Genomic DNA, 72,089 nt, shown 5'->3' with positions numbered 1-72,089 from the left:
ACATGACCCATACAGTTACTGAATTTGAGCAAGAAAACCAACCTGTAGCGTTCAACAACAACATTTTGGGGAATTATTCGTCAGGGTCATTCTTTGGCAACTTTGTTGCCCAACCATCTCCATTTTCAGTCAATCATTTTACATCTCAGATTGAAAATTTTTCACAAACTGATAAGTCTAGATGTTTTAATGATGCTGAGGAAGATGTAAATACTTTTGTTAATACTTCTTTATTTTGGTCTTTATATTTTGATGGCTCTAAGTCCAGCGAGGGCTCAGGAGCAGGTTGCATTTTGGTTAGTCCACAAGGAGAAAAGACAATGTTGTCTTGTAGGTTAGAATTTGAATGCACTAATAACACAGCCGAATATGGAGCTTTAGTCCAGGGATTATATAAAGCAATCGGCCTTAAAGTGCAATATCTAAAAGTATTCAGCGATTCTGAAATTATTGTTAAACAGGTGAGGAATGCAATTCATTGTCTTTCAAATCACCTCAAGCATTATCAATCGCTAGTACAGGATCTTACCTCACACTTTTCAGCATTTAATATTTCCTCCATTCCTAGGTCGCAAAACTCAGCAGCCGACCTACTAGCCAATGTAGCCTCCAAGCTTCTACCCTCTGAAGACTACAACCTTGATATATTTTCCGTAGAATTGCTTTTTAGGCCTTCAATTCCTGACAATGTCACTAATTGGAGAGTATTTAACCATGATGAAGATATCTTGCAATTTCTAACTTCTGAAAAGTCCTATGACAATCAAATTATTGAGGAGAATGACCATGATCTACAAATAAAAGAAACACCTCAGGAAAATTCAATTCCTAAACCAGTGGTAAAGCTCGAAGATCTTTATGATATCAAAGACAGGTTTAAACCTATAATTAATGCAAAGCTTCAAAGTTCTACCCTTAGGTTTGAATTGATAAATCTAGGTACTAACCATGCTCCTCAAAACATCAATTTAGGACTAGGACTTTCCTTGGAAGAAAAGGAGGCATTCATTAAACTGTTATGAAAAAACAAACAGGTCTTTGCTTGGAAGTATGATGATTTGAAGACATATGATACATCCATTATCCAGCATACTATTCCTATGCTTCCTGATCAGAAACCGATTCAGCAGAAGTTAAGAAAAATACATCCAAATTTAGAGAGCCAGATAAAGTCGGAACTCAACAAGCTCTTGAAAGCCAAGATTATTTTTCCTATCCGACACTCAAACTGGGTCTCTAATATGGTGCCAGTCAGAAAAAAAATGGCGACATTCGAATTTGTATTGATTTCAGAAATTTAAACAAAGCGAGCTTGAAAGATAACTTCCCATTACCTAATATGGAGCAATTACTCCAATCAGTAGCAGGCTCTGAATTGATGTCCTTTCTTGATGGATTCTCAGGATATAACCAAGTTCTGGTTCATCCTGATGATCAACTTAAAACCACATTCAGAACAAAATGGGGAACATATGCGTATCAGAAAATGCCTTTCGGACTTATAAATGCAGGAGCGACATTCTAGAGAGCTATGGATATAGCCTTTAGAGGGTTGATTAATAGAACAATAGTCGTCTATCTAGATGATATTACTGTATTGTCTAAGAAGAGGTATAATCATTTGCATGATCTAAATCAAATATTTCAATGTTGCAAAAGATATGGTATTTCTCTTAACCCAAAGAAATCTTTCTTTGCTCTTGATCAAGGAAAACTCTTAGGTTTTATTGTATCCAAAGATGGCATTTATATCGATCCTCATCGGATAAAGGAAATCTCTGAAATCCCTTTCCCACACAATAAAAAGTCGATGCAGTCATTTTTAGGCCAGATCAATTTTGTTAAAAGATCTGTTCCTGATTTTTCTCAAATTATCTTACCACTTCAAACAATGATCAAGAAGAATTCAGTCTTCAAGTGGGGATCAGCAGAAAATCAAGCTTTTGATGTAATCAAGCAATCAATAATCAATGCCCCAGCCTTGAATACTCCAAATTTTTCTAATCATTTTACATTGTATACCATTGCATCCGACGTGTCTTATGCTGCAGTTCTCATGCAGCTAAATGCTCACAATTTGGAAGCACCCATTTCATTCTTTAGCTCAAATCTTCAGGGTGCCGAATTGAATTACTCTGATGTAGAAAAACAAGCCTTTGTTGTTTTTAAAGCAGTCAAACATTATAGACCCTTCCTTTTGAAAACCCACACAAAAGTGATAGTTCCTTTCCCGACGTTAGGCAACTATTAATCCAAAAAGAGCTGGGTGAAAAAAGGGCAAATTGGGTCACAGCGCTTCAAGAGTATGACTTAGAAATTAGACCAGCAAAGATTGTTAGGGGTCAAGGTTTTTGCAGGATATTGGCAGGAGCATCCAACATTCCAGAATCAAGTGATACAGATCAAACTCAAGAAATCAATCAGATAAGTGTTACTGATTCTGGATCTCAATATGCAGATGTAATCTTTTATTTAAAGAATGGTTATGCACCTCCGAATTTGTCTTACAAAAACAAAAGGGCCATTAGGTTAAAAGCGAAAAATTTTACAATTATTGATGACGTGCTTTTTAGGCAGAATTATGATTCTATCTTGTTAAGATGCCTTGAGAAACCTGAAGCCCAAAAGGTTTTGCAGGAGTTACATGATGGACCAGCAGGAGGACATTTCAGAGCTGACACAACAGCTCACAAAATTATTCATGCTGGTTACTATTGGCCTACTCTGTTTAAAGATGCCCATGAGTACGTAAGGAAATGTCTCAATTGTCAAACTGCCAGTGGAAGACAACGTAAACCAGCTTTCCCTCTGCAACCAGTCAATATTGAACAACCATTTGAGCAATGGGGATTGGACATCATTGGGGAGATTACTCCACCATCTTCCAAACAGCATAAGTATATCCTTACTTCTACCGATTATTTTACTAAGTGGGTTGAGGCAATCCCTTTAAAGACAGCAAATTCTGAAGCAATCATTGAATTCATAGATCAATTCATTATTGCCAGGTTTGGTGTCCCAAAAGCTCTTGTTTTTTTATAATGCATCTTACTTTTCAGGCAATGCTATGTTTCATTTCGCTATTAAAAGAGGATTTAAGTTAAAATATTCTGCTAATTACTATCCCCAAGGAAATGGTTTAGCGGAATCTACTAATAAGAATCTGATTAAAATCATTAAGCGAACTATCGAACAAAATCAGTGAAGTTGGCACAAATCCTTAGTGTTTGCATTATGGGCTGATAGGATAACACTGAAAGCTTCTATTGTAACTTCTCCGTTTAGTCTCGTATATGGAAAAGAAGCAATCCTACCCACAAATCTTGTTATTCCTTCTTTATCCCTAGTGCAGTTTATTGAGGAAACTCCTTCCTCTTCTATTCAGTTTAGACATGACCAAATTCTAAAATTAGAGGAGGAAAGAGAAAAAGCCAAGGTTATCCATGCCAAACATCAGCAAGTCATCAAAGCAGCTTTTGATTCAGTCTCGTCCGGTTCAAAACAATTCCAAGTCAGTGATTTAGTTCTGAAATGGGACAAATCCCATGAGGACAAGGGTAAACACTCCAAGTTCCAGAAGTTGTGGCTTGGACCATTTCAGATCTGTGAGAAGATAGGCCATTCAACCTTTATATTGCAAGATTTATCAGGTTTGAGAGATTCTCTCCCTGTTAATGGCCTTATCTTGAAGAAATTCTTTAACTGAGGAGGTAACCCCTTCTCCTTTCATTTCAGTAGGATTTTGTAGTTTGTAGGATTTTTAGAAAATAAGGTTGTGAGATATCTTCCATTGACCTTTTGTTGTGTTTGAAAAAGTTATCCCACAGAACCAGTATGAACATTTGCTTTTAAATAATAGAACTTTCAACCAAAAAAGGATAATTTCTAGGAAATTAGATATCATTGTATTCTGAAACCACAGCTCAAGTTTTGTCAACTCCTCTCAAATCATAGAAATATTGTAAATCATTTTCTGTTTTCAAATTGGTCTCAAAAGGTTATCAATATCAAGATAGAAATCAATCCAATCTCAGCATCTTCAACTCTTACCCTGTCATCCATTTACTCTTAAGGAGAAATTTGTTCACCCCATTCACTAAAGTTTATGATTATTCAGAGTGTAATTCTAAAATATAAGATATTAAAGTTAAGAGGTCTTATTACAAGCCTTCTTACCATGTTCATAGAGAAATAGTTTATCTGACATTACCAATACTGCAAACCAAAACAGGGTAATGTCTTGAAATTACAAGACAAGGGGTCTCATCACGAGCCAGCTTGTTCAGTTAGACTACTACCAGTGAATGGCATTGTCAATAGCTGGCCACCAAACCAGGACAATGGCTTTTTATCTTATCAACAACAGAAAAGGAAATAAAGTACAAAATATGAAAACATATTTTGAATCCATTCTGTTAATCACACTCTTAATTGGATGGGACAATGGACAATCACATGGTTAAAAGGTATCCCTGTCGAAACTATAGATGTTTGCTGGCAGCAGAGGCTCTACCTATGACAGAGGAGTTTATTATAAAAGCTGATTTGGAAAGATATTCTATTTTATCATTATAAACCAATAAAGGCCTATTTTAAACACAGAATGTATTTATTTTCTTAAAAAAGAGGAAGTCAACAAAATAGTTTCATTTTCCTCAGAATACATAGAAATCTAGTTATATTAGAATTTTCCCCTTTGATTGAAAATCTATTTTTGAAAAAGCTTAAGTGTTTCTATTTTTGACAGAGATAACTGGTTCTTCCAGCGAATCGCCAATTGTTGTGCTCTACAACAACCCCCCATTTCATATCATTTTTATTTATAAATATTAACATATGAAATGGGTCCCTTTGAAAGTTTAATTGGTATCAATACTTCTATAGTTCAAAAGGGTCTGATAATCAAATGAGCTCATTTATTTAAGCCTTTCGAAGAACCATTTTTCAACAAATAAAACAATCTTTTATTATTGCGATAAAGCGATCGCAAGATCGCATATCGCAATGACATGGAAAACGCATATAAGTGTCACATTGGTCTCCGCCGATGCGATTTCGCTATCAGCGATCGGCAATACTCCATACACATCTTAAAAACGCACATAACATAAGCTCCGACGCGACGCGATATCGACAATCGGCTATCGGCAATACTTCGTATGCGGTCAAAGCATCTTAAGTCATTTACTCCGATCTGATGCAATTGCGCAATCAGCAGTCGGAAACATCCCATGCACATTAATAAGGCGCCAAGGCCTTACCCCCGATGCGATGCGATATCGACGATCGGGGAATCGGCAATTCACTCTAAATGCACCTTGTTATATTTCTTCACACTAATCCGATGCGACGTCGCAATCGGCGTTCGGGAGGATCCTATGCTTATGATTATATAATACCTATTCTCCTAAAGCGATGCGATATCGCTATCGGCGATCAGAATTTCAAAAAGCATAGCTTGAAGATCTAAAGTATTATTGATATCTGATCGATAGAGCGCGGATTTCGAAAAAGCCGTTAAATGGAGGGATAAGGTGATGTATTCGTATTTAAAGTTTTGCCCCTTTGATTAACGATCACCTGCGCTCAACCGCCAAAATATCCATTGCACGCTTAAGGGAGTCATTCAGCTGGATAACGGTGTAATAAGCATTTAAGGAGTAGCAGGCCTTAAACGACCATTTAATATATCTGTAATATCTTCTCATTGATTGGATCCGCAACCATTTTTGAGAGTTAATCTCTCGGCACGCTTCGATTGATATATCTCTCCCACCATAGGTCCTCATTATTATATTTCTATGTTACGGTTTTTCTTGCCTTTGTGCAGAATTCATCTTTCAAGAGAAGCCTGAGCATGATGGGAAAGAAATCTAAGAAGACCGCGGGTTCCGCTGCTACATCAATTGCAGGACAAGATGCCGCAGATAAAAAGAAGGGCTTAATATCAGATACTACATGCACGGGTCTTACCAGAGCTACATGGAAAGGCATGTATAATCTGCTAGAAGCCGAACAACCAGTGGTAACAGTGACAGAAGCTACTGTGGATCCTACTCGCAAGTCTGATTGCACTCTCAAAGACTTAGCCGACTCTTTCCTTCACAGGATAGCGGCCAGAGAATAGATTCTCCCCTACACAGACGTCGTGCGATGGGCAATTGAGGAAATTCCAATCCTCGACAGAACTTTTAGCACCAGAGATGGGAGGATTTTCGTTCAAGCCATAGCATCTAAGGCAAATGTATCATTTTCTTAAGCCAGAGAAAGTGTATAACAAGAAGTTCCTGGAGAAATTTGCAAGTGATAATGAAGTGGAATCCGAACCCATCCGGGATTGGAGGCAGAATCCAGCCAAACACAAGCACGAGTCTTCCGGTAAGTACTCAGTCGATTCTTTGGCTTCTCCCTATTACTATGCGGGGATAATGATGTGTAGGCTATGGGGATTACATGACTCTGCTAACTTTACCATAGAGATGGTTCCTCTAATGGAAGCAGCAGTAAACAGCATAATTATGGATTGGGCCACTATTCTCTCTGATAAGCTAGCCGTAGCTGTTCATGATTTTAGAGCTAATTATGTTGTCAATGAAAGGAAAATTCCCCCGTTTTATTACAGTGCATATATTTTAGATACATTATGTTTCAATTCTGAGTTTCCTGTCCTCGGTTGGAGGTGGACTGCCCAAGACGCCTCACCCATTCATATATACCACCAAAAATTGTGGAAATCTTCTTACAAGCACCATTTGTACCAAATTTGTAATGGCTTTATGGTTCCCATTCATTATTCTATTTTTTATAGGCCCCTTCCCAAAATCTCCTGTTGGGCAGGTAAATCCCCTCTGCGGATAGAGGCGATCCCACTAGCCTATAACAGAACTAGCCACAATCAAACCACGCTGCTACGCAAGTTCCTAGTTATGCATCAAAGGTGAATTAAGAGGACCAACCTGGAGTCCAACGCTATGACTGAAGCAGAGTTGATATCCCCACTCCCTCGCTCCAACAGATCATAAACGAACACCTGCACATGCAAAGGAAGAGACAGATACCAACATAAAAACTACCAAGGCACAACTATATTTCAGTCAGAAAGGAAATAAATCAACACATCACCATAATAGACAATGAGATTGGAACTATAATAGCAGTCGCTCATCAATTAATAATAAACAGGAAAAGTTACAACCATTGTTCTGACATCGACCCTTCTCCTGGCTGGGTGAGTAACTATATGTGTCTTGCAATGCATCTCCTCTCCGGCAGCATAACCCCTCTAGCACTCACTAGCATTCCTCCAAGAACTCAAGAACTCAACATCTAACACTCCATGACTAACGATTATCACTACTATCACTCAATCACTAAATCACTAGCCCTAGCTTGTCCAATGCATAATGACAAGCTTATATAGATGAAGAAGGGAGGAGGATACGATGAACCGGGACACCTTTTGTGGATTAGCATTATCCTCGAAAGCCATTAAAGATGGATATAGGATAAAGCTCGACAAAAGACTGATTTTTTATCTTCAGAAAAGCTCCATGTAATGAAGGAAACAACAGTTGGACGTGCGTTAAGGCAAAAAGCATGACTAAATTTGGTTGGCGCGACTGTTGCTCTAAGACAGAGCGCCAATGGTCGCGCCCTCTTTTGAGGATCTCCATCATTGGCGCGGGTAAGATACTGTGGACTTGCGCCAATGGAAAAAGAGCACTTTTCAGGGATGATCTATAGGAGGTGTCTTCTGGGAACATGAAGTACATACTCAGGGGAACATAATGCAAGTGTTTTTAGACTTTGTCACTTCTTATAACTCCCGGAATGAGTCCTCCAAGGTACGACAAGAGGAGTAACAGGGATGGTGACAAATTACTGTGTAACAGATGCCCCCTAAAGCATGAAGTCCGAGAGGTGGAGAGGGGTGAAATGCTTTACACATAAGAACACACAAGAGCACATATAGTTACTGCCGCCGAGGATCTGTATTAAGAGACATGACTGATAGTTCAATTACATGATGTACATGGTATGGTCGCAGCCATCCATAAGAGAGTACATAAATAATCTGGATCCATAGTATGGACGCAGCCATCTGGTTAGGATCAATGAATTGACTCAGGTATGGTCGCAGCCATCTAGTGAATGAGTCAAGTATCAAGAATCACGCCTGGATTACAACAGACACAATCCAGGGTCTTGCGCTCCATCTCGATCCGAACAAGAGTACAAGTTCAAGCATGTGAATATATGAGCTGAAGTCGAACATGCATGAACATCGTCTGATTACCAGTCAATAGTGGAAACTGTTAACAGACGCGAGAGGTACCACCAATAATGACAATGGCCCTCAAGGTACTACAGGTACAATCTACGGCGTGTGAATCAATGATCTGAAGTCGAACACCCGTAGAATCATTCGATCGGAGGCCAATGATGAAAACCTCACGTCGAACACGAAGAACCTGCCATTGAGGCATGCAGGCTCCAAGGCACCGGAAAGGAGTCCCTAGATCAACTCCCTGGATAATGAGTTGAAGTCGACAGGGAGTGACCTTGATCGAAGGTGGGCCATAATGTTTCCCACATCATCGACACGAGACAGAGAGATAATGTTGTGAATCAAGATTGTGCGAACTATCAGAGGGAGGTTGCTTTGCAGAGGTCAACTTCTCTTGAACATATCGGCGGCACATTAACGAAATTGGTAGTATTTGACATCAATGTATCAAAGGTCATGATGACGAGGTAATGAGTGGATAAGAGGTCAAATAGGGTACCCAAGTCCATGGAAGCAAGTGAAAGATATGAGATGAAATATCCCCACTCCGGACACGAAAGCAAAAAGTGCCATGTTCAAGAGCGACATACTGCCGTTACGGTAATAATTATGGTTCAAAAATTTTCTTCCCCCCCCCCCCCCCCCCCCCCCGCCATTTCTGGCGAGTACCCCAGTTATTTTTAACAAGCTTGATGGGGATAGCATATGCTCGTGTTGTGACAAAATCTGATTTCATTAAGTTTTAACGAGTCTGACAAAGGAAGAACTCGGCGTCTTTTCATGTTTAGAGAGTTTGAAAAGACAGCAGAAAAGGAAACTCCAGGGATGTCCTTTTTCGTAAAGTTGTGTCCCTCGGGCCCGAAAAAGTATAAAATAATACCCGAAAGAACCGCCCGATCATTACAATCGAGGAGTACTTTTCATAATTAGTGATTTCGACCTGAAAAAGTAAAAAAGCGGTCAAAACCACGTCGTTTCGTAACCATTAACGAGTTCGAAACGACAAAAACCCGGTAATCTTTTTATGTTTTAATGGTCGACAAAAAGAACTTAAAACGACCGCCCCTTATTAACATTTAACGAGTCAAGAGGAGCGATTCGGCAATCTTTTCCTCTTTAAATGGTCAGAAAAGAGCTGAAAGCGGACCTCCATTTTTATTTTCTTTAACGAGTCAAAAAGGGAAAAATAATCGGCAATCTTTTCATATTTTACGAGTCAGAAAAGAGCGTAAAGGCGACTCGTCCTGAAGGAACGAGTGGTATAAAGGATAGCAACTGGTTCCGGTAATGGTGGAACTCACTCGAAACATGTAAAGGTTAAGAGGCTGGCTAATAAAACCACTCATCACTGCGGTTCCTCAGGAAAGGAGAAACAACCAAGTGAAAGCATATGATCGGCCAAAAAGATGGTGGCGATGGAATGAAACAACCAAGGCTCATCTAGCAGGATTTAGCGGATAAAAGGCAATCACGGGATGTAAATGGGTTCATTTTTACATAAGCTTGAACCATGGAGAACTTTGCTTGTAAAAAAAAAAAATTGTTGCATGCCCCCAGCATGATCATACAAATCGAGGTACATTCCCCCCAAGCTTCATGGCATTCACGGAGTGGATGGAATGAAGGTTTACTTGGAAAGACTCGATTTTGAAGGAGGATGCATGCCCCCCGGGCTTCAGTCACGCGCTCGAGTGAGCTGCCGTCATCAGAATGACGGGGTGGGTGCTGGGGCATTTCCTGTGGAAATAAGACCATTTAGGAATGGTAGATGACTATATGTGAAGTGTGAACCGAGGAATGAAAGTTGGTCTACGACTTTGATCGTTCTTCCTTCATGCGGAAAACACATCACTCTAAAGAGTGAGGACACAATAGCACGTATGCGATAAATATAGTCTCGGCCAAGGAGTAAATTGTAATCTAACGGACCTTGGACTACCATGAGACCCATTTGGATAGTCTTCCCTTCTAACGTGATAGATACATTGGGAAGAATTCCTAAAGGTCGAGTGATTTCTCGATGGAAACCTATAAGGTTTCTCATCTCAGGCAGAAGCAGTGGGGAACCAAGTGCTTCCCAAGCTGTTGAAGAAAGGATACTCACAGGAGATCCCTCATCAATAATTGTACCAACCATAACCATGCGATAGACTTGGACTATAATTCGAAATGGTATGGAGGCTGGTAACCGAGGATTGACTAGTTGATCCCAATTAAAGGAAACAACTAGGTTGCTTGGAGGTGGGACTGGATAGACATCCGGATATGATTCTAATGGACTTTCTTGCTGGTGTGAAGGAATGAGAGGGACGCTCACTTGATCATTAACATCTATGTCAATGAATAGAATTTGGATGGTGGGTTCTTCATTCTTGGCAGTGATAACATCATCTGAGGAGGTAACTTCTGAAGGCGAAACCGGGTCACTTGTAATCCGAACCGTTTGACTGTTGTCTGGTTTGGATTCAGATGTAGGATCATCTAGGGCTGGAAGTTCTGAAAGCAAAACCGGGTCACTTGTAAGCCGGACCTTTTGACTTTTGTCTGGTTTGGATTCAGGTGTAAGAGCATCTAAGGATGGAACTTCTGTAGGCAAAACTGGGTCACTTGTAAGCTGGACCTTTCGAAAGACCGGGTCACTTGTAAGCTGGAACTGTGGACTTCCGTTTGGTTTGGACTCATGTGGTTCATCTTTGATGATCGAGTGGTGCGTAGATGATGAATATAAATCAACACTCGTTCCGACCAGGGACTGGTCTGGAGCAGGCGGAGCACAGGTAGGTTCAGGAAGAGAAAGCTGGACCAAAGAGGAATCATGTTTGATCAGGTTAGTGGAGAGATGCTCTGCAGTTGTAAAAAGACGCTGATATCCAGCGGGTAGTTGGGGTAAGGGATCCGACAGACTTGCCAAAAGACGGGAAGCTTCATCCATAAGTGGACAAAGGCGAAGGAGATGATTACCTTCACAAAGTCGACAAGGGAAATGAACCTTCCCTTTTCTGTTACCAACTAGTAAGGTATCGTCGATTTGCGACAGCAAGGGGCGAGTCGGGTCACGGGACCATATATCTAGGATCCTGGGAATGCCAGGACAGTCAGAAAGAAAATGGTCCCCTTTGCATAATCGACAAGGAGACCGAAGCTTCCGCGGAGGAGCAGAAGGTGGTTCCACTTCTGATAGTTTCGTGGTAGATACAACCTTTCCCTTAGGAGACTTCTTCTTTTTGGTCTTCTTCTTATTCTTCTTAGCCACCTGGTTAGTGAAATCCAAGGTTTCACCAGGCAAAGTAGAAGATGAGGACGCAGCAATAGGCGAAGAAGGGAAGGGGTCCACCTTAGAATCAACATGGTGTTGTTCGGGTGGAGGAGGTGGTGGCGGGACAGGAGTCATCACACTTGAGACCACCGAGTTTGAAAACAACCATACGGGTAAACCAATGGTCAACCCAAGCAAAGACAATGTTGCGATATACTGAACACCAACATTTCCAACAGAAGGAAATGGGCGAGGGTTCCCATCAGGAGGAACACCTTGGCCGGTGGGCACCGGAAAGGCTGCCATTGAACGAGAAATAACCCTACTCAAGCTAACGCAAACAAAATCTAATTGGGTAATGTTATCGTGGCCAATAAATTTTAAGACACTGAACTTAACCTTTTCATTTTTTAAGAGTCGAGAAAAGGATAAAAGATGACTCTAGTCTCCTTCGAATATTTAATGAGCACGAAGTGACAAGACGCTCACAGGCACCTTTTCATTTAGGGAGTCCGAAAAGGATCAAAAGTGACTACTCTGGAATTCTAGGTAGAGGGTGTGCCAAACTTTTCGCAAAACCACAGAATACTTTTTAGGGTACGGGTGGTCGATCTTCGTGAATGCTGTGTTCACTGCATTGCGAATCGTAGGGCGGCTGACACGGCTTCCTATGGATAAAGGCTTTATTCCTATAGGGGTCTCCCAATATATACTCGACGGTACGTGGGAGCACAGTCCGTATTGGCACCTATCGTTTCACCGTGGAGGAATCACCCAACCACTCGACGATAAACTACCAGGTTTAAAGACACTGGAACACGTCTCTAACCTAGACCTCTAGAGTGTTTGCGTTATGTTCCAATGCGTTGTTATGTTCATTGAGTTCATTTTAAAGTTTATCTTTGATTATGTTTCAGTTTTTGGTCCTACCGTATGTGATATCTCAAAAACTTCTTACATGCAAACTATATGCCAAAATTAAATCTTTTGATTCGATGAATTCTATCTATAGGAGGGTTGAGATCTTTTTCACAAACGAAATGATCACTTCAGCAAACAACAAATATCCTAATGCAGCTAATAACAAGAAACGAAATTTTGTCTTTTTCTTTTTAATAGCAACAAATAACAATAAATGATAACTACTATGATGAAAGAGATTTTTTGTTTTTCTTTCCTTTAAGATGGCATGATGCATGTAAACAAATTCTAAGAGATATGCACAATCCAAGTTCAGTCAATGAAATAGAACCAATTCTGAAACACCAAAATGAACCATGCAAGCAAGGAAAAACACAAAGACTAGTGAACTCCAAAGAGGCTAGAAGTGAAGTATTCAGAGTATAGAAGATCAAGCTTTAACAAAGCACTGGATAGGTGTAGAACACAACCAACAAGCTGACTGGATAATCAAGAGATCGAAACTTCCCACAGAAGGCTAGACATGCAAAGTCACTAGATATCCTAGGGCTGAGACGAAAATCAATAGAAATGAGCAAACAGCTGAGGGATACAGGCTAAGACCAGTCAAGCAGAGGTTCAACACAGTTCCAGAGGCTGAAAGAGATATAAAAAGAGACTGAAAGAGCTTTCCACCCACACACAGGCAAAATTTACAGAGCTGGCATGACTGTTAGCCTGCAACTTGCGCTACCACAGGATTGGCGCGAGTTGCTTTTGAGCAACATGCGCCAACTGGCGCGACTGTCAGAGAAATAACCGCACCAATTAAGCTTGCCAACTAAAAAAAATAAATGATACGACCTCAGGTCGGGTTGATAGTGCTCAGATGGGCCAAACAGTAAAGAATAAACTCAAAACTGACTCAGGAAGCTCATTCACTCAAGCAAGCAGAAGAAAATTAACATGCAAGACAGAAATCAACTAGCTTGTCCCCAGCGGAGTCGCCAAATTGTTGGGCAGGTAAATCCCCTCTGCGGACAGAGGCGATCCCACTAGCCTATAACAGAACTAGCCACAATCAAACCACGCTGCTACGCAAGTTCCTAGTTATGCATCAAAGGTGAATCAAGAGGACCAACCTGGAGTCCAACGCTATGACTGAAGCAGAGTTGATATCCCCGCTCCCTCGCTCCAACAGATCATAAACGAACACCTGCACATGCAAAGGAAGAGATAGATACCAACATAAAAACTACCAAGGCACAACTATATTTCAGTCAGAAAGGAAATAAATCAACACATCACCATAATAGACAATGAGTTTGGAACTATAATAGCAGTCGCTCATCAATTAATAATAAACAGGAAAAGTTACAACCATTGTTCTGACGTCGACCCTTCTCCTGGCTGGGCGAGTAACTATATGTGTCTTGCAATGCATCTCCTCTCCGACAGCATAACCCCTCTAGCACTCACTAGCATTCCTCCAAGAACTCAAGAACTCAACATCTAACACTCCATGACTAACGATTATCACTACTATCACTCAATCACTAAATCACTAGCCCTAGCTTGTCCAATGCATAATGACAAGCTTATATAGATGAAGAAGGGAGGAGGATACGATGAACCGGGACACATTTTGTGGATTAGCATTATCCTCGAAAGCCATTAAAGATGGATATAGGATAAAGCTCGACAAAAGACTGATTTTTTATCTTCAGAAAAGCTCCATGTAATGAAGGAAACAACAGTCGGACGTGCGTTAAGGCAAAAAGCACGACTAAATTTGGTTGGCATGACTGTTGCTCTAAGACAGAGCGCCAATGGTCGTGCCCTCTTTTGAGGATCTCCATCATTGGCGCGGGTAAGATACTGTGGACTTGCGCCAATGGAAAAAGAGCACTTTTCAGGGATGATCTGTAGGAGGTGTCTTCTGGGAACATGAAGTACATACTCAGGGGAACATAATGCAAGTGTTTTTAGACTTTGTCACTTCTTATAACTCCCAGAATGAGTCCTCCAAGGTACGACAAGAGGAGTAACAGGGATGGTGACAAATTACTGTGTAACATCTCCTATCTAGCTTCCTTTGATTTACTGGTGGTAGCGAGTTGGTTTGGAGAAGAGAGATTTACCTACATTAGGGTTTTCGGCAGCCAAGCCAATCCGCATGTTCTCCCTTTGTATATTCCAGATAAACTGCTAGCAAGAGAAATAGCCTATCAAATTATGGCAGAGAGTACTACACAGACTCTCAAGAAAGAAAAGAAGAGGGGTTGGCCCTCTTTTCCCTTGAGAATTGGTGTCTATACTCTGCATGATCTCAAACATGCAGAAAAAGAAGCCATAAAGATTCAGTCCTTAACCCTGGCCACTATCCCAAATAGGCTATATGATCCAAAGAAAAATGCCTATACTGCATTGGAACAGGCCAAATTAACAAAATTTGACCATCAAGAAGATTGGTTTGACGACCTATTCGTTTCAGTCGAAACAATAGGTCAAGCTAAAGAACTTGCTCGATTGAAATATAATGATGAAGGGTTAACTGAGTTCAATAAACTTAGAGAGCAGAGGTTGCAAACTCTGCCTCTAGATTTACTGGCAACAACCCCAGCGACATCTTCAAGCGAGCCTAGTCAGAAACAGTCAAGCCAGCCTCCTGTTATAACAAAAGATCAGAAGAAGAAACAGGCAGAAAAACAACAGAGAGTACAAATGGAACAAGAAGAGAAAAAGAAGAAAGAGGTAGAGGAACAACAGAAGAGGGAACAAGAGGAGAAACAGAAAAAAGAACTGGCAGATAGGCAGAAAAGGGAACAAGAAGAAAAACAGAGGGGAGAGAAAGAGGAGCAGCAGAGGAAAGAGCAGGAAAAAGAGCGGAGCGAGTCCCAAGCCGAGAAGCAGAAACAAACCACCATTGATCCCGAATTTCTCCAACAGTGGAAGCAATTTGACTCTATTATCAGTGGAATGGAATGTTCCAAAGATACGGACACCTCCAAAACAAATGACACACAGGACATCACTTCTCCTCAGGTTCTAAGCGGAACCAACAGCCCACCCATTTCTAAGGATGTTGAGGTAATTCCTAAAGACCCTTCTGATCAAATCGTTCTCCAGGTGGAAGATATTCCTCCCTTGGATGTTTTCTATAGCCCAAGGCATAGAGCAGTTGTAAAGCGATCAAGGAAAAGATGAAGGACTGATCAACCTTCAATCTTTCCAGAGCAAACAATCACGGGTAATGTAGTATGGAAGGAGGAATTGGACCCCTCCGATGACCTAACAAAGCTGTCACAGTATGCAGGTGCCTATTCTGCAGCGACTATTGATAAGGCATTAGAGGTAAGTCTTCTACTGAAGACTAAGGACCAAGAAATTTTTTCACTACAGGCAGAAGTGACCGAGGCAAAGCAGAAGGCAGCACAAGCAGAAGAGAAGTTGCTGGCACAACAGCAAACGAACAATTTATTAACCCAGCAATTGCAAACAGAGAGGCAGAGGATCGACCAAAGCGCGATCCAGAAACAAAAGGAATTATCGGAGGCATTGACATAGTTGAGGACAGCAAATGAGCTAATGATGAAAACGAAGGATGAGCAAATCGCTCAATTGTCAACACAGCTTGAAATAATCAAAGGCGCTCCACAGGTGGATGAGTTTAGAAAGGAAGCATCACTAATAAACAATGCATTGATATCACAAATTAGGCTCCTTTGTCAACAACTCACTGAGGCAGAGTCATTGTGCGAGTTAACTACATCCATTAATCAGCAGGTAGAAAAGGCCAGGAATGAGTTAGACCAGGCCGACGAGATCATAAGTGGATCTCTTGACTGGCAAGATTCTGATCAAGGGAGAGAAGCAAATTTGCCTAAGATTTCAGAAACATATAAAGACATACTTTTTACAGAATGGCACACACAGGTGATGAAAGCAGAAAGGGCAGCTTCAAGGTGTAAATCAACCTCCAGCAACCTAGTTGATCTGGTTAACAACACTCTCTACTTGGCAAATATGATCTCCCAATGCATGCCAAGAAAGATAACAACAACAAACATGTTGGAGCAAACGTGTTATCCTGACTTGGAGGAAAAAGGGAGATTAATCGCTAGGGTTAACAGTTTGACCTTCGATGCATATTGGCTTTTCCTGATTAAGCCCCACACATAGAGAGCCGCCCTTAAGTGTTTGACAGATGCTATCAGGTGTATAATTCCTGACATTTAGGATGCCACCTATGCTGCCCAGCTCAGTTCGCTTCTCAACAAACCACCCGAAGTTGAGCCAATGCTTGCGACAAGTCAGCTCAGGTTTAAAGGCAAGCAGCCTACCTGATAAATTATGTCACCGATTGCCAGATTGCTCCAGGAAATAGGATCAATATTTATTGATGCCAATTATGTAGGATTTCTGTTTATTAGATATTTAGATTAGTTTAGTATTTATAGACCCTTTCATTGTTTTGGAAAGGGTCGTAAAATTTTGTAATAGACTTAAAGGCTGAAGTTTGCACTACTGTGCTTCAGCCTATATTCTTTTATGAAACTTGACCAATCGTTCTTAATTTGACGAGGAAGTTTCTTTATGCAATTGTGCACTACTGTCTTTTGTTGGGGATGTTTTCTGAGTTGAAGGAAGAACTGCGACATAGCGATTGATATATGGGAGTGTTAAGCAACTTATATGGTACTTTTATCTGTGTCTGTATTCATTCCTTTTATATGAATTGTTGTGTAATTATTCCTGCTATTGTTGAATATATGCATGCGTTGTAACAACAGATCTTTATTCATTCCACTATTGGATGTTTTACGATGTGCCTTTCCTTTCAATCATGCATGTGACAATGATGTGAATGATAAAGTGTGGTAATTTTGTTTTAATCGCTTTGTTTAACTATTTAGACACAGCAGTCTTCAATGAATTAAAATCTATGCTGTAAAGATGGAGTCATCTATATGCCTGTCTTTAGACACAGACCACTTAACGCTACGCTTTAGAAATCGATAAGTCCCCCGGGGTAGATCATAGTTATTATATTTTTTTTTGCTGATAGTTTTAGTTATTCGCTTATCGCCAGCATATTCTATAAGTCATTCATCCATCTTGTTCACCTATAATTTTTGGGAAACTGATCCCATTATCCCCAGTCGGAGCCACTATTCCAAAAAGGAGCTGTATTAAGGTCCGGACCGGGTGGTATCCCCGATGTTGTTGCAGCGATTTTCGAGGCATCAACACAAACCAAGGCATTGTTCTTTAAGGATTAAAAGAAAATGAAAGCAATAAGTGTAGATATGGATTTCTCTTTGAAAATTGTACATTTCCCCAAGTAGTATACAGGATCATTACTGGGTAACAGGTAACCCTGTTGAGGCTATAAACGCCTGCTGGCAGCAGAGGCTCTACCTATGACAAATGAGCATATTTAAAATTGATTTACAGAGAAGCCTTTGTTTTTATCTCTATAAACTAAGTAGTGACTGATATAGATACAATGACTAGCTCTAGGAAGTAAATAAACAAAATTGACATAGAAGAAACAAACTATTATTGACAGCTGAAAAGCATAATGTATTTTATCTTTCTATAATAAAGTTTGACTTTCTAGAAAAATTTCTGTTTTGGAAGTTTAGGAAATTCAAAAGAAAAACAGAGATCACTGGTTCTTCTAAGTGAATCGCCAATTGTTGTGGCCAGCAACAACCGCCCTTCTTATTTAGTTTATCATTAATACTAAATAAGTGGGGACCCTTATTCAAAAATTTAAAAAATCAATTAATGCTTGTATTTCCTTTTTTCATTAAAACTTACTATCATAAACTTAGGAGAATACTCTCAAAAAATCTAAAAAGACTTAAGTTTTATGATAAGTTAGAATAAAATCACTCCTTAAAATGCATCGCATCGCAAAAAGGGTAATGGATGCCTTCCTACAAGCGGAATTCTAAAAGTGAGAAATCACGCATCAGAAGATCCTCATCGCATCGCATGCCTCAAACATCACTTACGCTGAAATGCCTTAAACTGTCAATATGTGATGGCGCATCTCGCGAATCGCATTTCGCAGAAAACACATTGACGGATGATTACCACACGCAATGGAACTGCGATATGGCGATTGGAAATATTGCGATCTACGATACTACGATCTGCGATATTGTGAAGCAAATCGCAAAATCAACTTATCGTAGATCTGCAGGGCCTGTTGTTCGAGAAAGTTTTTTTCATAAAACCGAGGCCCAGTTATGCGCATTTATGTTAATTAATGAGTTAGTTGGCAATCATTAATAAAATATGGTTTTGATCTTATCAAGGAGCCAGTTCACGTAAGGTGGTATATTTTATATGTTTTCCGCATTTAAAGCTTTCTCGTCACCTTTTTCTTATCATCGTTCTCACCTCATTTGTAAACTGCAAGAGCGAAGAGCAGAGAAGTATATAGAGCAGAGTTCAAGATATTATGGGAAAGAAGGGTAAAACTCCCAAATTTGAATAAAGAGATGACTCCCTTGTACATAGACACCACCTATAACAAAGATGTCGGTATTACTACTTGGGAAGGCATGTATAGTTTACTTCAGGAAGAAGATCCCAAGGTAATGGAGGTTACGGCTACTATAGGCTCACACAGGGCTTTTAAGGCGTCTATTACAGATCTAGCATGTTCATTCTTGCACAGGATAGCGGCGAGGCCCAAAATTCTCCCGTACACGGACATGGTTAAATGGATACTAGATAGTGCAGATATCACAAACGGACAATTCAAAACTCAGAACCAAGAACGTATAAGTCGTTCTTTCCAAAAAATTTAAGCTTTATATCCTCTAACAAAAAGTGAACAAGAGGTGAAAATCACATCAAGGAAGCCCGGATCGTGAAACGGAGGTAGTTTCCGATGCGTGATTAGTGTCGCGCATCGCCAGGCAAAACCCCTCGAGATGGAAAGCCTCAAATTTCTTAGTCAACTATAAGCTCGGAAATTTGTAGGAAAAAGGCGCTAAATATGGAAGCATCTACAAACAAGTTGGAGGTAGAAGGCTCAAGAAAGGGCAGAGTCAATACAAAGGTTAACCAAGTTGAATTGGGATTCTTACTGGACATACTTGGTAAAACCACACAGCCAGTGCATTACTCTCAAATGTATCATCAATTCTGCCGAGAAAATGGTGCCAGCTCTTACCGATTCAGTTTTCGCAGGACAGCTAAAGTTGGAAGTCAGCCAGCCAACTCTCCTCAAGCAAATGTTGAACACTTGCGACTTCAAAGAACAGATACATGGATAGTTAGTTATTAGTTTTAGTTTTAATTTTGCTTTATTTTTGCCTGAAATGAGGACGGTCATTTAAACCACATCCTACATTTCTGTAATAAATTATTTTTAGAATTAGTTAGGAGTATTTAAACCCTTCTCATGAATTTAGAGAAGGGTCCAGAAATTTATCAAAAACTTGTCCTCAGAACATGCACTTTTGCACCCTCCGAGGAGGTTTTGATGAATGGATGGAACATGATTTATTGATATCTGCATTTAATATCTACTACTGATGTTTCACTTTTGTACTCTTAGTGGATGTTGGATTAAGAAGAGATAGATCATTATTGTTGGAGCTCATGAGTAGAACTAGTTATAAATGGTACTTTTATCTCTTAACTATTTCTGCTTATGTGTTATGGTGATATTCATGTTCAGTTATTTATATATGAATGCTTAAATGCTTGAGTTATCATTTAACACTTTTGTACGGTGATAGCTATTTATTTATGCTTAGTATATGAGTAGCTTATTATGCGAAATGTTTTTCACAACTGTTTCATCTAACTTTTTATATGAAATGGTTTATCTTTATTGAATTCTTTTCTCATAGCAGTTGAATGATATTTATTACCGACTGTTGTTTGAAATCATTTTAGATTGCATAATGGAAAGATTATATCCCTGGTTAGTTTAGAATTAGATATTTATGTTTATTAGAATACAATTTCATGTAGATTAAATTTAGAATAAAAAGAATTTTACTTAGGAATCATTAGGAAAGAAATATCAATTCTCAACACACACACACACACATATTTTGGGAAACTGGGCCCATATCCCGAGTCGGACCTACTATACCAAACAGAAAAGGAGCTGCTAACCAAGGTCCAGACCGGGTGGGTATCCCCCTTGTTGTAGACCTAATTTTCGAGGCTTCAACAGGTTCCCAACCCTCAAAGAATATCAGTCCTCTTGCCTACTCTTGTCTTGGATGCCCTACACATCCTCAAAGAGTATCAGATGCCAGATCATTACCTAATCCTCCCATTCTTTCTTCCCAAGTGAAGACAAGAATGTTGTGTCTATATTGTGTCTACATTTCCATTCATGGCCTTCATCTAGTCTTACGGATATTAGTTCTGGTCTAGTGCATGACCCATGAAATGGAAAAGACAATTGTCACTCCTTTGTAATCAGGAGTGATCCAAAACTCCCTCTTGATCAAGGACCTGTCAGAGCTCCATCTTAACTAGGGACACTTTCCTTCATCAGTAACTTCTTCTTTGTGGGTCCTTTAGCTGCTTGATCTTCTTCCTTTCTTTGATGTCATGAAGTCTTTGTTCAAACTTCTTCTGGGTAGGGCATCATCCATCGATCACTTTCCTTCCTGGTTTGTCATGTCATTGTTTCCTTCATGGAAAGTGGCTTTCTTTTCATTCATCAGGTTTTCTTGTCATCTTGGTTACTCCTTTGTCATCTTGTCCATGCTTCAAAATACTCTTCTCATGGATGCTTCATTGTACTTGCTTGTTTACATGCTTCGACCTAGTAGCCCATCATGACTTCATCCTAGTATTTCTTTAACATTTCTTTTTGCTGGATGGTTTCTTCATCACGACATCTTCGTAGAGTAGAATCAGTTATCTGCATCTTTTATATCTCCAAGGCCTTCATAGGTGTTAAGGGTCCTTCCTTTGTCAGAGTGGTCATGCCTTCTTTTCGGGAGATATCTTCAAAGTATCTTGTCAAATAGTGATTCTCAGTGATCATGGTGTTCTTCCACATGCTTGATGTATTTCTTCATTTGCTTCTTCTCGGATAGATAGGTCAACCATCTAATGCTTCTTGTGAGAACATTCCTTCATTGCTTTATTTCTAGACTTGTTAGCGTTTCTTCTTGCTTCTTAGTCAGCAATCTTATGCTCCTTATGTGAGCATATTCTTTTGTTTGACCTTCATTGCAATGTAGTGCATGCCTTCGAGCATGTCTATGGTGAAAGAGATTCTTTCATACTTGATCATGTTATATAACTATACCCATGACTCAATAATATACAAATGATAACATGACTAAACTTTGATGCATACATACCTCATCTTGATTCTCCTTTGATCATTTTAGCTTCATTTGGTTTTCCTTGGTGTGGCCCTTCTTGCTTCATCTTAGTTTTCCTGCATATCATCCTTTTCTTGAATCCCATGAATGGAATTCCCAATGAGACATCTGCTTTGGTCCATGAACCTTCTTTTGAAGATTCCATCATAGGATCTTAAATATCCTTGCCTTGCAAATGTTTCCTTTCTTTTGATGATGGAGGTCTTCTAAGATTCTTAATGATGATCTTGATGATGATCATGAATATACATGAATATCTTGAGCTATATCTGCCATGCTCCTATATTCTAGAAGATCTTTCTACCCATTCATTTTTTATCTTATCATGAATGCTACATCTTCATGAGTATCTAGAACTCTATGTACTCCATGCTTCTAGATTCTAGAGGATGGTTCTAGCCATGAAATACTATTATATTCCTACATGCTCCTATACTACTCAAAACTTTGAAAGAAGTCTAGAAGCAAAGAGTTTGACCTGGTCATAGTAGAGATTCGAAGGATCTTCCTTCTTTTGCTTCTTTCCTTCTTCTTTCATCTCTTGAGTTACGTGAGCTTCTTCCCTCTTTCTTTTGTTGTAGTTGTCCTTCTTAAGCTTAGGACAATTCCTTTTGTAGTGTCCATATTCTTGGCATCCAAAACATTGGATTTTGGTCATGTCTTTGTTGTTTTCTCTTCGTGGACAAAACTTTCCAAATTTACCCTTTCTTTTGGCCATGGTAGCAAATGCTTGCTCCTTTGATCCCGTGTCTTCCTTTGCCTTAAGTCTGGTTTCCTTTGTCCTACTTAGAGACCAAATTTCACTAAGAGTGGTTGCTTCCTTCTTGGCATATATGCTTGATGTGAAGTTTCCCCACTCCTCAGGTAGAGCATTGAGTACTACAGTTGTCATATCTCTGTCAACTTCATCTTGTATCATTCATTCCTTAGAGATATTACTTCTCTGGTTGTGGATACCGAGAATAACTCTACTATTTTATCATCAATTTCTTTTGATGTCTCAATTTTGGAGACATAGGGAATGAGTTAGTCTTTGATTGATTCTACCAGAATACTTTGAGCTCTTATCTCATCCTTATTGTACTTGGCTAAGGCTTGAGACTGTTCCTTAGCAAGGATAGTGATATTCCCTTTGACATGTTCTAGGAGTTCACTCTCCTTGAGAATTAGATCATTCCTCTTCTTCCATGCAAGAAATTTATTGGCACCTACCAATTTATTGCTTTCCTTGCAAAAATACATTGATGTATATTCAGAATGGGACATGTATTTACTTGATAGATTTTTTAGATGTGATGGATTTGCTTCCTCCTTGAAGACTTGATGGTTTTCCTTCCTTGGGCTTTGATGTTCTTCAAGTTGCCTTCTCCAAGTGGACTTTCTTGATGATGAGATTTGCTTGAAGACTTGTAGCTTGATGTAGTTCCTACTTCAATTTGCTCTTCTTTGTAGGTGCCTTTACGTAAGGCTCTTCTTCTAGCTTTGTAGACCTCCTTGATAAATGATGGATTGTATAACATTCTTGTCCTTGAAGTGATAATGACTTCTAGGCTTGATGCTTCAAATTTGTAGATGTTTCTCCTTGATGGGTGTTGTTAGGGCCTAAATATACCTCAAGCTGGGAAAGGTAGGATCTAAGATAACATCAAACCACACTTAACCTGGTAGCTAGCCCTACCAGGTCGGGAGAGGGATCTCTCCTTGTCAATCTCAGAAAAGATGGCCAATGAAAGCTTGAAATGACTGATGTAATGACTAATTTTAGGCTAGGTATGTGTGCAAAAGAGTTTGATTGAATTTAAAGATGTTTTGTTGGCTCAAATGGAAAGGCAAATCTGGGTCTGGGGAATGAGGCTCAGTTTTGCAGAGGTCTCAATGGGGCAAGGTGGGAAAGTGATTTGATACTTCAAATTGAATGAAATGGAGAGATTTAGACAGGCGAGGAGTTGAATACAGAAAGAAAACCTTAGGGATCCTCTTCAAACAGCTGAAAACATCAATAACTAAGCAAACCCTAGGTATAGCACTGCAATTTCAATGGATTCTACCTTTATCCTTGTTTGTTTTAGTTAAGAAGAAGCAATAGAGATAATGGCATACATAAAACATATATAAACTTACAATTACAAAAAGAAACAAAATATCAAAGAAAGATGCTCCAAGCTTTCTCAAAATTCCAACCATTCTAATGACTGAAAAATTACAAGATATAGGCAACCAACAACTCATCCTAGCCTCTAGGGGTTGAGCTCATAAGATTAGGAGCTGTTCCAACAAAATCTAAACTGAGAACTAAAAAGTAGGCAGTGGAACAACTTGCCTCTAAAAACAAGGAAACTAATTCATTAAGTTGCAAACTACCTTTTGATGGATGAATCTGCCTCTATGAGTGAAAATTTAGCATAATTACATCAAAATCCATCAAGTCACATTAAATTACATCATTAGTTTGACAATTGGAAGGAGAAAATTCAAACTGTGAAAAAACTAGGCAAAAAACAGAGTATTTTTTGTCAAACTGAGCAAAATTCCTCCAATGTGCCGTGCTGATTTCCCTATGTGTAGCGCCTTTTTGCAGCTGATTTTGGAGGCCTTCCCGGTGTCAAAATTTGCTCCAAGTGGGCTTGTTGGAAAGGTCTGCCTGTCTAGTTTCCAACACAAGTGTAATTTTTGAATTTTTCCTCCATTGGCCCCTCCAAAACGGAGTTCTCCCAAGACTGCTTCCTGTGTGTCAAAAAAGGGGCAGAAAGGTCATTTTTGAGGTGTTTTTGACCTTTTTGGAAGCCCAAAACCTGTCAAAATTTCTTGGCCATTTGTGAGCATGCATATTTTTCATGAAAAATCCAAATATGTTGATTTTTCCTCAAAATGATGCCTCCATCAAAAGCGAGTGCCAGGTGGCGCGACGCATTGGGCAGAAAACTCTGTTTTTTAAGGCAAAATTTCCAAAATTACAAAAAGTGCCCCAATTTTTTTGAAATTTGGGCTAAGTGTCCTCCATTAAGTGCTATGCTGGGCCAAGGAAGCTTCAACCAAGATCTAAAGTTTATCTTGATCTTTTTGCCTCCTTGATGTCTTTTTCAACTTGGCCTTCAAGTTCCTGATTCTTGCTTGGCATACCATATTTCTTGACAAATAGTGATATGCCATGTTTCTCAACATATTTTTCTCGTTGATGGCCTTCTCTAGCATCCTCTCCAAGTGAAATTTTGTTCTCTCAATCCAAGATTCACGATCAGCTTGGATTTCTTGTTCAAGTATTGTCAACTTGGTTTTCCTCTTCTTGGCAGCTTGTCGTTTTGCCTTCATGTTTTGGAGCTCTATGATGATTTGCTGATCTTCTAGTTGTTTGTTCCTCTACTCCAAATAGTTAATTATCCACTTGGCTCTTTCCAAATTGAGAGACAAATGATGAATGTCATTTTGCTGCTCCCAAATGACTTCTTTGAGCTTTGAGCTTTGTGAGCCCAAATTGGTGTCATCATCCTGAATGAGGATGAAATCTGCCTCTTGACCTCCTGACGGTCCCTCATCATGCAAGGGCTTCTTACCCTTGTCCTACTCTACTGATGGCAAAAACGAGACCCCTTCCACCCTGGGTGGAGATAATACTTGTTTTGTTGCTGCTACAACTCAGCAAGTGAAGTGGGATCCTCCCGGTTATGTTTTCCACTTTTGCGAGGCCTCCTTGGTGCATGCATTTCTCTAAAAGAATCATTGACTATCTCCTCATCTCGGTCATAGGAAGGATCAGACTCTATGTTTGCCAATGTTTGAGTTTTCTTGATGAGTATGAAGAGATTTATGGTGTCTTTAGATTTTTGCTGTCAAGGATGAGAATGTATGAGGGACTGTGAAGGAAATGTGTATGAGGAGTTTTGGGAATATTGTTGTCAAGTTTCTAGGGAATAAAAAGGTTTAGGGAATAGTATTTAGAGTTTGGGAATAGCAATTAGGGTTTTGGGATATTTGACTAGGGTTTGGGATAGAAATTAGGGTTTTAGGATTAGTAGTTTTATGGATATGGGGATTAGGGAGTGGGTAAATAAGAATGAAAAGGGAGGGTGAGTAATATGAGTGAAGTGTAGTGAGAGCGAAATGAAAATGGGGATACAACAACAAAACTGCAATTTTTCAAACCCTAGGCAATTTTCTCAACACAACTTTGCAAGGAACTAGGGTTTTGTTTTTAACCTATTGAAACACCATAAACACTGATGGAAACTCATACATTGGCAATATGGAGGTGTTAACTTACTTGTCGAATGAAGAATTTGCAATTTTGATGAATATTTGAATGGATTTCAGGCTTTGTAGCCCAATGCGCCGTGCCATCTCAATGCGTCACACCAATTCATTTTTTACACTGCAGAGGGTTGCCCAATGCGCCACACCATCTCAATGCATAGTGCCTTTTTACAGGGGACTTTTTGAGAACTTCCCGGTGTCCAAATTGGGCGCGAGATAGCTCGTTGGAAATATTATTGAGTCTAATTTCCAACCCAACTTGAATTTTTCAATTTGGAGTTCATTTTCCTTGTCAAAAATTAAATCTCCCAAGACTGGTCAAAATGTGAAAAATGAGGCTGCCTCAAGACAGAGTGCTGTTACAGTCAGCTTTTAAAGGTCTTCCTCAACTCCAAATTGAGCTCATGATAACTCATTGGAAATATATTTGTGTAAATTTATCATTTGAGTCATCAAGAAAGTAATTTGACCAACCAAGCTAGAAGAAAGCTTGATTTTCCCAAGGTCACTTCAGAGGTGCATCAATTCTCCTGAGGCAACTGTATTTTTGATATTTCTCTAAAACCATGATATTTGTGTAAAAAGTGAAGGAGGTTTTTCTTCTTCGGCATATTATGGACAAAAATGTCTCTCATTTTTCCCAAATTCATCTTTTCTTTCTCAGAAACATCATTGAAGTAAAACCTATCTTGATGTGTGGAACAGGGGATTTGTTGAAATGAAGCGAAATGAAGGGGATAAGGGGCTTCTAAATTCTTGAGAAAATTTTGGGAAGTAGGGAGGGATGTTAGGAAGCAGAGGAAAATGGAATTTCAAAGATTGAATGAGGGGAAGGGGTTCAAAATGGCAAAACACAGGTCTAGCCTAAAAAATTACCGAGTTGTGGCAAGAAACTAGGGTTTGTGCGAAAATGAGGAATTTGAGGGATATCAGTGATAGAAAATGTTTAATAATGTACATTAAGGATAGGGGAAGGTGTATGAACATCCGGATACAAGTTTTGCTGATAATTTGACCATCCAAGAGAAATTTCCTTCAAAACCCTAGGAGAGGGAAATGAAACTTACCTAGGCACAACTGAAGCATGAACAAGGTGTAAAATGACCCATTGGAACCTGACATGATGATGACAACCCTCTAAATGATGGTACACTCAGCTGAATGGTGACATGGACCTACATTTGGACAACTTTGAAAGGAGTAAAAACAAACCCTAGACCTAATACCTAGTAACCAAATTTTGCTTGGAGACTCACTGAAATGACGAAATTTGACCTTGACACCTTAAAATCACTTTGTAAGAGCATATTTGATCACTGGAGGAAGGCTGCAAAGATTGACACTAACATTGGCTCCAATGGGGATGGTAGCTCCTTAGAGGTGCCAAGAACGGCAAATCTTTGGGAGAGTAGACAAATGCCTTCATCCATTAGGCAATGGAGTCAAAAACTCAAGCTGAAATGCATGATTGAAAATTGACGACTTGACGACACAAACTGACTCTCACTCAACTAAAAACTGACTCGATACTTAAACACAACCGACAAACTGGAAATGGTGCTCAAAGTGGAGCTTATTCAATACAACCTACCCTAACAGTTTCATTCATCACCTGATCAAGTGAAATGAAACAACCAATGCAACCAAGTAAGTATTCTGGCTGTTGTTTGAATTCTCCGCAAGTGCTTGCTTATGAACAACAAGAGAGAACTACTGAAAGGCAACTCCCAGGAAAACTTGTGAACAGATCCATTGAATACTATGGATTCTCTATCCGCCTCCAAAAACACTTCATAAGGATCTCGAAATTCATGCACACTGGGACTTAACTCATCCAATGGATTACTTTTATTCTCCTCGTACCATGAACGCAAACTTTGATCTGAGCTTTGTGATGAGACTCCTGCTGAAAATGACAATGAAACCGGCTGTCGGATCAAGTTTGTATCAATACTTGCTTCAAGCACACAGATAGCTAATGGAGAAGGACTTTGACTGCAGACATCATCCAACACATCAGCTATTGGATCATGAAAAACTTGAAAAGACTGTTGCAACCCATTTTCTATTGGTTCCGATGAAATTGCATGACTTTCTACACACTGCTTATTTGAAGATATACTATGCAATTTTCCCTTCAGAAACTGAAATGATTCAAAACAAAAAGGTACGGAATCATCTTGCATCATCTGATCATATGTTCTAGCTTCCAAGTCTTTATTTGCAACTTGACAATCAAAGGCATTCAGGGCTGCAAATCTGGATATGAAAAGTCTTGAACAAGGTTTTCATTGCCCTCAAAAAGGTTCAGATCAAGACTTGTCGACAATTGATTTCTGATTGCATGAATGTTAGTCTCTGATGAACTAAAACGAAGCAAAACAAAAAGGCAAAGATCCTTCGCTTACTTCAAAATTTGCTGCACTTTCCTCCTCATTGTCATAGCTGATATGTGATGGCTGAACATTGTATTTGAGCTGCTGAAAATGAACTTCCTCCTTCCAACAATGTAAACTTTGAAACGGGAATTATAAACTCAAAACGAGAACTCTGCCCAAAAAACCCCGAAAAAACATGAAAAACAGTGCTAAAAACGAAAAGTGTGTATATTAGAACGATGGTTTATTTTATGGTCAATTTTGAACATGTTTTAAAAATGGCAGTGAGAACAATTTTTTTGTGCAAAAATTGTGCAAAAACCGCCTGAAAATGAAAAGTGCTAATAATGGAACGATGGATTTTTTTTTAGGGTTAATTTTCAACATTTTAAAAGAATGGCAATAAAACCGAATTTTTATGTGCAAAAATTGTGCAAAGAACACCCTCAAAATGAAAAGTGTTGATGCTCGAATAACATTTTTTTTTGGTAAATTTTCAACATTTTGAAATAATGGTGTAAAAGATTTTGTTATGACTCAGAAAAACATTAAAATTTCAAAAAAATAATGAAAACATAAAATTAAAAATAAAAACAATGAAAAAAACACAAAAAAAAGTTAAAAAGAAAATACCAAAACATAAATAGAAATATATATATATTAAAAAAAAAACAATCATAGAAATGTTAAAAAAAACAAAATTAACCTATAAAATATAAGAATTAAAAAATTAAAAAAATTTAAAGAAATAAATAATAAGAAAAACATATTTTAAAAAAAATAACATTTTTTTTTAATGTGGTAAACCATAAAAAAATTTGGAAAAAAAAATAAAATTAAATAAAAAAACTACAAAATTAAATAAAAATAGGAAATTTTAAGAAAACATTAAGAAAAACTAAAAAAATTAAATTAAATTAAAAACAAACTAGATTAAAAAAAATAGAAAAATAACCAAAAAAAAGAAAAAAATTAAAAAACTACAAAAATTAAGATTAAAAACATTTTTAAAAAACAATAAAAAACAAAAATATGCTGAAATTAAAAATAAAATAAAAATCTGAAAAACAATTAAAATGTTTAAAAAATACATATTTTCAAATTAAACATAATTTTCAAAAAAACATTAAAATTGAAAAAAGCTAAATATATTTTTGATATTTTTTAAAATAACATTTAAAATATATATATATCTTACAAATATATATAAAATTAAAAAAAAACATTATATATATATATATATATATATATATATATATATTTAACAAAACTTATTTTATATATAAAAAAAAAACACTTTTTTTCTGCCACCGCCCCCACGGGCGGCTAGTGATGGCTATTCGATTCTCGGAATCGAATAGCCACTTCCCAGCCACCCCCACCGGCAGTTGGACGATGGCTATCCGATTCTCGGAATCGGATAGCCACCACTCAGCCGCCTGTGAGGGTGGCCGGGTGGTGGTTATCTGATTCTCGGAATCGAATAGCCACTGCTCGGCTGCCCGTGGGGGCGGCTGAGCGGTGGCTATCCGATTCTGAGAATCGGATATCGACCTCAAGGGCAGTCAGGGGATGGTTATCCGATTCCGAGAATCCGATAACCACCACCCGACCACTGGTGGGGGTGGTTATTTGATTCTCGGAATCAAATAGCTATCGCTCGACCGCCCGTGGGGGTGGCTATCTGATTTTTGAAATTGAATAGCCATCGCCCGGATGCTCGTGGGGGTGGCTATCCAATTCTCAGAATTGAATAGCCATTGCCCAGTTGCCCATGGGGGTGGCTATCCGATTCTCGGAATCAGATAGCCATCGGTGGTCGGGCGGTGGCTATCTGATTCTCAAAATCAGATGGCCACTGCTCGGCCGCCCGTGAAGGTGGCTATCTGATTCTCAGAATCAGATGGCCATCGCTCGGTCGCCCACGGAGGTGGTTGGGCGGTGGCTCGGATAGCCACCCCCATGGGCAGTCGGGCGGTGGTTATTCGATTCCGATTAGGAGAACTGATACTGTTATGCGTTCAATATTTGTAATATGTGATTTTCGCATTAATTTTTAAGTTAATCATTATTTTTTGAAAAAAAAAAGATTATTATTATTTTTTTGACATGAAATTCATCAAAAAAAAAACTATTATTTAATCATTTTTAGTTAAAATTTTCGTATAAAAATTGTGATTTTGACATGTCAATTCTAGCAAAAAAATTATCAAAACGTGTAGTCTTTTAATTATATTTATGTTAAAAATGGTTATTTTTATGTCCATTGTTAAAAATTATTGTACTTTAGAAACAATTATTTCATGTGAATTGAAAAATTAATTAACGATGTATAAATATGTAGAATATCGAAAATTCAAAATATCAACCTTCTAATTTAAAAATGCAAAACAATAAAAACCTCACTACAAAAAAATTAAAATTAAAATAAAAACAAGAAAATATGAAGAAAACAACCACTTCAAAAATTATTAAATTTACAAAATAATTATTTACATTTCATACATTAGAAAATTTAAAGTCAAAAAATAGGTCTTTTAAAAAAAGTGTGTGATGCAGAATTACCACTTTTTTAAATCAGCATGAAAATCACTACCATTCTAAAATGCAATGTACATAAAAAAAATTAAAGTGCCAAAAACTATGCTCTAAAAAAAACATGTGTGTTCTGCATCACCCATTTTCAAAATCAGGTCACTTTTTTGCTATCTTTACGAAATGTGTAATAGTATCAGTTCCCATTTCAAAGTTTACATTGTTTTCCACAAACTAGCTGCTGATTTGTCTGTAAGATTAGCTTCTATTTGGAGAACATAATCATCATCATACTGATCAAACTTAGGCAAATCATCAGTATAAAACATATCGTCAAACATACATGTCATATCAACAGATCTCTCTTCTCCAAGATGATCTACAAAATAATCATTATCAGATCTATGACAATTGGGATAAGAAAGAAGATATTTTGGATCAGCAACTTGTTCTTCTTCAATCAGCGAGTGATGGGATTGAACATTATACTCATTCCTTGTGGTGATCCTTTGCATCATCTCTTCCACTGCACTTACCAAAATTTCGAGCTTTACCTCTAAAGATGTCGATTCCTCTGGATCTATGTTTTTCATCTCTTCTTCCTTCAACTTTTCCCTTTGAATCAACAAATGAGCCTCTACATCTACTGCACTGTTCTGCATCTCTTCAAGTGTTGCAAGATTCCTTTCTCTCAACTGAAACTCCATTTCCAGATCAAAGGCACCCGGGTAGTGCAAGAGAGCGGATCCAAGAGGAGGTCTTATATTAACAGGCATCGAATAATAAACTTGGTTAAATCTGGTAGAAAATTGTTGTACTGTCTCCCCTGGTAATCTTTTCAACTGGTTATACTCTTCTATAATCAAGAAAGGGTTTTGTCTTACCACCCACCTGTCGAGGAAAACTTTGACGAATTGCTGTAAATCTGAGATGCTCGCATCAAGCAGGGCTTTGAACCAACTCTTGACTTTGCCTTGCAAAGAAAGAGCAAAAAGCCTAATACTGACATCTTCTTCATCAACTTCAAAAAAGTGAAGAAAGGACTCAAAATTCAATATATGTCTCTCAACAGTGATATTGTCGCTTTCACCATCAAATCTTGGTAGATATAGATCATGATTTTTAGGGAAAGCATGGGATATAGGAGGTAAAATCAGAGGCTTGTATCGATCTGGAATTTTACAAGGTAGTGGAGTATGTACAAAAGCTATAGAATCAGTGTTGGTCTCTTGAGGCTCATCAGTTTGAAGATGGTCATCACAAGATTCGGGAAAAGGGTCTTGATCAAGCTCAAAGGCATGCAAATCTTTGGTATTCCCAATCTTCAAAGGGAAGGAATCAAATGCAGGCCGAGGATCTTTTCTCATATACAATATATTTTGCAAAGCCTTCTTGACATTCTCGGGAAAAGAGAAGAAATAATTTATGACAAAGAACAAAATGTCTTGGATGAAATTCCAACTTGAATACTTGATCTTCCCATATTGTCCTTTCATGTTTTTTTGGTCGAGTTCATCCTCCAGTGGAGTCTTTGGATCTGATCTCGAAAATGATTTGGAATCGCCAGGTGAATGATTTCAGCCTTGTGGTGTCTGATCGTTGTCCACCATCAACAATCAGATCTGAACTTGATTACGTTTTACTGAGGAAACTAGATGTTCAGTTCATAAACTAAACCGGAGATTGACTGAAGCAACATTCATCTACTTTCGCTAATGCAAAGCAAGAGCGTTTCGAAGGCTACCTGGCTAACTTCAGGCTCCGTCTGTAGTTTATAAAGCAAACAACAAACTTTTCTTCCCCAGTATGGTCGCCACTATGTTAGGGCCTAAATCTACTTAAGGCCGAGAAAAGTAGGATCTAGGATAACATCCAACCACGCTTAACTTGATAGCTAGCCCTACCAGGTCGGTAGAGGGCTCTCTCCTTGTCAATCTCAGAAAAGATGGCCAATGAAAGCTTGAGATGACTGATGTAATGACTGATTTTAGGCTAGGTATGTGTGCAAAAGAGTTTGATTGAATTTAAAGATGTTTTGTTGGCTCAAATGGAAACGCAGATCTGGGTCTAGGGAATGAGGCTCAATTTTGCAGAGGTCTCAATGGGGCAAGGTAGGCAAGTGATTTGATACTTCAAATTGAATGAAATGGAGAGATTTAGACAGGTGAGGAGTTGAAGAGGGCAAGAAAACCTCAGGGATCCTCTTCAAATAGCTGAAAACATCAATAACTAAGCAAACTCTAGGTAGAGCACTGCAATTTCAATGGATTTTACCTTTATCCTTATTTGTTTTAGTTAAGAAGAAGCAAGAGAGATAATGGCATACATAAAACACATATAAACTTACAATTATAGAAGGAAACACAATATTAAAGCAAGATGCCACATGAATCCCATAGAGTGTTGCAAACCCTCGTCTATTCCTTAGCCAAAACTACTAAGAAATGTATACAATGAAGATCCAAGCTTTCTCAAAAGTCCAACCATGCTAATGACTGAAAAATTACAAGATATAGGCAACCAACAACTCATCATAGCCTCTAGGGGTCGAGCTCATAATATTAGGAGCTATTCCAACAAAATCTAAACTGAGAACTAAAAAGTAGGCAGTGGAACAACTTGCCTCTAAAAACTAGGAAACTGATTCATTCAGTTGCAAACTACCTTTTGATGGATGAATCTACCTCTATAAGTGAAAATTTAGCATAATTACATCAAAATCCATCAAGTCACATTAAATTACATCATGATTTTGACAATTAGAAGGAGAAAAGTCAAACTGTGAAAAAACTAGGCGAAAAATAGAGTATTTTTTTATCAAACTAAGCAAAATTCCTCCAATGCGTCGCAATGATTTCCCTATGCATAGTGCCTTTTTGTAGCTGATTTTGGAGGCCTTTATAGTGTCCAAATTTGCTCCAAGTAGACTTGTTGGAAAGGTTTGCCTGTCTACTTTCCAACACAAGTGGAATTTTTGAATTTGGCTTTCATTTGCCCCTCCAAAACTGAGTTCTCCCAAGACTGCTTCCTATGTGTCAAAAAAGGGGTAGAAAGGTCATTTTTGAGGTGTTTTTGACCTTTTTGGAAACCCAAAACCTGTCAAAATTTCTTGGCCATTTGTGAGCATGCATATTTTTTCATGAAAAATCCAAATATGTTGATTTTTCCTCAAAATGATGCCTCCATCAAAAGCGAGCGCTAGGTGGCGCAGTGCATTGGGTAGAAAACTCTGTTTTTTAAGGCAAAATTTCCAAAGTTACAAAAAGTGCCCCAAATTCTTTGAAATTTGGGCTGAGTTTCCTCCATTAAGTGCTATGCTGGGCCAAGGAAGCTTCGGCCAAGATCTGAAGTTTATCTTGTGCTTTTTGCCTCCTTGATTTCTTCTTCAACTTGGCATTCAAGTTCCTGATTCTTGCTTGGCACACCATATTTTTTGGCAAATAGTGATATGCCATGTTTCTCAACATATTTTTCTCATTGATGGCCTTCTCCAGCATCCTCTCCAAGTGCAAGTTTGTTCTCTCAAGCCAAGATTCATGATCAGCGTGGATTTCTTGTTCAAGTGTTGTCAACTTGGTTTTCTTCTTCTTGGTAGCTTGCCGTTTTGCCTTCATGTTTTGGAACTCCATGATGATTTGCTGATCTTCTAGTTGTTTGTTCCTCTACTCCAAATAGTTAATTATCCACTTGGCTCTTTCTAGATTGAGAGACAAATGATGAATGCCATTTTGTTGCTCTTAAATGACTTCTTTGAGCTTTAGCTTTGTGAGCCCAAATCTATGTCATCATCTTGAATGAGGATGAAATCTGCCTCTTGACCTCCTGATGGTCCCTCATCATGCAAGGGCTTCTTACCCTTGTCATGTACCTGCTCTACTAATGGCAAAAACGAGACCCCTTCCACCCTGGGTGGAGATAGTACACATTTTGCTGTTGTTGCAACTTAGCAAGTGAAGTGGGCTCCTCCCGGTTATGTTTTCCACTTTTGCGAGGCCTCCTTGGTGCATGCATTTCTCTAGAAGAATCATTGACTGTCTCCTCATCTCAGTCATAGGAAGGATCAAACTCCATGTTTGCCAATGTTTGAGTTTTCTTGATGAGTATGAAGAGATTTATGGTGTCTTTAGATTTTTGCTGTCAAGGATGAGAATGTATGAGGGACTGTGAAGGAAATGTGTATGAGGGGTTTTGGGAATATTGCTGTCAAGTTTCTGCAGAATAGAAAGGTTTAGGGAATAGTATTTAGAGTTTGGGAATAGCAATTATGGTTTGGGATAACAATTAGGGTTTTAGGATTAGTAGTTTTAGGGATATGGGGATTAGGGAGTGGGTAAATAAGAATGAAAAGGGAGGGTGAGTAATATGAGTGAAGTGTAGTGAGAGCGAAATGAAAATGGGGATACAACAACAAAACTGCGATTTTGCAAACCCTAGGCAATTTTCTCAACACAACTTTGCAAGGAACTAGGGTTTTGTTTTTAACCTATTGAAACACCATAAACACTGATGGAAACTCATACATTGGAAATATGGCGGTGTTAACTTACTTGTGGAATGAAGAATTTGCAATTTGGAGGAATATTTGAATGGATTTTAGGCTTTGTAGCCCAATGCGTCGCGCCAGTTCATTTTTTACACTGCACAGGGTTGCCCAATGCGCCGGGCCATCTCAATATGTAGCACCTTTTGCAGGAGACTTTTGGAGCCCTTCCTGATGTCCAAATTGGGCGCGGGATAGCTCATTGGAAAGATTATTGAGTCTACTTTTCAACCCAACTTTAATTTTTCAATTTGGAGTTCATTTTCCTTATAAAAAATCAAATCTCCCAATACTGGTCAAAATGTGAAAAATGAGGCTGCCTCAAGACAGAGTGCTGTTGCAGTCAACTTTTCAAGGTCTTCCTCAACTCCAAATTGAGCTCATGATAGATCATTGGAAAGATATTTGTGTCTAGTTATCATTTGATTCATCAAAAAAGTCATTTGACCAACAACGCTAGGAGAAAAATTGATTTTCCCAAGGTCACTTCAGAGGTGCATCAATTCTCCTGAGGCAACTGTAGTTTTGACATTTCTCTAAAACCATGATACCTGTGTAAAACGTGAAAGAGGTTTTTATTCCTTGGCATATTTTGGACAAAAAAATATCTCAGGTTTCCCAAATTCATCTTTTCTTGCTCAGAAACATCATTGAAGTAAAACCTATCCCGATGTGTGGAATAGGGGATTTGTCGAAATGAAGCAAAATGAAGGGGATAAGGGGCTTCTAAATTCTTGAGAAAATTTTGGGAAGTAGGGAGGGATGTTAGGAAGAAGGGGAAATTGGAATTTCAAAGATTGAGTGAGGGGAATGGGTCCAAAAGGGCAAAACACAGGTCTAGCCTAGAAAATTGCCAAGTTGTAGCAATAAACTAGGGTTTGTGTGAAAATGAGAAATTTGAGGGATATCAGTGATGGGAAGTGTTTAATAAGGTACACTAAGGATAGGGGAAGGTGTATGAACATCAGGATACAAGTTTTGCTGATGATTTGACCATCCAAGAGAAATTTCCTTCGAAACCCCAGGAGAGGGAAATGAACCTTACCTAGGCACAACTGAAGCATGAACAAGGTGTAAACTGTTGGGTCCCTATAATACTAGTGATTAACCCATTACTATTGTAGTTGTACCCCTTATTAATATTTTTGTGCCCCTATTGTCCCCATATTGTTATTACTGTGCCCCATAGAATCCCTCTATTGTTATTTTTGTGGCTTTATATTATTATTGTTAGGTCGGCTAGGTTATATTGTGACTCGTTAGACTCCTATATATAGAAAGGAGGTTTTGTCAATTGAATCATCGAAGAATTGTTCATTTATGTAATGTAAAGGAGGTTTCCCCCTTGAAGAGGCTTAATTTTAAGGCGTTGATCTATCTTTTCTATCTTTTTCTTGAGCTGGTTTCATAACATTTGGTATCAGAGCTTTGGATTCTAGGGTTTCGTTGCTCCAAACAGGTCATCGTGGCATTTTCGCTATAACTTTTTTTCTGCGACGTTTCAGAAGCTACAAAAAAACCCATTTGAGAAGAAATCGCGCTGAACCTTGGGTCCGAATTTCAAAGCTTTTAGCGCTATATTTGCGGAGATATGAGCTGAGGAAGTTGGTCTTTTTGCAGACTCCTGAATTACATTCCAAACAGGTGACCTAGGGAAAATCGTTATAACTTTCTCTCTGAGCATTGGATTGAAATTTCGTAAGAAGGTACAGAAAGAGGACGGACTGTAGTTTCTTGTATATATTTGTCAAAGCCAAAGGTCAAAACAATGACTCGTGGAATGTCGTACAAGTTCGCTCTACTGAATTAGTCTATAATCAGATCACTGTGGGAGATTTGACATAACTCTTCATTGGAGAATCCAATTGGGGTCAGACTAGTGGCATTGGAAAGAGGACACAAAAGGCTACCTCAAGTCGCAATTTCAAAACTGGATGATCCAAAATTACATAGATACATTAGAGGAAATATCGAGCTCCTACAAAGTGAAAAAAGGTGTGTAGATTTTTTAAATTTTTGCTTAAGCTTGATTTGAAAAATTATTTTGAAGGAATTCAAAGGGCATAGTAGAGCATTAGTATCAGTAACTGATGCCCCAAGGAAAGAAAATGCAAACACCTAGTAAGCAATCTGAAAGCTCTAGCATGACTCATGAATAAGAGGAAGAAATGCTACATGATATATCAAAATTACAAGACCAAGTGCAACACATTTCACTCTCACAAAAGCTAACAGAAGCTAAGATAAATGGCGTGGAATCTAAGATAAAGGGCGTGGAAGCCAAGATTGACGATTTGAAGATAGATTTGAAAGCAGATTTGACAAATTTTCTACAAGAAATACTTACTAATGGTGAAAGGGGAGTAAAGGAAACTCATGATGCAAACAAAGGAAATGTTAATCATGATTTCATAGACTCTAATGTTGGATCGAAGATGCACCATATTCCAAAAATCGATATGAGGAAGTTTGATGGCAAGGATCCCACAACATGGATATTACAGATGGAGCAATTTTTCGATCTCAATAATGTGCAAAACACACAAAAGGTACGTATTGCAACTTTATATTTGGAACCAAATCAGTTTGTATGGTATCAATGGCTTTTCTCTCGTAAACAATTTATCACTTGGGAAAATTTTACGGAAGAATTGATAGCACATTATGAGGATACAAAAAGCAACACTTTTTTTAGCCAATTGATAAGTCTCAAACAAAAGGGTTCAATAATGGAGCACATTGAGGAGTTCCAAAAATTGAACATAAGGGTAAAAAATATTCCAGAGGAGCATAGGATTGATGTGTTCATAGGGTCTTTAAAGGATAATATCCAACATGATGTTCGCCTTTGGGAACTTGATTCATTAGAGAAGGCATTCAGGTTAGTAAGAAAAATGGAAAGAAAAATTATGGCAACTAGGAAGCATACCACTCGCAACTATAAAGACGGAAATGTTGTTGCCGCTAGTCTTCCACACCCTATAAGGTTCACACCACAACAATTGGAAGAAAAAAGAGCAAAAGGGCTTTGTTACAGTTGTGATAGCAAATACACTAAAGGCCATAAGTGTGCTGAGAAGAAATTATTCTACATAGATTTTGAAGAGGAAGAATAAAAGGAGAAAGAAAGGTCAAAAGAAGATGATATACTCTAGGAACAAAGCCTAGATGAAGAACAAATGAATCCGACCATATCTTGTAATGCATTGGCAGGAATTACCACTCCTCAAACCATCAAGATAGAAGGACAAATCAAGAAGAAAAAGTTAATAGTGTTGATTGATTCAGGAAGTACCCACAATTTTATTCATTGTAAGGTAGCAAAAGAATTGAATTGCTTCTTATATCCAGCACCAGAGTGTCAAGTGATGGTTGCAAATGGAGGAATAATAAATTGCTCTTGAAAGTGCCATAATATCAAGCTATCCATGGGAGAATATGTATTGACTAGCCCAATGCTTTCCATTCTAGTGGGAGGTGCTGATGTTGTATTAGGAGTCCAATGGCTACAATCCTTGGGTATAATAGCTTTTAATTTTCAAGAACCTTTCATGAAATTTTCTGTGGAAAGAAAGGAAGTTGAATTAAGGGGTATTACAGGGAAACTAGGAAGGATAATCAGCTCTAACGGTATGACAAAGCTTATAAAAAAGGAACGAAAAGGTGTAATTGCACAATTATGTTCGCTAGATGTTCCCACATTGGAATCATATATTTCTCCAGATCTCCAAAAAGTCTTGGACAATCATTCCAAGGTATTTGAGACTCCCAAAGCTCTCCCACCTATTTGTGAACATGATCACGGAAAATTTTAAGAACCCCCCCTAAATTTATAAATATAATAAATGGGCGAATCTCCATGGTATATAGGAAAAATGTAAGGCGATTTTATCAATAATATAATATGTATATATAATTTTTTGGTGAATCTCTCACCAGGCGAATATTTTACTCAATTATAAAATCTTGTAAGATCTTGGCGAGTCTTTCACTAAATAATAAAACTTTGTAAAGTCCTCGTGAATCTTAGCATAGGCTACATGCTGGTTTAATTCCCCCATTTAAATAGGCTACATTCTAGGTGAATACCATGGGTCAATACCATGTGCCATTTTGGTGAATACCATGGGTCAATACCATGTACCATTTTTATTTTTATTAATTCTAATATTAGGGTTAATAATGGTTTTTTGCATGGTATTAATAACAATCTAGTCCATGGTATTTGTCCCATAGTATTTTGGCCATAGGTTTCACCTAAATATAACCCATTTTTTGAGTGTTCGTAAATATAAGGTGACTTATGGAGTAAATATAAAATAATGTTTTATTTGTTTACCATACCTCTCGTTTATTTATATTTTTATTAATTTACCATACCTCTTTTACAAATATGGTATTTGGCCCATAGGATTCACTTAAATAAAACCTCTTTCTTGAGCCTTCATAAATAGAACGAGGGTTATGGACTAAATATAAAAAGAGGTTTTATTTATTTACGATACGAAGAGTTTATTTATATTTTTATTTATTTACCATACCTTTTGAGTAATTATAAAAAGACGTTTTATTTATTTACCATACCTCCACTTTATTTATATTTTTATTTGTTTACACCCTTACATGTATATAAGGTGACTTATGGAGTAAATATAAAAAATGTTTTATTTTATTTACCATACCTCTCATTTATTTATATTTTTATTAATTTACCATACCTCTTTTATAAATATGGTATTTGGCCCATAGGATTCACTTAAATAAAACCTATTCTTGAAAATGGGCGAATGGAAGGTTGTAAGTCCTAATTTCAAGGGCTAAATTTACCTTTTTTACCCTCTCCCTTAAAATAAGTTGGGCTATTTGAGGTGATTTGTAAAAATGTACTATGATACAAAATATTCGCCCACTAAAAATTTAAAACCCCTTAATTTCGCCAAAGGGTGAACATTCGCCCCTAAAATTATCCTTGAACATGATCATGATATTCATCTGATTCCAGGAAGTGTTCCTCCTAACATCAGGCCATACAGATATCCCTATGCCCAAAAGAGTGAAATTGAACGTATGGTTGCAGAAATGCTAGAGGCTGGTATAATTCAACCGATTCAAAGTTCTTTCTCTACTCCAATACTATTGGTGCACAAGAAGGATGGATCATGGCGCATGTGTCCAGATTATATGGAGCTCAACAAGCTCACTATTAAAGATAAGTTTCCCATTCCTGTCATTGATTAATTACTGGATGAATTGCATGGATCAATTTACTTCACCAAGTTGGATCTTTGTTCAGGATATCATCAAATCAGAATGAAGACTGAAGACATTCCGAAAACAACATTTAGAACTCATGAGGGTCATTATGAATTTTTGGTCATGCCTTTTGGCCTTACCAATGCACCCTCAACATTTCAAGGTTTGATGAATTCAATTTTCAAATCATTCCTTAGAAAATTTGTGTTAGTATTTTTTGATGATATACTAATCTACAATAAGTCTTGGAAGGATCATGTTGAACATGTTGACAGGGTGCTACAACTATTGGAGGAGAAACAATTATATGCAAAAAGATCCAAATGTTTCTTTGGAGTACAAGAGGTGGAATATCTGGGTCATATTGTATCTCATGAAGGAGTTAAGGTAAACCCTAGCAAAATTAAAGCCATTAAGGAATGGAAAATCCCCACATCCATAAAACATCTGCGAGGATTTCTCGGGTTGACAGGGTATTATCGGAAGTTTGTTAAGAATTATGGGAGAATAGCAACACCTCTAACAACACTATTGAAGAAAGATGCATTTTCATGGACTCCAAAAGCAACAAAGGCCTTCGAACATCTTAAAGAGGCAATGTGCCAAGCACCTGTCTTAGCTACACCAGACTTCACAAAAACCTTTATTGTGGAATGTGATGCTTCAGGAAATGGAATTGGTGCTGTTTTAATGCAAGATGAAAGACCCATTGCTTTTGAAAGTCGTCCAATCAAGGGAAAGTTTTTACACAAAGCTATTTATGAGAAGGAAATGTTGGCAATACTCCATGCACTCAAGAAATGGTGACCCTACCTAATGGGAAGGCACTTCAAGGTAAAAATGGATCATGATAGCCTTAAATACTTTTTAGAACAAAGATTATCCTCTGAAGAGCAACAAAAGTGGGTCACAAAGATGTTGGGTTATGACTTTGAAATCATCTACAAAAAAGGGAAGCAAAATGTGGTGGCAGATGAACTCTCAAGAAAGGATGAGGATGTGGAAGCATTGTTGTGCGCCATTTCTATTATCCAATCAGATTGGATAAACGAAGCAAGGGAGGAATGGAAGAATGACGAAGAAGTGTGGGCACTTATTCGAAAGTTACGACAAGATTCCAGTACGTCAGATACATTTAGCTGGAAAAATGATTCGTTATGGTACAAAGATCACTTATACCTCTGTAAGAATTCCCAGCTAAAACAAAAGATTCTTATGGAATTGCACACTTCTCCCTTAGGAGAGCACTTGGGATTTTTAAAAACTTACCACAGGGTTAAGAAGGAATTTTTTTGGGATGGCCTTAAATCAAATATTCAAAAGTTTGTGGCGGAATGTTTGGTTTTCCAACAAAATAAAGTTGAAACAATTAAGACATCGGGTCTATTACAACCTTTATCCATTCCAAGCCAACGTTGGGAGGAGGTTTCAATGGATTTTATCACAGGTTTACCCAAGTCTGAGGGAAAGAGTGTCATCATGGTGGTAGTTGACAGACTTACCAAGTATGCACACTTTTGTGCATTATCACATCCATTTAAAGCCAGTACAGTTTCTACTGCATTTATGGAAACAATTCAAAAGCTACATGGAAACCCAAAGATTATTGTAAGTGACAGAGATCCCATTTTCACTGGAAATTTTTTGACAGAATTATTTTCTTGTCTTGGTACTCAGTTAGCTCATAGCTCATCTTATCATCCTCAATCTGATGGGCAAACTGAGATAGTAAACAAATGTTTGGAAGGATATCTTCGTTGCTTTGTATCTGATAAACAGACACAATGGGTCAAATGGTTGCCTATGGCTGAATGGTGGTATAACACTTCCTTCCATACAGCAACAAAAATGACCCCATTTATGGCACTTTATGGGTATCAGCCACCATCCATCACATCATATTTAAGAGAAAATTCTAAGGTTCAAGCAGTGTAACATCACATCGAACATCAACAACAAGTCCTCCAACTCTTAAAGGATAACCTCGTGTTGGCACAGAATAGAATGAAACAACAGGCAGATCAACATCGCAGCGAAAGAAGTTTTGATGTAGGTGATTGGGTATTCCTACGACTACAACCATATAAGCAAATGTCCCTCAAGCAAGCTAAGAAGGATAATAAATTATCACCAAAGTATTATGATCCATACAAGGTGTTGCAAAAGATTAGTACTATGGCATACAAATTGGAGCTTCCTGCAGCTTCTCGATTGCACCCAGTTTTCCATGTTTCATGTTTAAAGAAGGTTATAGGCAATAAGCTCCCAATTCAAACAATATTGCTAGAACTTGACGAGGAAGGAAAAACTATATTGGAACCAGAAGCAGTCACAGAAACAAGAACTCGAAAACTACAAAATTGATCAATTTCAGAGTATCTTATCAAGTGGAAGAACTTATCTGCTAAAGATTCCACATGAGAGGATGAGAATTTTATACAGAAGCATCCAGAACTACTCAAGCGTTGAGGACAACACTTTTTTGAAGGAGAGAGGCATGTTGGGTCCCTATAATACTAGTGATTACCCCATTACTATTGTAGTTGTACCCCTTATTAATATTGTTGTGCCCCTATTGTCCCCATATTTTTATTACTGTGCCCCATAGAATCCCTCTATTGTTATTTTTGTGGCTTTATATTATTATTGTTAGGTCGGTTGGGTTATATTGTGACTCCTTAGACTCCTATATATAGAAAGGAGGTTTTTTCATTTGAATCATCGAAGAATTGTTCATTTATGTAATGTAAAGGAGGTTTCCCCCTCGAAGAGGCTGAATTTTAAGGCGTTGATCTATCTTTTCTATCTTTTTCTTGAGCTGGTTTCATAACATAAAATGACCCATTAGAACCTGACATGATGATGACAACCCTCTAAATGATGGTGCACTCAGCTGAATGGTGACATGGACCTACATTTGGACAACTTTGAAAGGAGTAAAAGCAAACCCTAGACCTAATACCTAGTGACCAAATTTTGCTTGAAGACTCATTGAAATGACAAAATTTGACCTTGACACCTTAAAATCACTTTGTAAGAGCATATTTGATAACTGGAGGAAGGCTGCAAAGACTGACACTAACATATATTCTTGAGTTGCCATTTCCTTGATGTGTCACCTTAGCTCTGATACCATGTTGAAGAATCTAATGCAAAGTAGTGTAATGTGATTCTTTGGTTACTTGATAACAATTTGTGGAGTATTTTTACATTTCCTTATTAGCTTATTCTTATTCTTATTATTATTATTGCATATGTGTGTACTTCATCAAACTGTTGCCAAAACATTAAAAAAAAAAAAGAAGAAGAAGAAGAAGAAGAAGAACACAAGATATTGGCTCTCTGCCAGGGCCAAAACCTCTCTTCTCTTGAGAGGAAATCCATTTAGTGAATTTCTCTTATTGAAGCTTCTATTGATCAATGCCAAACACTAGGCCCCTGACAAGAGGATCCTCTAAGCACAAGTCAAGTCTTCCTTCCTTTTCCGCACCTTATACTCTGGCAATTCTTTTCCTGACACTTCTTCCTCCTTCTTCTGGCACTTCGATTTTCTTTCAACTTGTTAGTAAACCTTGTTGTACTTGCTTTAGAGAAGGGACCTTTGATGAGACCCTTTTCCTATGATGGTTCCTTTTCTTCTCTTCACCAATCAACTAACTTGGATGATTGTAATGGGAGGGTTGTTATGACAACAAAGGCAGCCTCCTTTTCCTTTGCACGTGTGACTATAATGGGCCTTAGAACAACCCTCTTGCCTTCACTTTTCCTCCTTGATCCTTCACTTCAGAGAGTGGCCTTGTAGGCTTGAAATGAACCCTAAACAATGAGATATGGTGAGTTGTTAGCGACTGTTTTCATAACCGCATGCAGCCTTCCTTAACCTCGCATGTGTGGTTGTAGCTGCTCCATAATTAATCTCTTTAACTTCGGTTCTATACCCTTCTTCCTCGCTGCCCTTGGAGACCCTATAGACTTCCCTTTCACCTCCTTTCTTGGCTTGTCTCTTCGCTAATTTCAAAGCTTGAATGATAGCGTTATAGAGGAGTGGACAACCTCTATATATAGAGGTTTGTCCCTCCATTTAGTTTGACTTGTAAACTGTATGTAGGCCGACTTGTCCAATGTTTGTAGGCCGACTTGAGGACTGCTAGGAGGCTGATTTGTTGAGCAAACTTCAGATAGTTTCCATGGTGGTGTAGCATGCTTGAAGGAGTTTCTTGATGGTGCCATTGCATAGGAGTAGACTTGACTTTGCTTGGAGGTTTTTCCCTTTGACTCAATATATAATTATACATGGTGTAACATGCCCTTAAGGCCTTCAACATTTCTTTTGACTATTTGTCTCACTTATAGCACTTTAAATAGTGTTAGACCTATTTCAATGAGCAAGAAACTCATTGACATATATTATAAAAATAATATTTCTTTTCTTGATTGAATACAAATATCAAAAGTACATTTATGAAGACCTAACCTAGTTACATTTCCTTCAACAGGGTGAATGGTTCACCTTCCCCTGTGATACCCCATGGTGGCATATGCATAGGTTGAGTGGTTCACCCTCCCCTATGGCATATGAGCAGGATGAATGGTTCACCTTCTCCTATCGGCACATCCTACCCATGCAGTCCGGGACTCATGGGAAGTACCTCTCATCTGGCCAATGAGTATGGAAATGAAAATTGGGACCATAGTACTACCGATGGACGCATCATGTACTACCGTACTCCCTATGCTACAATGTTGATATTGATCTGGGATCAATGGAAACTGAGTACGGGTCAGTTAAGAGTGATATGACACACTCTTTGTTGTTGGAGACTGACTTCAGATCAGTGGAGAATGGTATGATACATTCTTGATCATTTCTTCTTTCTTCATGGTTTAGCAAAGCAAAGCAGTGCAGTGATAGGGATGGTACAGATTGTTAGACGATTTGGCAGGTGATGTTCTCCCTAGTTGAGAGGGAGTGTTAAATTTAGAAACTAGGGCCAAACATCACTTTGGACAGCTCTTATGAGGCAGATGATATTTTTCTTGGATTCCTCTTTCTGAGAGGTGTAGGATTGATCTAAATATCATCCCATTCTGACATGTACAAATGAAGTTATGAATTTATTTTCATTGTGGACAAATTGTCAAGGTCGGCCAGCCATCAAATTAGCCTCCTCCAACATTTAACGTTGCATATAAATACAAGGTGCCTCCTCCTCATTTTGGCATCTCATCTCATTCATCTTTATCTCTCTCTCATCTTGATTGGGTACAGATTTATGGGCCCCTCTCTCCACACATGCAAATGGATAGCTGCTGCATTGACCAGATTTGACCAAAATTTCTGGAGGCCGATATTTCAGAAGGCCGAAATTTTAGGAGACTGAAATTTCAGGAGGCTGACTTTGACTAGCGTTGACTCTATTTGACTTCGGTTTTGTGAGGGAGACTTCTGTTTGGGCAGGTCGTTGTTTTGGGCACAAAAACCGAGGAAATTTGACCCCTGCGTAGACCCACGTTGACTTCCCTAATTCAGGTTGGTGCGTTGACTTTTGTTGACTAGATTTGGCTAGTTATTTTTAGACTATTTTGGGCTGCATTATCTTGTTGTTGGAGGTCGAGCTGTTTCGGAGGTCAATTTCAGCCCTCTTGACCAACGTTGACTTTCTGGTTAGGGATTTCTGTTTCTGTTGTTTTGACTGATCAGTTTGGGCAAGTGAATATTGTAAATTGTACTCTCTCTCAGCTAACCAAGGTTGACCGAGCTATTTCAGAGGTCAATTTCAACCCTCTTGGCCAATGTTGACTGCCCTAATTCAAGTTGTTGCGTTGACTTTTTTTAACCAGATTTGACTAGTTATTTTTGGACTATTTTGGGCTGCATTATCTTGTTGTTGAAGGCTGAGTTGACCAAGGTTGACTGAGCTATTTTGGAGGTCAATTTCAGCCATGTTGACCAATGTTGACTTTCTGGTTAGGGATTTCTGTTTCTGTTGTTTTGACTGATCAGTTTGGGCAAGTGAATATTGTAAATTGTACTCTTTCTCTCTACTGAACTTTTGAAGAATTATAAGAAGAATTGATCAAGGGTTTGCCCACATTGGGGTTTGTCCCTAGCTGGTGCCATATCTTGTGTCCTCTTGTGTTGGCTTGTCTTCTACTATTATTGTTTATGTTCTAACTACATTTTACTATCATGTTCATGTGATTGCTATACTGGATATGGTATTGGGATAATAAATAAAATTGAAGTAAAATTTCTCTAAGCATAGAACATACCATTGTTATCCTAAAATTAGCAATGATGCCCTAATCTTTGCATGTGTGGATGAGTTCTAGCCCAAAAAATATCAGAAAATGCTTTGTTATTCTTCCTTTCTCCTTCGTTGGGTATGAGGCTTCTTTTCTTGTCTAGATCGAACTTCCTTGTTCTTTCTTGAATGCCTCCTTGAGTGAGGTCGAGATCACCTTTATATAGCCCTTCTCGAACCTCAAATAGGTTGACTTCATCTTCTAGAGAGTCTGACTTGCTTCTTTGTAATCTGACTTGATAATTAGCACTTGACAAAATTTTGGAGGGTCATTTTGACACTATTATGACTTGAATAAATTCTTTTACAATATGTAACATGCCCAAGAAGGGTCTCTTATACATGACAATGACATATTTGACTTGTAGACTCAATGACAAGCCCTAGAATCTCAAAAAGAGATATTTACCTAACAAAATAAATTCCTCTTGAGCACGAAACCCATGCCTCCAGAAAAAAATAAAAAACTTTACTAATATTATTACATCAAATACATAAAATCTATTGGCATTATGACACAGGTTTGGCTCAATGACATAAGTGTTGTCCTTGATGGCAACTCTCTCAAATGGCAGATCACAGTTCAGCCTCTCAAAATGGAAGAAAATGAAGTACCCACAGGTATAGCGAACAAAAGGTGCGGACATACGTAGGTGTGTCGAACAAAAGCTGCGGTCATGTACGCAGGTGCTCCGAACAAAAAGTGCGGAAGTAAAGTACACGCACTTTCATGCAAAGAAAAGTGCGCACGTGGGAAATCTTATGGTTGGTCCATGGTATTTAGTCCGACATTTTTGATCCTATGGTTTTGGTCCATGGTTTTGCATCTAAAGTATTGAACCCATGTATTGGGTCCCTAGTATTGGATCTCTATGGTTTTGGACCATGGTTTGAGTAAGGCCTAGTCTATAAAAAGGAAAGGAGATCATTTGGCTTGGGCACCAATGTGTTGAATATCTTAAGAAGAGCAAGATCTGAAATTCTGGTGATCGGTTGGTGAGACCTGAATCAAGGAGAAACCTGAACATTACAAAACGAATCTACTGATGGGGCGAGATCTCTTTGGCACAAGATCAGATCTGTAAATCTGATGATCTGGGGTATATTTAAAGTCTGATAATTTATCGATATCTGCAGGTCTCGACGCAACGCAAGTGCGGATACCCGCAAGCTCGACACAGCGCAGGCATGGATACCCGCAGGCTAGAGACAGTGCAGGTGCGGATACCCGTAGGCTCGACAGAGTGCAGACGCGGATAACCACAGTATCGACACAGCGCAGGTGCGAATATACACGGTTTAGACACAACGCAGGTGCGGATACCCACAGGCTTAAAGAAGTGAATACTGCGGATGTTCGCAGTTCTCTATTGGTGAAGTTGCGGACTTTTCTTGAAATATGTTTTAACTGCTTTTGTCTATTACTTCTGTGATCTGGGTTTTGAATTGGTGTCTGGTTACTGGTACTGTGTTCTGAGAAGTTATTGATTCAGTATTTGTACAAGGAAGTTGTTTGACTGCAGATCTATTTGATGTTTGATTGATATTCATGGATCCAGTCTGAAAATTTATGAAACGTGGTCCCTGGAAGGAAAGTAAAGGTTGTAGCCTTCTGCAGGTTGAAGCCTGCGTGCTAGTATAAGACTGCACCAGTACATAATCATTGTAAAAAGAAGTTTCTAATTGAAAGAAGATAGAGACATATTGCAGCAGGTGGTTTTCACCCACATTGGGTTTCCACCTTATATCTTGTGTTCTTTTGTGTGACTGTCTGCTCTAATTTTCTATTCCTGCTTCTATTATATGGTTCTAACACACAGATTAATGATCAACATCTGAAGAATAAACTGAATTATAATTCTAGAAGGTATTCATAAGTTTCATTAGTCATATCTGCAAATCTTTGTATAAATTGAAAAGAAGTTGATAATACTGATTCACCCCACCCTCTCAGTATTATTTCCAACAATTGGTATCAGAGCAGGTCCTTCAGGAAAATCTTGATTGCTTGAAGGAAGATCTATCATCATGAGCAACTACGAGAAAGAAGCATCTATCAGGCCACCGATTTTTGATGGGAGCAACTTCGTCTATTGGAAGGTAAGAATCACTGCTTATCTTCAATCTCTTGGTACAGAAGTTTGGGATATTGTGGAAACAAGATACACATTTCCATCAACAACTCCTACAGATGCAGCTGGTAAGAAGCAATATGAAACAAATGTAAAGGCTATTAATACTCTATTAGGAAGTCTATCTCAATCAGAATTCGTCAAGGTTATGCAGCTCAAAAGCGCAAAAGAAATATAGGACAAGATTGTTCTGAGCTATGAAGGAGATGAACAAGTAAAACGAGAAAAATTACAAACTCTTAGAATTCAATATGAAAGTCTCAGAATGCATAATGATGAAAGTGTGGCTAGCTATATCCTACGTATAGATGAGATCGTAAATTGTATGAAAAACTTGGGTGAAGAAATAAAATAAGTGGTTTTGGTTGAAAAGGTTCTGAGATCTTTGTCTCCTAAGTTTGATTCAAAATTTTTTGCCATAGAAGAAAAGCAGAATCTATAGAGCCTTACCATGTCACAGCTACACGGAAATCTAACTGCTTACGAAATGAGAAAAGGAGGACTATCAGACAGGAGAGAAGCTGCATTCAAGGCTTCAGGAAAAGGAGATTACTATGAGTCAGAAGATGAGGAAGAATCAAATTTTGTCAAGAACCTCCAACGGGGATCTGGAAGATTCAGAGGTAAGCTGCCTTTCAAATGCTTTGCTTGTGGAAGAGTCGGTCATTATGCTGCAAAATGTCCTCATAAAGATAAACTAGACAAAGGTAAGGAACCTGTTAGATGGAACAGAAAACAAAATGTAAATAAGAAGAGCTATTACACGCATGAAGATAGTGATGGATTGTCAAATAGTGATGAAGATGAACAAGGTAATGATGATAGACTTTTGATGGCTTTTGAAGATGATGATTTCTTGGATGCTATAAATGAAGAAGGTCTTTATGAAGAAATTTTTGGCCAAATAAAAGCTATCAACCAGGTACAATCTAAGGGATGATTCAAAAGAGGATGAAGATCTATCACTAAGGGCTGTCAGAGCACTTGTGGATCAGCTTTTCAGATCATAAACAGGCCCAGTGGGTGGACTAGAGTAGCTGCTCTCTACTTTGCATTTGACAATGGCAAATGCAGTTCGATTCGGCACTCTTTGAGTTTATGAAATGAATAGCAAAAACACAAGACAAAAAACAAGACAAAACTATCCCACTCTAAGGAGTGATAGTGCCTTAGCAAAAAACAAGACAAAACTATCTGAGTATTCTTCTTTACGAAATGTAAATAGAGGAGAAGGATGTAACTAACCGATGTCTTCCGCTAGTATGTCGATCCAATCTCACTCTCTTCTGTTTGCTTCCCGCTGCTTGCTCCTTCACTGGCCCAGCTACACCAAGTTCCTGCAAGATCACAAGAGAGGGAAACTACAGAAAGCATAGATTCACATTCATAACTAGTTTAGGATTAGAATAAACTAAATATGCAAATACAACAAAACATCATTGATATACATGCATATAGGAGAAACTCAAATGGTTTTATTGATGTAGTAACAAGGTTCAGGAAGAGATACAACCAAATGAGGCCCAATCCAGCATCACCTTCCCAGCAAAAGGAATCCCTTCTTCTCCTCCTTCAAAGCAAATCACCCAATAGTTCTAATCTCAAACCAACAACAATTCTCTGCAAAATACCAAATTCCAGCCTCTTGAACCTCTGGGTGAGAGATCCATATATAGATGTGAGCAGAGAGGATGAGTCAGCTCATGGACTCATCATGTTTTGACTTGTGGCTTCTCTCTGTCAGTTCTTGCTTCCACTTGGAGGTTGTGAGCCTCTTACTCATCACTAGTCGAATTCATTGAGGCAAGTGTCATTGAGGAAGATTCTGGAAGCTTCCAGTGCTTGGACACCTTGTTGAATGACATTGCCATTTGGCATTTCTCGCTCAGCGCACCCTGGTAGTGCTTCTACCTGCGTTGCAGTGCACCTAGCCAGTGTAAGCTTTGCATTTCAGCGCAGACAGCTAGTGGAGCTCTTGAATTGATCCTGAATTGACTGTTTCTGAGTGGTTTTTGGTGGAGAACTTCTGGGAGAAGCTGTCATTGGTTGACCTTGTTCCTTTAGGGGTAGGAACAACTCATTTAGGGACTTTGGATCCCTTGGATTATGGACATTTCATGCTCAATGCTGTAAGGCACAAAAATGTCTATAACAGTTGCCCCCTAAAGTATGAGGTCGTTTATCGGGTGAATTGCTTTATTAGGAGGATCCGAAGTTCTTCCAATGCTGGGAGGGGACCTGTAATAAGATACAATACAATAAATTATTTTTCATACTACTTTCATGATCTAGCTGAGGCGGGCATTCCCATGCTCAGCTTTATAAATTCATTTTTCTGTACACAGAACAGACAATCGTCTGATGGTAGACCGACGATTTTGATGAAATCATCATCCTTTTGGTAGGATGATTATCTGCTGCAATGCTGTACATGTCAATGTCTTTATTTTTCCTGAATATATATCGCAACCCGGATGGATGAAACTAGATCTGGGGTCTTCAATCTCGTCCAATCTTCACTCTAAGTACAAGTCGATCCATGTGAGAAATGTTATGAAGTCGAACATGGAAAGACATCGCTTGATTACCAGTCAATGATGTAAACTGTTAACAAGCACGAGAGGAATCACCGATAATGATAACGGTCCTCAAGGTACTACAGTACAATTCACGTGGTGTGAATAAAGGACTTGGCGTTGAACACCACGCAAAATCTTTCGGTCGAAGGTCATTGATGTATACCTGTCGCCGGAAGTGAGAAACTTGCCATTGAGGCATGCAAGCTTCAAAGTACTGAAGGGGGTGTTCCTAGATCAACTTCTTGGATAGTGAGCTGATGTTGACAAGAAGCGATCTGTCAAAGGAGGGCCTTAATGTATCCCACATCAGTGACACGGAACAGAGCAACTGATTTTGATGGAGGTGAAAACGATCTGATGATATATGGTTCAGGGTGGCAGTCATGAAAGGATGAAGGATAATGTATGGTAGTGGATGGGACACGGTTGACTTCTCTTGATGACTTCTCTTGAACATATCGGCGACACTTGTGTGATGGATTCGTAGCATTTACCCCAAAGGTGGATGGTATGGCGAGACCATGGCGATGTGACCGGTGAATGAAACAACCCAACCCGACTTAGGCACGGAGTGGAAGTGTCATGTTCAAGAGCGACTTGCTACCAATAAAGTTATTTGAGTTTCTTCCCAATTTTCCTCGGTCATTTCTGATCAGTACCTCTTTATTTTTGTCAAGCTTGAGGAGGATAACATATGCTTGTTCTATAATTTACCCTTCGGGTAAACCCATCGCTATGTTTTAATGAGCCTAGCGATAGTGAAACTCGTTCTCGTCTGAAGACAAGTTTGTCGCTATTTAATGCTTTTAACGAGTCTAACGACAAAGATAACTCGGTCCTTTTCAATTTTAGAGAGTCTGAAAAGGTACATAAAGACAACTCCAAAGGTCCTTTTTCGTCATCTAATCCCTTAAGTCCGAAAAAGTATAAAACAATACAGAAGGGATGAATTTTCGATAGTTTTAACGAGCCGAACTAAACACACGCTCGATCTTTTTGTGCAATAATCCCTCAGGTCCAAAAAGATTAAAATCTAGAGGAGGGATAGCTCTTCCGGTCGCTTGAACGAGATGGGAGGCCAAAACTCGGCAATATTTTCATGTTTTACGAGTCAGATGAAAAGAGCTTAAAGAAGACTCGTCTTTTGAGGAACGAGTGATAAACAGGGCAGCAGCTGATTCCAGGTAAGGCTTGGAATTTTCCAATCACGGCAGTGTCACAAGGATGGCTTAGTGAAATCACTCTTCGCAGCTGTTCCTCAAAATGGGTAAACAATCAAATGGAGGTGAATGATCGGCCAATGGAAAAGTGTAGGTGACGGTGCAAACACGACCAAGGCTTTAATGGCTGATAAATCTACGTTCGTAGTGGTTATTTACTGGGTAGTTCATTTTTTAACGAGCTTAAACGCGGATTGAAACACTTGCTCGATCTTATGTTTATTTTTTAACGAGCATGAACTATGTACTAAAACTGCTCAGATCTTGCGTTTATTTTTTAATGAGCATGAATTGTGTGCTAAAACTGCTCGATTATCCAGTCATATGATAAGAATGTCTCATGCAAGATTCCATTTTTTATGGAGCTTGCGCCTTACAAAGCTATGCCCTGAATCCTTTCTTTATGCAAGTTCGGAAACGACTAATCCAAAAAACAGATAAATAACCGCTCTTTGCTTGCACTCCAAAAGGTTTGCATGCCCCTAGGTATAAAATATGATTTCAAGGTTACCCCTTCTTATGGCCAATAAAACATTTGTTTTACCAGGAGAGGCCTACCTCTTTCAGGTTACCCAAAGATTGTTCTGTTAATCTTTCAAACTAAACATTTCTTCGGCGATGTCTACCGAAATAGACAAAGGTGAGTGACCTTGTTCCGTCAAACACATAACTTTGACAAAAGAATCTTATTCTAGAACAACCCCTCTTCCAATCACGGACGGGGTACGGACTAGTCATATTCTCCCGCGGAAACCTACTCTATACCCAAAGTTCTTTCTGCCCGAAGCAGACCAGGATGCATGCCCCCTGGGTTCCAGTCACATCCTTCTGAATCACTCGCGCTCATCGGGAAGAAGGACTGGGGGTGGAGACATTTCTTGCGTGAATAGACCATTTAGGGATGGTATATGACTATTTGCGATGCGTGATCCCGGAAATGAAAGTTGGTCCACGAGCTTGACCACTCTTCCTTCGTGTGGAAAACACATTACTCTAAAGAGTGAGGAGACGATGGCTCCCATGCAATATATATAGTCTCGTCCAAGGAGTAGGTTATAATCCAAGGGTCCTTGAACGACCATCACGTTCATTTGAACGGCCTTCCCTTTCAATGTTATGGGCACATTGGGGAGGATCCCTAAAGGTCGACTGGTTCCTTTATCGAAGCCTGTCAGATTTCTCATTTCAGGCAAAAGTGCTGGCGAACCAAGCGCTTTCCAAGCAACAGAGGAAAGGATACTCACAGATGCCCCCTCATCAATGATGGTACCAGCCATGACCATTCTGTATATTTGGATGATAACTCGAAATGGTATGCTTGCTGGCAAACGGGGTCTGCCTAGTTGGTTCCAGTCGAAGGATACAACTAGGTTGCTTGGTGGTGGGACTGAGTAGACGGCCGGATATCGCTCTGACGAACTTCCTTCCTGCGATAAAGGAATGGGAGGGTTTCCTCCGTGTTCATCAGAGTCTGTATTGATGAAAAGAATCTGGATGGTTTCATCCTTATCCTCTTCTGTGACTGTATCATTCGAAGATGAATCCTCTGAAGGCAAGACCGGGTCAACTGCCGCCTCGACCTTTTGACTTTCGTCAGGTATGGATTCAGTAGGTTCATCTTCAATGACTGACGCTTCAGCCGACCACTTGAGCGGGCCAGCTGGATTCTCAACTAACGAAGGATTTGGCATGAGTTTTTTGTATCCAGGAGGAAGTCGTAACGGTGAAACCGGACGATCTTCCAAAACTCTTTTCGCCTCGTCTAAGAAGGGACAACGGTGGATGGCGTGATCACCTTCACACAGTCTGCAGGGAGATCTAGCTCTCCCTCTTTGTCCTGGAACTTCACTCTCGCTAGTTGACGGTATGCATTCAACATGGCTATCAGAGGTTGATGCCACCGGATTGTGCAAACGAGGAGACCAGTCCCTTAGTATCCGGGGAATACAGGGACAATCTCTATGGAAGTGGTCTCCTCTACATATGACACATGGCGATTTAGGCCCGGTCAGTGCTGTGTGTGGATTTTTTCTGGATGACTCCTGTTTGCCCCCAGGCGCTTTTGGCTCCTTCTTCTTCTTCTCTTTCTTCTTCTTCTCCTTCTTCTCCTTAGGAACTTGGTTTTTAGCTTTACCAGTTCCCTCAAGCGAAGAGGAAGGAGGAGAGGAAGAGTTAGAAGAGGTAGAAGGCTGGTGGGCAACTTTAGACTCATCTAGCTGTCGATTCGACTGTTCAGGAATAGTGGTGTTCTGAACTACATTGGTTGAGAAGAGCCAGACTGGAAAGCCAATTGTCAATCCTAGAAGCGACAATGTGGCCATATGGGGCACACCAACATCTCCCCAAGAGGAGAAGGGACTAGGATTTCCACCAAGGGGAATTCCTTGGTTGGTGTGTTCCATTTTCTCAACCGAAAGATCAACGCAGGAAAAGGGGGTGATTTTGTTCCGTTTAAAATAAATTTTAACGACGCTTTAGACACAACTTGCTTTTTCAATTTTAAAGAGTCAATAAAAAGCTACAGATGACTCTAGTCTCCTTCGATGTTTTAACGAGCCCGAAGTGACAAATTCTCGGATGGACTTTTTTCGTTATAGAGTCTGAAAAAGGCCAAATGGAACTGCTCTGGAGTTCTAGGTAGAGGGTGTGCCAAACTTTTCGCAAAAACGCAGAATACTTTTTTAAGGTACGGGCGGTCGATCTTCCTGAATGTTGTGTTCAGTGCATTGCGATCAGTAGGGCGGCCGACATGGCTTCCTATGGATAAAGGATTTATTCCTATAGGGGTCTCCCAATATATATGCGACGGTACGTGGGAGCACAATCCGTACTGATACTTATCGCTTCACCGTGGAGGAATCACCCAACCACTCAACGGTAAGATATCAGGTTTTACGATGCCGGAACACGTCTCTAGCCTAGACCTCTATGTTGTGCGTTATGTTACAAAGCGTTGTTAAGTTCATTCAATTTATTTTAGGTTGATCTTTTTTAGAAGTTTGCCTTTTTGGATCACCACGAGATGTATGATACAACTCCTAAATGCAGTCTAAAGATGATAAGCAAGCTTTTTATATCTTTTCAACAGATGAAAATCCTAGCTACAAGGGGAAAAGAAAGACATCATCTTTTCTCAAAGAGCATAGAGCACACTGTAATGCACTTTTCCTAAATCAACATACAAGCTGCCAAAATGCAAATGCACAAATGCATGTATTTGTTTTCTCTTTCTTAATATTGATGCTTATATAAAGAAAGCTGTTGTATAACTTTGAATTCGATTTCAAGTGAAAACATAAACAAGTTCCTTTTTCAAAATCAAAAGACGATTATGACCCCTTATGATTTACTTGTTTCGACACTAGAAATGCATAAATTCAAACCAAACAACGAAAGTAAAAGCTAAATCAACTGTGAACAGCAAACAAACTCACTCCTAAGATCAAAATGACACTTATGACAGGTCTAGATCTAAGGGCGACAGTATGACTAGTTTACTTTCGTAATGGGAAACTGCAAATGATGTAACAAATACACAAAGAACAAATACAGTTTCTTTATACAACTGAGGTGGAATTGAGGAAAAGAAAAGGGGTTTCAGATAGGTACACTGACTGATAACAGGCTGCAAAAAACATGGATAAAACTGAGCAAAAGAAAGCAGGGAAACACAGCTGCACAAGGCAAAGGCTGTTCAGCGCAGGTCTAACATAGAGGTTTTGACATTCAGTGCAGGTAGCCTTCACGGGACCTGCGTTGAAATGCAGAACCTCTTCACAGGGTATGCGCTGAAGCAGAAACAAGAGTTGTTTTTGGGTTCCGGGTTACGGTTTGCAGTTAAATTCACAGTTTTTGGCCAAATAAAAGCTATCAACCAGGTACAATCTAAGGGATGATTCAAAAGAGGATGAAGATCTATCACTAAGGGCTGTCAGAGCACTTGTGGATCAGCTTTTCAGATCATAAACAGGGCCAGTGGGTGGACTAGAGTAGCTGCTCTCTACTTTGCATTTGACAATGGCAAATGCAGTTCGATTCGGCACTCTTTGAGTTTATGAAATGAATAGCAAAAACAAAAATAAACTAACAAGATACTATCCCCAGCGGAGTCACCAATTTGTTGTTGGGAAAAGTATCCAACACGGAATGCCTCTATCCCACTCTAAGGAGTGATAGTGCCTTAGCAACAAACAAGACAAAACTATCTGAGTATTCTTCTTTACGAAATGTAAATAGAGGAGAAGGATGTAACTAACCGATGTCTTCCGCTAGTATGTCGATCCAATCTCACTCTCAACTGTTTGCTTCCCGCTGCTTGCTCCTTCACTGGCCCAGCTACACCAAGTTCCTACAAGATCACAAGAGAGGGAAACTACAGAAAGCATAGATTCACATTCATAACTAGTTTAGGATTAGAATAAACTAAATATGCAAATACAACAAAACATCATTGATATACATGCATATAGGAGAAACTCAAATGGTTTTATTGATGTAGTAACAAGGTTCATGAAGAGATACAACCAAATGAGGCCCAATCCAGCATCACCTTCCCAGCAAAAGGAATCCCTTCTTCTCCTCCTTCAAAGAAAATCACCCAATAGTTCTAATCTCAAACCAACAACAATTCTCTGCAAAATACCAAATTCCAGCCTCTTTGAACCTCTGGGTGAGAGATCCATATATAGTTGTGAGCAGAGAGGATGAGTCAGCTCATGGACTCATCATGTTTTGACTTGTGGCTTCTCTCTTTCAGTTCTTGCTTCCACTTGGAGGTTGTGAGCCTCTTACTCATCACTAGTCGAATTCATTGAGGCAAGTGTCATTGAGGAAGATTCTGGAAGCTTCCAGTGCTTGGACACCTTGTTGAATGACATTTCCATTTGGCATTTCTCGCTCAGCGCACCCTGGTAGTGCTTCTACCTGTGTTGCAGTGCACCTAGCCAGTGTAAGCTTTTCATTTGAGCGCAGACAGCTAGTGGAGCTCTTGAATTGATCCTGAATTGACTGTTTCTGAGTGGTTTTTGGTGGAGAACTTCTGGGAGAAGCTGTCATTGGTTGACCTTGTTCCTTTAGGGGTAGGAACAACTCATTTAGGGAATTTGGATCCCTTGGATTATGGACATTTCATGCTCAATTCTATAAGGCACAAAAATGTCTATAACAATGCGGAAGGACAAGAAAATCAATGCTACATCGACAATGGATGCTCGAAACATATGACAGGTGATAAAGAAAAACTTCAGTCATATAGTGCCTTAGAAAAGGAAAAGAAGGTCTCATTTGGAAATGACACCCCTGCATTCATAAAAGGTAAAGGCTTTGTTCGTTTGAAAGAAAAGGTCAAGGCTGGAAATGTTATGTATATTGATGGCTTAAAGCATAATCTATTGAGTGTCAGTCAGATGTGTGATCAGGGAACTGAGGTAATATTTCGATCAAATGGATGTATTGTTCGTGAGCTTGATACAGGAAAAACAGTGATCAGAGGCACTAAAACTCCAAATAACTTATACGTATTCAAGGGGGGACAACAACAATGCTATTTAAGCAAAAATGATGAACACTGGCTATGGCACAGAAGACTGGGGCATCTTAGCTTCTCTCAGATAAGGAAAGCATGCAATCATCAGGCAGCTCGTGATCTTCCTGACATCAGAATTCCAGAAAATACAATATGAAAATCATGTCAAATTGGTAAGCAAACCAGAACTAATTTCCCTGAGAAGGAAGGATCAACTAGCAGGCCACTTGAACTTGTCCACATCGATATATGTGGTCCAACGAGGAAGAGGTCACCTCGAGGAGAAGAGTATTTCATATTGTTCATTGATGACTTTTCAAGGATGTGTTGGATAGGACTCATGAAGTATAAAGATGAAGCTTTCGAAAAGTTCAAGTCATTCAAATATTTGGTTGAAAACGAATCAGATCGCAAAATCAAATGCCTCAAATCTGATCGAGGAGGGGAATTTACCTCAGATGAATTCTTCGATTTTTGTGAAGAACATGGAATAAGAAGGGAATTCTCTGCTGCAAGGACTCCTTAGCAAAATGGAGTAGTAGAAAGGATGAATAGAACAGTTCAACAAATGGATTGTGCTATGCTTGATGAGTCTGGAACTCCCGCAACCTTCAGGGGTGAAGCCGCATTTGCCGCTGTTACTATTCTCAACAAGACAAACGTCCGGGTAAACAACACTCAGACTCCTCATGAACTTTGGTATGGTAAGACTCCCACGGTAAAATAATTCAAAATTTTTGGAATCAAATGCTACATTAAAAGGACTGATGAAAATATTGGCAAGTTTGAACCCAGAGCCGATGAAGGCATTTTACTTGGCTACTCTCCCCACAACAAGGCTTACAAATGTTACAATAAAAGACTTGGAAAATTTGTTGAAAGTATTGATGTAGTGGTTGATGAAGAAGGAAACACTCCTAGGTAGGTAAAATATAAAGATTTCGAAGATGGCGAAGGTTATCTGTCATCATCAAATGAGATTCATAACGAAGAAGAAACCCATGAGGCACCAGAAGAACAGATAAGGATAGAAGAAAAGACTCCATCCAGATACGTTTAGAAGAATCATCCAGAATCTCAAATTTTGGGACAGAAAGAGGCAGATGTACAAACAAGGAGAACCATTTCAGAAGCTTCAAGTTATCTAGCATTGCTCTCCTCCACTGAACCACAGAATGTAAGGGAGGCTTGCAAAGATGAATGTTGCGTCAAATCCATGGAGGAAGAACTCGAGTAGATTGAAAAGAATAATACTTGGGAGTTGGTTCCTAGACCAAAAGGTAAGAATGTCATAGGAACAAAATGGATTTTCAAAAATAAGCTGAATGAAAATGGGGATGTGGTTAGAAACAAGGCAAAACTTGTTTGTAAAGGGTATGCTCAACAAGAAGGCATAGACTTTGAAGAAACGTTTGCACCAGTTGCCAGACTTGAGGCTATAAGGATGTTCCTTGCTCTGTCTAGCTTTCAGAAGTTCAAAGTATTTCAAATGGACGTGAAGTCTGCTTTCCTGAATGGAGACTTGGATGAAGAAGTATATATTGAACAACCAGATGGGTTTATTCTTGGAAATGATCCAAAGCTTGTATGCAGACTCAAAAAGGCTCTCTATGGCCTTAAACAGGCTCCTAGGGCGTGGTATTATCGGTTGGATAAGTACCTCCATCAACAAGGCTTTATAAAAGGATCAACTGATAGCAATCTATATATAAAGGTTGACAATGAAAAGTTGCTAATACTTGTTGTGTATGTTGATGATATCATCTTTGGCAGCAATGAAGAAGACATGAGTCAAAATTTTTCCTTGGTGATGCAAAAGGAGTTTGAAATGTCCATGCTTGGTGAGCTCACATATTTTCTTGGTTTACAAGTCCAACAAAACAAAGAAAGCATTTTTCTATCACAAACCAAGTATCTCAAGTAGATCTTGAAGAAATATGGGATGGAGGATTCAAAACCAGTATGTACTCCTATGGTGACAGGATGCAGCCTTAGCGCAAATGATGAATCGACAGCAGTACATCAACCAACCTATAGATCCATGATTGGTAGTCTGCTCTATCTAACAGGTACCCGACCAGACATTATGCATGCAGTGGGAATAGTTGGAAGGTTTCAGGCAAATCCAAAGGAAACTCATCTTCAGGCAGTTAAGAGAATCTTCAAGTATCTTCAAGGAACTCAAAACTATGGCTTATGGTATCCTAGAGGTACAGATCTCACACTTCATGCATACACATATGCAGATTGAGCAGGAAGCGTGGATGACAGGAAAAGAACTAGTGGTGGTTCATTCTTCATGGGTCCTAGATTAGTATCATGGTTCAGCAAGAAACAAAGCTCTATTGCATTATCTACAGTTGAAGCGGAATATGTAGCTGCTGCATCTTGCTGCACACAACTCCTTTGGTTGATGTAAACATTGCAAGACATGCAAATCACTTGTACTCCACCTATCTCCATCTTTTGTGATAATAAAAGTGCAATCAATATTTCAAAGAATCTTGTCATGCATTCAAAGACTAAGCACATACCAATCAAGTATCATTTTCTCCAGGAACAAGTGCTTGAACAAAAGGTCAAATTGGAGTATGTTCCCTGTAAGGAACAAGTTGCTGATATTCTCACCAAACCACTGCCTAGGGAGACCTTTGAATACCTCAAACAAAAGCTGGGGGTAGTTGATGCATCATCTTGCTGTTGAATCTTGTCTGTTTCAGATATTGTTGGTTGTACGCGAGTTTCATATGGGGTATATGCGTACATTCACTGGTTTATGGATCTGTTAGAGACCAGCTGGCACAGGTTCAGGGGGAGCATATATTCTTCTAATAATGCATTGTTGGCATTATTGTAAAAGATCTTGGAGGAGCAAGTACAGAAGGAGAACATGGATGCTGATCTGAATAATGATTGACAGATGTTGCTGATGTTTTGTCTCTATGTCTTATATTTCTTTTGTCAAGGTCATGTAACAGCCTATCTTGGTTTCCCCACTATGCCTGGGATGGATAATGTAATGTGCTTATCATGTATCCCCATTTGGTTGGGTGGATGAGTCAATGGTATATTCCCACTTGGTTGGGAATTGTATGTATGAGTCTTTGGTGATAGGAAGGTTTGTGATGGTGTATAATGTCAGATTTCTTTTGTAGAATATCTTCTTGCAGATCTTGCCTATATGTCAGGGGGAGCTTGGACAGCACAGCAGAGCAGAGATTTCAGCATGTACTCAGGGGGAGCATAACCCTTTGCCCTTGATGTCAAAGGGGGAGAAAATACTTTGAGTGACTTTGGGTTGCCATCAAGTCCAAAGGGGGAGATTATTAGCATTATGACACAGGTTTGGCACAAGTTTGGCTCGATGACATAAGTGTTGTCCTTGATGGCAACTCTCTCAAATGGTAGATCACAGTTCAGGCTCTCAAAATGGAAGAAAATTAAGTACCCGCAGGTATAGCAAACAAAAGGTGCAGACATATGCAGGTGCGCCGAACAAAAGTTGTGGTCATGTACGCAGGTGCTCCGAATAAAAAGTGCGGAAGTAAAGTACACGCACTTTCATGCAAAGAAAAGCGCACACGTGGGAAATCTTATGGTTGGTCCACGGTATTTAGTCTGACATTTTTGATCCTATGGTTTTGGTCCATGGTTTTGCATCTAAAGTATTGAACCCAGGTATTGGGTCCCTAGTATTAGATCTCTATGGTTTTGGACCATGGTTTGAGTAAGGCCTAGTCTATAAAAAGGAAAGGAGATCATTTTGCTTGGGCACCGATGTGTTGAATATCTTAAGAAGAGCAAGATCTGAAATTCTGGTGATCGGTTGGTGAGACCTGAATCAAGGAGAAACCTAAACATTACAAGACGGATCTACTGATGGGGCGAGATCTCTTTGGCGCAAGATCAGATCTATAAATCTGATGATCTGGGGTATATTTAAAGTTTGATAATTTATCGATATCTGCAGGTCTCGACGTAGCGCAGGCATGAATACCCGCAGGCTCGACACAGCACAGGTGCGAATACCCATAGGCTAGAGACAGTGCAAGTGTGGATACCCGCAGGCTCGACGGAGTGCAGGTGCGAATAACCGCAATCTCGACACAACGCAGGTGCGAATATACGCGGTTCAGACACAGCGCAGGTGCGGATACCCGCAGGCTTAAGGAAGTGAATACTGCGGATGTTCGCAGTTCTCTATTGGTGAAGTTGCGGACTTTTCTTGAAATATGTTTTAACTACTTTTGTCTATCACTGTTTTAATCTAGGTTCTGAATTAGTGTCTGGTTACTGGTACTGTGTTCTGAGAAGTTATTGATTCAGTATTTGTACAAGGAAATTGGTTGACTGTAGATCTATTTGATGTTTGATTGATATTCATGGATCCAGTCTGAAAATTTATGAAACGTGGTCCCTGGAAGGAAAGTAAAGGTTGTAGCCTTCTGCAGGTTGAAGCCTGCGTGCTGGTATAAGACTACACCAGTACAGAATCATTGTAAAAGGAAGTTTCTAATTGAAAGAAGATAGAGACATATTGCAGCAAGTGGTTTTCACCCAGATTGGGTTTCCACCTTATATCTTGTGTTCTTTTGTGTGACTGTCTACTCTACTTTTCTGTTCCTGCTTCTATTATATGGTTCTAACACACAGATTAATGATCAACATCTGAAGAATAAACTGAATTATAAGTCTGGAAGGTATTCATAAGTTTCATTAGTCAGATCTGCAAATCTTTGTATAAATTGAAAAGAAGTTGATAATACTGATTCACCCCGCCCCCTCTCAGTATTATTTCCAACAAAATCATGATTACATATGTCATTATGAAGACTAAACCTTGTAACATATTTCAACATGTAGGGGATTAAATAATGTGATTTTAGAGGTATTTTCCAATATTTAGTCAAATTAAGGGTATTGTTTAGTATGCCATGAACACACATGATATGTCGGAGGTTCATTGAGTGAAGCCTCGTTGGATGTGTTGAAATATGTAACTACGTTCGGTCTTCATAATGACATATGTAATCATGATTTTATGTATTTGATGTAATAAGAAAAATAAATTTATTATTTTTTTTCTTGAGGCATGGGTTTCATGCTCAAGGAAAATTATTTTTTAGGTCAATCTCCCATTGTGAGCTCCTAAGGTTTCTCATTGAGTCTACAAGTCATTAAGTCATTGTCATATATGAAAGAGCCATTTGGGGCAAGTTACATATTGTAAAAAGAAAATTATTTGAGTCAAAATAGAGTCAAGGAATCCTCCAAGACCAAGTCAAAATGAATGCAACAAATCGGCCTTCCAAACATGACAAGTCAGCCTAGAAGCTGGGACAAGTCAACCTATTTTGAAGGGACTAGAAGATTATATAAAGAAGACTAGTCGACCACTTTTGGAGGAAAGGATCTCAAACAAGAAACTCGACCACGAGCACTGAAATCAACAAAGGAAGGAGGAGAAAAAGTGAAAAGGAAGAAGAATATTTCCAAGACTATTTTTGGGTAAAAAAATTCACACGTGCAGGCTGAAGCTATGGAATCCACTACAAAAAAGAGATTGAACTATAGTCATACCAAAGAAGCCAAAAATTGGTGCCAAAATAGTCTAAATCAAAGGCCAAAGTCTGGAAGAGAGGGAGCCTTTTCAAGCAAAGGAGGAGAAGGGAAAAAATTCTCAATTTACTTCACACATGTGAATATTATAGGAAGCTACAGGAGGCAGAGAATTTCACGCAGAAAATCAGTCCACTATTATAGGGTCAAAGTCAAAGAAGAAGGAGAAGTTGCAGTAGTTCCAAGTGAAATTTGATTGTGTTGATTCAACAAGAAAAGGGAAGAATTTGACTTAGTCTTGGAGGAGTTTTTGGTCAAGGGTCGAGGTCTTGGAATTATTCAATTGAAGTTCTATAAGAAGAGAAGAATTCTTGTGGGTTTTCTTCTCAAATGGAGAGGTTTTTGCCTGGTTGATCACCTACATTTTGTGTCCTTTTGTCTTATTGTTATTTATGATTTGTTAGTTGTTTGATGAAAAAAACACTAATAATAATAAAGTAAAAGAAGTAGTAAATCAAGAAAAGTAAAAATACATCACAAGCAGTTACCAAAGAAAAATAAACCATCCTGTGTGTTGCCCCCTATATTTCTCAACATGGCATCAAAGCTAAGGTAACAAGGAAAGGAAAGGAAAGGCAACTTAGTAAAGGACACTCAAGGGTTGAAGCACTAAAAGAAGAATCAAAGAAAGGACAAGACATCAAGGAGAATATCGAATCCTCACGAAGGGATACTCAAGGGACGTGTTCAAGGACATCTCTAAGAAAACTTGATCTAACTTTGGGCTCAATTCCTTTACTAGATCCATAACATAGGCATCGAAGAATTCTAACCATCAAGATCTTTTGAAAGATGAATTCTTTACAAGGTGAAACAAAATTTTGGGGTGTTTTCCATAAGATAAGAACCTCATGCATGCATACATACAGGTATGTTCACCTAGGAGGATGAAGACCTAATCCTTCATCCATATAAAGATCAAAATCTGTTGATAAAAAAATTGAGCTTCTTGGGATCATAGAAGGATTGTTTTCATCATTTGAAGGTGTCAAATTTATAGTAGCAACCACAGAAACGAGACTCTGAGGTAAGTACAATTGTTTTCTTCATTCAAGAGCTGAAATCTCCTAGCAACAAGTGATAAAGAAAAATTCTAAAAGGAGGCTGATCCAAGTGAATATTGGTGGCCACCTGCCAAGTCCACCTGGACCCCCACCATTGTCTTTCTCAACATTTTTCCTTAATTGTAGCACAACTTACTATTTTTAGCAGTTTTTCGGGTCCTGAACTTCCGAAGCCGTTTTGAGGCCCTAAACGACGTTTTTTGGGGAATCCGGGGGCAACATGGGTCCATGGAATGGACTGATGTTGCCCGTTCCAACAATGATAGTGCTCGGATAGATATTTCTAATGAGCTATTGTACGCGTCAAACGGAGATCATATGCCAAAGTTACGACCCCGGGAAGTTGATGTACCAACTTACCCCCAAACGGGGCCCACAGTTTGGCGTTTCATCTCCTAGGGTTAGGTTTTGGAATGTTAAGGGTTTTCCATTGTTTCTCAACAATAAATAGGCATTCGAGCCTCATTGTAACACAGTTCAGAGGCATGTAGCCATCACATCTCTTCTCAGAGATAAGCTACCATCGCCCTAGCTAGTTTATTTCCATTTCTGGTTGTAAGCATATTTCAGTATTTTCCATTAATGAAATGAAGTATTATTTCCACTGCATCTTTGTGTATATGGTTATCTCTGTAATTTGTCGCGTTCCTGTTTAAATCCGGATCAGAGGCACAGTCAGAATTTGTTCCTAAGATTAGATCCTCATCTGGGCATACATAGGGTTTGATTATCAATTTATGATACATAGAACTTATCACCCTTTGGATATGCGTATAATTATTCTTAGTCAAAATTTGAGTTTGTTAAAATCTGAAGAGCAGATCCCTCCATCTCTATGATAGTAAAAATCCTACATTCAAGATATGTCCTTGTGAAAAATCTACTCTACTCTACTTTACAAGTTCACTCCTATGGTGACCAAGTCATTATGGCAGAAATGATGCAGTCACCAAGCTCATATATATTTGTTCTCTGAAAAATTGATCAATCAAAAGAAGACCATAGAAGGATCTATCTTCTGGAAAAGACCCATTCACTGTGAAGAATCTTGAAATAACTAACGAATGTTAAGAAAATGTTTTCGGTAGTAATCACATAGGACAAAGATTTTCCGATGCGTTTCGAACTATCCAGTGTGGTTCATCGTGAGGACAAGATGAAGGGGTTGATCATGGCATTTGTTTAAAGAGAGAGCAATGTAGAGATCCTAAGCCAAGCCAACGGCTATATTAAATGGCTAGCTTTCGAAAAATAGTATTTTAATAAGTAACATTAATTAATTAAGACCATATTATAATAAATGAAATCTAATAATAAGTTAGGGTTCAATATTTAGTTTAATAATTAGATTAAAAAGAATTCAAAAATAAAAGTCAAACAAGAAACAAGGAGCAAAGTCCTAACCATAATTAATGAAGTCAAGGTCCTAGAAACAAAACTCAAGATAATCAACCCTAGGAAAACCTAAAAATGTAAGGTCAAACAAAAAATAAGGTGTCAGGGCCATAAAACTAAATAGAGGAGCCAAGAAAATAATAAATAAATAAACCCAAGTCAAACAAAACAAGGAACAAGGTCCTTTAATTAAAGGAACCAATAGATATATATATATATATATATATATTATTGAATAGATATATTTCAATAGATATTTTATTGAAATTAAAATAGGATAGAATATATCATAAACCGAAAATAAGAAAAAAGAAACAAACTAATGCCATGATCAGCCTCTTCATCTTGTCCTGAAGATGAACCACACTAGATGGTTCGAAACGCGTTGGCAAATCTTTGTCCTATGTGATTACTACCGAAAACATTTTCTTAACATTCAATATGGATCACAGAAGCCTGAATTCAGAAAAAGAACTAAGGAAGCAGGCTTGAAGCAATCTAGTCATCAAGAAAATGTTGAAACTATACCATCACTAGATGTTTCTTGAGAAACATTGTTACACTTGTAGCTATCAGTTTTGCGTGAAGACCTGTGAAGTTGTAGGGACATCGATCCAAGGGATTTGTGGCAATCATATACTTGAAAGAAGGAACATATGAGTACAGTGAAGAATATCTCACACCCTAAAGCAGATCAATGAAGATGGCATCTAGAATTGCAAGTCATCATGACAAAGGCAAGTAACCATAAGGTATGTATGGTATATTATATGTTTTAGGGTTGAAAATATGATTGTAAGGTTTGTTAAGAAATCTAGGGAAAACATGAACTCTAGCATGACATAAAAAGGGAATAGAATCTTATCTAAGGTTTGAACTTTAGAAGCCCTAGGATGACCTCATGATTACATGAAAACCCTAGAAACAAATCTTGGCATCATATTTTGGTATTGTATACTTTGTTGGGGGTGCTTCTCAATAAATATTGTAGGTACAAGAAGTAAAGATGGATGGGCTAAGCCTTTGTTTTAAGAAACATGATGGAAAGAAGGGTTAAAAAGGCCTACACCATGGCAATCAAAAGCATTATGACGGGATGCATTTTTTAGGAGATGGAATCATTATTGCATACCATTGAAGTAAGAGCTCATGACATCAACATTAAAATCTTGAAAGATAGTTGAAGTAGAAGTCTATGACAATCATCACTAGAAGGAAGTAGCTCTTGGTAACCTCATTAAAAGCATAAGTAGTACTTATGGGTAGTAGAAGGTCATCCAGTGTAAATATCATCATACATCATTAGAAAGGAGCATTTGCAGGATAAGGATAATCAAGATCCTTCGTTCAAAAGGAAAATGTCTCGCTGAGAATTCCACCTTGAAAGGGATTCATTGTTTGAAAGTATGATGGTATGATGACAAAGGAATGTAGCATGTCAAGATGGTTGAAGTATTCTCAATCAAACAAAGGAAGTTGCTGAAATAATCCTAGATGACCAAAAGGAGTAAAGAGGTATGTATGCATGTGTTTTAATTCATGTCATAGTTGTTGAAAGCATGGGTACGTTCTCTACCTAATGGGCATAGTCAAAGTAAAGGGATATTTTCCTTTGGAAGGATGCATGAAGGCATGATTCACATATTGACTAGATGAAATCAATAGGATATGTCATCATATGAAATATGAGGTGGTTGAAAAAGACGAAGGAAATATGGATGAAAGTTCCTAGGGAAAAATATGTGAAGAAAGAAAGATGAGATCGTGAAAGATGCAACTATGAGCATGTAGGAAAGGAAAAGGAGAATTGACCATGACATCTCCATGGAAAATATATGAAGACTCTAAAGAAGTCTAAAAATAATGGAGGCCCTTGAAATTGAATATATTGGAGATGTGTCAATATGTATGCAGGATGTTGATGTTGCTACAAGCAAATGTCATGATTAAGGACCATCACAAAAGGTAACTTTGATTTGATGTTCATTTTTTATTTTTGAACAACATCTGGATGGGTTGATACATGGCTACTGAAAGAGAGTTCTAGACATCACATACAACTAGCACTCATGTGGTTGGATAAAATGCCCTAAAGGAAACATGACTTGGAAGAGGTAGTTGTATGAAGAAAAGTCAAATGTGGATTAGAAGACCACTTTCCGATGAATAAAAGTATGACATGACTAACATAGTTCATGAGGGAAAGTAATGGATGATCGATGCCTTATGAAGAAGTCCCACAATATTAATGCTCCATAATGATAAACATAAAATTCATGACATCGAAAGGAGGAGCTCTTCAATCACCTGAAGGTATGATGATCTCCATCGAAGAACAAGTGAGTTGTTGAAAACAAGTCCCTAGTTAAGAGGGAGCTTGGACAAGTCCCTAGTCAAGAGGGAGCTTGGATAAATTCATTTTATAGGAATCGGTTGGTCATCCCTAGTTAAGATGGAGTGACAGATATGGTTCTCTACTTCATGTGCCATGCACTAGACTAGGACTAATAGTCGTAAGTCTTAACGAAGGAAATGAGGAGAGATAGACACAACATTCTTGTCTTCACTTTGGAAGAAAGAATGGAGGATTGGGTACACATATGGCATCTGATACTCTTTGAGGATGAGGTAGGGCATCCAAGATAAGCGTAGTCATAGAGGACTGGTATTCTTTGAGGACTGGGAATCCAAGATAAGAATAGTCCTGGGAGGACATACCCTGTGAACACCAGGGTGGGGTATATGCCTTGAGAGACAATGATGAAGGTGTTTTTCAATCATTGGTCTTGCCAGAATTGTGCTCTGGTCTTGTGGAGATATAGAGCTATTATTCAAGGCCTTGCTATGTGACAATGTTGGTTGATATGATGTTAAACAGAAAGGTTACCAATCTGACACTTCTTATGAGAATTCTTCAAATTGAGAATGTCCAAGTACCTTGTATGGATTATGGAATACCTCCCTAGTTAAGAGGAAGTGTTGAAATATGTAACTAGGTTCGGTCTTCATAATGACATATGCAATAATGATTTTATGTATTTGATGTAATAAGAAAAATAAATTTATTAATGTTGTTCTTGAGGCATGGGTTTCATGCTTAAGGAAATTTATTTTTTAGGTCAAGTTCCCATTGTGAGCTCTTAAGGCTTGTCATTAAGTCTACAAGTCATTAAGTCATTGTCATGTATCAAAGGCCCATTTGGGATAAGTTACATATTGTAAAAAGAAAATTATTTGAGCCAAAATGTTGATTTCTGGTAGCATTGGATGTGCTCTAAGTCTCAAATTTTGCACGGAGGCTTGGGCACATGTATTACAAAGAACCTATAAAGTGTTTGGGGAAATTCCACCCAAAGATAGTTTTATTTAAATAATTAATTAGTTTTAATGAGACCCTAAGTCTAAACATAGGAAAATAAAATAATTAATGGGTATTAATCTAATTATGGGTATAACTTCTAGAAGAAGACAAGGATCAAGCAGAAATGATCTTAGTCATTTATTAGCTTCTAATCTGGGTCATTGAATGTCAACGAGGAGATTATTTAAGGAAGCTTGAGGGTCATTTGGAAGACACACACACAGAGTTCAGAAGTTCGATTTTCTAAAGTAGAGCAGAGGAGGTGCCAAGAGATTTTCAATAGTGAGCTATTGTAGTGAGGGGCAGGGATAGTTGGGTTGGAGTATCTTCTCCAGGACATAGGATAAGTAGCAGAGAGACGCAGAGAGACACCAAAAGGGTTGACATTGGGCCATAGGGGCCCACGCAAAGCTTGACGTCGAGCAAGAAGGGCTCATGTAAAGACATCGCAATCATCCAGAGCAGAAGTCCAAGTTTTGCAGAGGAGATGACATTTCTGAGATGGGAGGGCTGGAAACTGCTCTAGAAGGCAATATGTTTCCCAGTTGAGCTGACACAAACCCTTTTTTAGGATGATGCAGGGCCTACTCAGGTCTAGTGCAGAGATAGCCAGGGATAGTTGGTTTAGCTGCTGGAACAACCCGAATTTTCGGGTAGAGTAAGGTATCTTACTAAGTTTTTCTCCAAGTTTGTTTTCTCTGTAACTGGATTGCCGGAAGAGCATCTAGAGTTGTATTCAGAAACTAATTCTTAATAATATAAAATCCTCAGAGGTGTTGCACTGGTTTTCAGTATTAGTATTTTCCGGGGACATTTGTCCAAAAAATATTGTGTCACTTGTGTGGATTTTTTTGCATTGTTCTATTCATGTTTTGGGCAAATTAATTAATTAAGTGAAGGATACAATTGTATTAGCTTCGATATTTGTTGTAGGAAACAATAAATTATTTGTTTTAGTAAATAATAGATAGGAGAAGTTTAATCAGTTGCTGCAGTAGTTGATTTGGGCAAGGATTCTTGAAATTTCACATGGTATCAAAGCATTGTAGGTTAAGTAAGAAGTACAGTGCCAAAGAACCCAACACTGAGCAGAAGTGGGAGATCGAAAAAGCTGCAGGAGGCAGCAGTCTGAAACCCCAAAGGGTTTGTGCAGTCCTAGCCGGAGGACTGATTTTCGAGGTTGTCTCTCTCTGAGTGAGTCGACAAAGAGGAAGGAATCCCAGTTTGGAATTTTGTCAGGGCAGAGGGAGTAGTGCTAAAGCCTCAGTGTGAGGAGAAGCTGGTGGAATGCAGTCTTTTCTACAAGTCATTTTGTTGGGCAGAAAGACAGTTTATTATTGGCTGAGCAATAGCAATAAGAACTACAGAGGATATTTTTGACATTTGTGGCAGAGATGGCAACTAGTGGCTTGAGGGATCAAAATAGGTTGGACGGAGCATCCAACTATGTCATCTGGAAGTCTAGAATTCCATTCCTTCTAGGTGAGCATGCCCTCAAGACATATGTCGACAAAGTGGTGGCTGAATCAACAGATCCAGATCCACTGAAGAAGTATCGAGCTGAAATGGCAAAGGCAAAGAGAATGATCCTCGACGGAGTGAAGGATCATGTTGTCTATCACATCGGTAGCAGAGGGACTACTAAGGAGATGTGGGACGCATTGTCTACGTTATAGCATGGATCTTTCAAGCAATGGAAGATGTACTTAGAGGATAAGTTGAGTTCTTCTCAAATGTAGAAGGGGTAGCGTGTCGATCCATTCCTCATGAAGATTTAGAACATCTGTGATGAGTTATCTATTGTGGGGTCTACACCTCAAGACTCAAAGTTGGTTAGACTAACCCTCAGTTCTATCTCAGATGAGTGGAAATTCTTTGTCCAGAGTATCTTGGGCAGGGAAAATTTGTCGAAACAAGATGAGATGTGGACAACTCTCAAGCAAGAGGAGCTGAGGAGAGACTTGGTCAAGTGTAAGCTTGACAGAAGCAGCAGTAGTGGGTCGAAGCCCAAGGAGGAGGAGGATAATGTAGCCCTCACATCGAAGGGGCAGCAAGAGCAGTGGAGACATAAGAAGGACACCTCGAAGATAAAGTGCTTCAGGTGTGG

The sequence above is a fragment of the Pinus tabuliformis genome, chromosome 9 (genome assembly GCF_031772625.1).
Source record: "Pinus tabuliformis cultivar Carrire ecotype Pingquan chromosome 9, CPIR1, whole genome shotgun sequence".
NCBI classification, from domain to species: domain Eukaryota; kingdom Viridiplantae; phylum Streptophyta; class Pinopsida; order Pinales; family Pinaceae; genus Pinus; species Pinus tabuliformis.
The sequence above is the reverse complement of the archived record's forward strand: the minus strand, read 5'-3'. Positions refer to the sequence as shown.